Source organism: Solanum dulcamara, chromosome 4 (genome assembly GCF_947179165.1).
Source record: "Solanum dulcamara chromosome 4, daSolDulc1.2, whole genome shotgun sequence".
NCBI lineage: Eukaryota > Viridiplantae > Streptophyta > Magnoliopsida > Solanales > Solanaceae > Solanum > Solanum dulcamara.
Window position 1 is genome coordinate 18,630,509 of NC_077240.1, and position 72,089 is coordinate 18,702,597.

Consider the following 72,089-nt stretch of genomic DNA (forward strand, 5'->3'; position numbering starts at 1 on the left):
CGGAACGTGGCCCCAGTGGGAGTCACAATCATGGCAGATCTCAATCAAGAAGTAAGAAGAATATCAAGTGCTACAACTGTGGCAAGAAAGGGCACTTCAAGAAAGATTGTCGGTTCAAGAAGAAGAGTGAACACCCTGAGCCATCAAATGCTCAAGGGAATGTTGCATGTACCTCGGATGATGGCGATATTTTATGCAGTGAGGCAATATCAAATAATGAAGGCAGAAAACGTTTTGCTGATGTCTGGATCATGGACACAGGAGCAACATGTCACATGACTTCCAGGAGAGAATGGTTCCATCAATATAATCCTATCTCAGGAGGATCTGTGTTAATGGGAAACGATCATGCTTTGGATGTTATTGGTATTGGGTCCATCAAAATAAAAATGTATGATGGCACGATTCGCACCATCCAGGAGGTACGACATGTAAAAGACTTGAAGAAGAATCTATTGTCTTTAGGACAACTAGATGATAATGGATGTTCGTATAAGACTCATGGTGGAGTCATGAGAATATCCAAAGGAGCGCTTGTAGTGATGAAAGCAGAAAAACTTGCTGCAAATCTATATGTGCTTAAAGGTGAAACACACCAAGAAGGAGAAGCATCAACCGCGTCAGCAAGTTCATTTGAAGAATCAACGATGATGTGGCATCGTAAACTTGGCCATATGTCGGAACGAGGTTTGAAGATTCTTGCTGAGCAAAAACTTCTTCCAGGGCTCAAAAAGGTTTCACTACCCTTTTGTGAGCATTGTGTTACCAGTAAGCAAAATAGACTGAAGTTTAGCAGTTCCTCTGCTAAAAGCAAAGAAATACTAGATCTGGTTCACTCTGATGTCTGGCAAGCACCGGTGGAGTCTCTAGGAGGAGTGAAATATTTCGTGTCATTTATCGACAATTACTCCAGGAGAAGTTGGGTGTATCCAATCAAGAGGAAGGCAGATGTTTTTTCAGTTTTCAAAGAATTCAAAGCGCGGGTGGAACTTGAATCTGAGAAAAAGATCAAGTGTTTGAGGACAGATAATGGAGGAGAATACACTGGTGATGAATTTAATAACTTCTGTAAATAAAAAGGTATTAAACGGCAGTTCACGGTGGCATATACTCCACAACAAAATGGAGTAGCAGAGCGGATGAACAGAACCTTGTTGGAACGGACAAGAGCTATGTTGGCAACTGCAGGATTGGAAAAACCATTCTGGGCAGAAGCAGTCAAAACCGCCTGTTATGTGATCAATCGGTCACCATCAACCGCAATTGATCTGAAAACGCCAATGGAGATGTGGACAGGAAAACCAGCTGATTATTCTCGCTTACATATATTCGGAAGTCCTGCTTATGTTATGTACAACACCCAAGAAAAATCGAAGTTGGATCCAAAATCCAGGGAATGCATTTTCTTAGGGTATGCTGATGGAGTCAAGGGGTATCGCTTGTGGGATCCCACAGCCCGCAAGGTGGTAATCAGCAGGGATGTTGTATTTGTTGAAAACAAGATACAAGCAAAAGAAGGTAGCACTTCAAAAGAAAAATCAGAGACTACTACAGTTGAAGTTGAAGAAATAGAAGAAGTTCCAGTTTCTTCTGAAGCAGCACCAGAGCACGAAGAACAAGAGCAAGCTGAGATCGAAACTCCAGAAGTTCGACGGTCAACTAGGGAGAGAAGAGAACCAGTTTGGCACTCAGATTATTCTATGGAGAGTAATATTGCATACTGTCTATTAATAGAAGATGGAGAGCCTTCAACCTTTCAAGAAGCTATGAAAGGCCAAGAATCATCTCTGTGGGTGGCAGCAATGCAAGAAGAAATTGAAGCTCTTCATAAAAATAAAACATGGGATCTTGTTCAATTACCACAAGGAAGGAAGGCCATTGGAAACAAATGGGTCTACAAGATCAAACGCAATGGTAATAATCAAGTGGAGAGGTATCGTGCAAGATTGGTGGTGAAAGGATTCGCTCAGAAAGAAGGTATAGACTTCAATGAGATATTTTCTCCGGTGATTCGACTCACAACAATTCGAGTGGTCCTGGCGATGTGTGCTACATTTGACTTGTACTTGGAGCAGTTAGATGTCAAAACTGCATTTCTTCATGGAGAGCTTGAAGAAGAAATTTATATGCTTCAACCAGAAGGTTTTAAAGAACAGGAAAAAGAGAACTTGGTTTGCAGGTTGAAAAAATCTCTATATGGTCTCAAACAGGCGCCGAGATGTTGGTATAAGAGATTTGATTCCTTCATTATAAGCCTTGGATACAACAGACATAGTTCAGATCCTTGTGTTTATTACAAGAGATTTGTTGATGAAGATTTTGTTATTTTGCTGTTGTATGTTGACGACATGTTGGTAGCAGGCCCCAACAAAGATCGTCTCACAAATTTAAAGGCACAGTTGGCTAGGGAGTTTGAAATGAAGGACTTGGGACCAGCAAATAAGATTCTAGGGATGCAAATTCACCGAGACAGAAATAATAGGAAGATTTGGCTTTCTCAAAAGAACTACTTGAAGAAAATCTTGAGACGTTTCAAGATGCAAGACTGTAAGTCAATTTCTACCCCACTTCCTATTAATTTCAAGTTATCCTCAAGTATGTGTCCTAGTAATGAAGCAGAGAGGATGGAGATGTCTAGAGTACCGTATGCATCAGCAGTGGGAAGTTTAATGTTCGTCATGGTATGTACAAGACCTGACATTGCACAAGCAGTGGGAGTGGTTAGTCGGTACATGGCTAATCCTGGAAGAGAGCATTGGAATACTGTTAAGAGGATCCTGAGATACATCAAGGGTACCTCAGATGTTACAATGTGTTATGGAGGATCAGACTTTACTGTTAAAGGTTATGTTGATTCAGATTATGCAGGTGATCTTGATAAAAGCAAGTCCACCACAGGTTATGTGTTTACTCTTGCTGGAGGAGCTGTAAGCTGGGTTTCAAAACTGCAGTCTATCGTGGCTACATCTACGACGGAAGTAGAATATGTAGCAGCTACACAAGCTAGCAAAGAGGCAATATGGATGCAGATGTTATTGGAGGAGCTCGGGCACAAACAAGAGAAGATTGCTCTATTTTGTGACAGTCAGAGCGCTTTGCATCTTGCAAAGAATCCGGCATTTCATTCAAGGACAAAGCACATACGAGTTCAGTATCACTTTGTTCGTGAGAAGGTGGAAGAAGGCAGTGTGGATATTCAGAAAATTCACACTAATGACAACCTGGCAGATATGTTTACGAAGCCGATCAACAGTAACAAGTTCATATGGTGTCGATCTTCTATTGGCCTAACAGAAACGTAACATTGCAGTAGTTGGGTAGAAAGGATGGTGTGAAGACTTAATTGATTCTCAATTAAATCTTCAAGTGGGAGAATGAAAGTCAATAAAAGTTGCTGCAAAAGGGAGTCAAGAATGGCTGCCAATCTGCTGCAAAAGGGAGTCAAGAATGGCTGCCAATCTGCAATGAAAAATGTATACGCGTTTTCATCCTCCTATAAATAGAGGGCTTCCTGCCCTCATTTAAATCATCCCAGAAAGAGAGAGTAAGAATACAAAGAGAGTTTTACACCAAGATAAATATTGTAGTCTTGAGTGTCCTCTTTAGTAGTTGTTCCTTTTACAAGAGAGAAGTGTTAATTGTTGTTTTCTCCTTGTATTTAAGAGCTGTGTACTCCATATTTTATAGTGAGATCCTTCTACCCCGTGGTTTTTCCCTTCTATCATTTAGAGGGGTTTCCACGTAAAATTCTCGTGTCCAATTTATATTCATTATTTTCATCATATCAAACTTTAGTTGTGGTGCTTCCTCCCCCTAACAGGAAAATATGATGTTTTTATTACGAGATATGTGGTAAGGAGATGATCTAAAATACTCTAGGGTGTAAACATTACATTATCAGATTGAATTATGAACTAACGATGACTAAATCTTGTATGTATATGTGCTGATATATGGAATTTATTGGAGTAAATAGAAAGAATTAAGATGAACAAAGTGCATATGGTCATTTAGAGAAACATTAACAATTGAAACCTTTTGGAAGTGGAAAACATCACAAGTTTGCCAAGTTACAAATACTATGTAAAATAGCCAATTAAGTTAAATTCATATGTATTCCTTGATTTGCAACAATTTCAAGTTAGTTTGAACGAGCTTTGAAATGAGTGGATAGTGTTGAGGGAAAACATCCTGGATGTCTGAACATAAGCAAGATCATATGTGAGCATTACCTCAGTCATGGAAATTGAGTCTGAAGGCATACTTCCCTGTTAGCTTACAATGAAAACTTATCAATAGAAAAAACCAGAAATAATTAAAAAATGATAATATTAATCTCAGAGCAGTTTTTTGGCTGTCTAGTTCTGTGCTATATTTGCAAATGTATTGTTGGAAGGTGATTTTTGATGTATATGGTTGTGGTTGTAAATCAATATAATGTTCTTTGCTGGTCTAATTAGTTTAAGGTCATAACTAATTCTTGTGACTATTTACCATAAAAAATTTACCTTGTGTAAGAGCACATGCTCCCAAAGGTGCGTCTACCAGTGATGAATGTGGCTCGAGTTCTAAACTTGTGGTATGACCGACATTTGGCTTAAACTGGACTTGATGTGGTGAATGTTAGAACTTTTTTCCAGTTTGGAAATCATTAAATTTCCAGTTGCTGGCTTCTATCTGCCAAGTTGCGATAGCTAAGTGAGATAAATCATTGGATCCATTGAAGATCCTGATGATGCATTTTGATTTTGTTGGTGGTGCAAAAAATTATTGATCTAGATGACAAGTGGCCTTGAGGGAAACCTTGGTTAAGTTGAAATGGCTGGTAAAGTTTGTTCAAAATTTATTTTTTACAGTGCTAGGCCTCCTAGTATGAAGAAAGAAGAGCTCTTATTTTTTTCTCAACAAAAAAAAATAAAATAAAAAATAAAAAAATGTCACCAGTAATATTCGAACAAAGTACATAGAAAAGCTGGCTACTGTAAACACGGAGCGTGCGAAATGGAGTTTGAAGAGTGTGAAAATGAGAAGTTCAGTACTGCCTGTTCTGTTGTCCATGGACTATAATCATCATGGGTTTATTTTTAATTTGTCTATGTACTTTGCTTCCACAATATCTTCTCCAGAAATGAAGTCAAGGAAATCACTGAAGCTTCCTTCTTTGTAGGACAAGATATTTTGTTCGTTAACTAGCACTGATGCAGGTCTAACTTTTTTACCAAAAGCTAGACTATGAAGGCTGACAATTGAAATGCGCTTTTTCTCTGAGTTAACTGTTGCTCGGTGGACAACACTTTTGTATATCCCATTGGTCAATACTTCCAAGTGATCTCCCAGCAGAACAACGAGAGCTCCTTCAATGAGTGGAACTGAATGCCACTTTTCATCTCGGCCCATGATTTGCAAGCCCTGGTGATTTTGTAGAATGATGGATATCATACCATAATCTGTGTGTGGTGGCAATCCTAGTGTAAGATCTGGCTCAGGACATGCTGGATAGCAATTAACTGCCATGACCTGGGAGCCTTGTGCAATGTCTTCATGTAAGTAATTACTGTTTAGTCCTAAGCTCTCAAATATCACTTCCATGAGTTCTTCTTGCAACTTTTGTGCTGCCATGGTGTAGTTTCCCATTTTCTTCCTGCATGAAGAACTTCTTTAGGATCTTGAAGAAATTATATCGTTCTTGAACAGTAAGAATATGCATTTATGAAGACAAACTTATCTGCTAATCATATTCAGCAACGGCAATGAAAAACTTACTTGTAACATGTGGGATTTGATGGCCACAAGTCAATCCAAGTTGAGGTTGGATTAGCGTAGTGCTTGAGGAAGTCTTTCCAAAAGTGTACTTTGTCTTTGACATGATTTAGACTAGTACCATATCTTACAGGGTCACGAACATTTGAAGACAAAAGATGCCTTTTATCTTGAGTTGGTAAATCAAAGAATTCACTCGCAGCATCTATGGTGTCGTCCATGACTGACAATGGGATTCCATGGTTAACTACCTGCAAAATCATTTATTGCATGCATGCTGTTATTTTACGTTCGGGGTGACTTTGTGAAGATCATCATATTTTCCTTCCTGTTAGACAACCTAAGTATCTCAAAATCTAGGACGTCTGTTTTAACAGATCAACTGAAAATAAAAAGGAAGAGTTGAGACAAAGGGAGATGAAGCTTAGAACTCTAATGCACCATGTGGTGTGACATGACGTTCTTTCTTCTTCTTTATTTCCAAGTGCTTTTTCTATATGCGGATGATCTGACGACATCTTTTTCGTTACTTGATGCATGCATATTCTTCTTATTTGGATCCTTATCGCTAGGAACTTTATATTTATACTGAAGAAATAAATAAATAGCTTATTCTAGCTAGTGCGCGATTGCAGGTAACATGGACACTTGACGACAAGTAGTACCTGGAAGAAACCAAATTTCTTGCAAGCCAGGTGTACTTCGTGGATTATCTGAGGCCGAAGAAGAGGGTGTTTCCGATTGGATAGATCCACAATTGGCAAGCATGTGTTACACAATGTACCATCGGGACGTAGGGATGGTGGAAGAATGTAACGCTTGGGAACATAGGTTAGTCCCTCTTCAATAAGTGTCATGGCACTAGTAAATGAACCATTTGGTGAAGCTGAGCTCTCTCTCATTCTTCCCACCATATTGTGTTGTGTTTATGACTTTTTAACTCCCTATTTATAAGCAGGAAACAATGAAGAAATGTTGGAGCTTTAAATTACTTATGGAGTTATATATGTAATGTAATGAATGTACGTAAAATGTGATGGTACCATGACTATAATATCCAATGGAGGAATATAAAATATATATTTATATAGTCATTTTACTTGAAGAGCCAAAAGAGTGAAACATTTTAGGCTTTGGTAATTGTCGGTCTTGATAGTTGAATCCGATGGTGTAACAGTGTGCAGATTCAAGTGTGTGTGAGCCCACGCGCCATGACAGAGAATGGTCATTTAATCTTACACGTGCGAGTACGTAGGCAATCTGGATTATCTTCCTGCCCTCCCCTCGTCCCCACCCCAAAATGAAAAGTGATGTTCAATTTATGTCTTAAACTTTTTTCTTATTAAGTGTGATTTTCCTCATAAAATCAATTAGACGGAGTAATATTTAATATGATAATCCGTTTTTGTTGATGAAAATAATAAAGAAAGAAAAGTACCGACAATAAAAATATAATAGATAAAATCAAAGAATAAGATAATAATTGTTATCCTTCATTTTAACCGGATTCAAAATGTACGAACATATTTTTGATTTTCAAATAAATTAACTTAAGGAATTGCAAATTAATTATTTTTATGGTGAATTAGAACACCTAATATTTTAACTAAGTAATGCTTAAACTAAAACTCCATCTTTATGGTCTACTTAACTTAAGATTTTAGATAAAGTTTCTAGTTGTTTTAACATAAAGGAATTAGACATTCTTTAAGTTTCATTAAATACGGTTATCGGTCAATATTAGATTAATTAGCTGAGTCCTATGAGTATTGGACGATTCTAAGCAATGAACAAATAAATCATATGAAATATGTCAATTGCTTTAAATTAAATGAATTGAAAAATCAATCAAACTAAATAATTTAAGCTGGGTCTCTACTGATGGTAACATGTAGTTCAAAATAAATCTTATTTTAAGAAATGACATGAGCCATTATAGAATATTGAGAACAGATACTAAACAATTACAACTAAAGTTTGGAGATCTTTTGTGAAATTGTTGGATATATTCATTTTTAATGAGAAAAAAAATATGGATTAAAATACATAAAATATGAGTTGGATTTTTACTTTTACAAGTTAGAAATCCAGGACATTATTTTAGAGTTTCAATTGTTATAATCGACCAATCGTATTTATTTGTTATGTTTGTAATATTAGAGGGAAATAATATTAAAGAATCATTTAATTAGCTACCCACCATGAAATATGTATCATGAAGTAAACAATATTAATGCCCAATATTGCCCAAGTAAACAATATTAATGCACTATTAATTAGTACTTTTTCTCCGCTTTATAAAAAATCATTCTTGTAATCTACAAGTAATATTTTTTAACTGAAAATGTATGCTAATAAATTATTGTTGAAACATTGCAATATATGAATGTTCATATGACTAATAGGGGTCTTCAAAAGGAAATTGACAAATTACACTAAATCTATAAATAGAAAAAAGAATTTACTAGTAATTAGTTTGACTTGATTTGATATTGAAAAAGAAAATTCAAAGTCAAGCTGAACTAACCCAAATCAATAATATATTTATACAAATTTTATAAATATTACTTTAATTTATACTTTAAATATTGAGTATAATGTAATTTAATTTGTAAGTATATTTATTTATTAAACTTTTCCATTGTTCATGTTTATTAACACATCGTGTTTTAAGTTTGAACTTACAATTTTTAATAGTACGATAAATCTTTATATAGAATTATAGCTTAAAAACATCTAATAGCTCAAATAAAACTCAAATTAAATTGTATCCATTTTCATTATCTCTTATTAAGTGCACTTGTTTTATGAGTTTTCATGGTTTTTATTGTTGATGACACCATTTTTAGCATAAACATGCGACTTATTTCACATATTTTTATTTTTCTTCATCGGCTTCATATTATTATTGTATCTTACTAAATACTAAGACAAAAGAAATATTTAAAAGCGTTAGTTACATGTTCTGTGTTGCAGGAATTTATCGGAAAAGAATCCAAAAATTGAGATTAAAAAATAAATTCTTATTGGTTTTATTTAATTTATAGATTTTAAAAACTAACATAGTTCGTTTAATTCAATAAATGAAAATATCGAATCAAATCGATTTATGTACGCCTGTTATTATGCTTAACTACCAAATTAACTTTTGTCAAAAAAAAATTCGAATGAGACTGCCGCGTGACTCCGGCTCCGCCCCTAAGTAGAGCTAAAAGTTACTCCGTTCATAAAAAAAAAAAAAGACCTATTTTAAAAAAATCTATTTAAAGCCACAAGATTAAAAATCATTTTAATATAACTATAATATATGATGACAAAATTTTAAAAAAATCTTTTTTATTTTATTAAACTCCGTATCAAGTCAAGTTAATATTTTTTTTTAACGAAAAATATAAAGTTATGTACGATAGCAATAGAAGTTACTCCCCCTTTCCCTATCCGAAAAAGAGGCAATAAAGAAGAAAATAAATGCTCAAACTAAAAAAAACCCATCTATAAGTATATATCTTCTTCGTCTCCCACGTGACCAAGTTGCATATGAGCTAGCTAGGCATAACAAAATAGTTATTAATAGCAAAAGAACATGCCATATATAGAAAGAGACGACCAAACCGTTATATCTGTTAATTATTATTAATTTATGTGCATGGTAATCCTATAAAGTTATCATGTTGTCCATATGTGATCAAATTGCATCCTGAAACAACCTCTTTGACTGAAATCCAATAAACCACGATAATGACGATATGCAGACAATTGTTTTGTAAAATCTGCTGGTTTTTATTTTTATTAAAAAATAATATATAATACAATGAATAGTTTTATAATGACGCACTAAAGGACATTATATTGAAATATCATGTATGAATCTAGTAGCTACAAGTTGTATCCAAAAATTTCAACTCTTTCTTTCGTAAGCACACATGGTACTGAATCCCTTCTCTCTTTTGTTTCCTTTTTAATTCATATCAACAAATGATAGTATTTTTTTATTTGACTATCTTGAAAATAAAAAGGGTCCTTGTGTGTGTGTGTTTTCTTTTGGTGGGGTAGAGGTTGTACTTTTTGGTGAGGGCAAAGTACAACGTAAAAGTAGTCCATGAGCCTATCTATATAATTTCTCTGTGATGGTCTGAGTAGGAATGTGTATAGGAGAAAAAATTGTGAGGAAAATAAAGTATATTGTGGGCAACATTCAGCAGCATCAAAGTTTGATAAATTCTGCAAAATCAAGATGAATGATTCTTGGAGATTATGCATGGTACGTTTTCATGCAGAATAAGTAACAAATTACATGCATTTGCAACTTACATAGTTTTTTTTTTCATTTTCCATTTTCTAACAAAAAAAAATGATCTCTTTCACTTTTCCATTTCCTCTTAGCTAGTTTGTAGTATATGGATCCTTTCAAAATAATAATGAATACGTTTTTTTAATTACATCACGAAAGGAAGGGAGAGGAAGGAGACGGGGATCCATCAAGTGAGCTAGCCCTCAACCTTGTGGAGACAACAACATTCTTCTTTAATTTCATGTTGATAACTTGATGTTGCTGTATTTTTCTACCATCGAACTTGAAGTTAAATTAATTTGCTGCAAAGCATTGGTAAAATTTATTACTACTAATATTGAATGTTCTTTTTTCTTTTTAAAAGTCTAATCTTGAAACTTTTTTAATTAATTGCGGTGTAGTATTTATAGGTCACACACTCCACTTGAGATATATATTCTCAAGAATATACTTTCTTTTAGTTTTTATGAATTTGACCATCAATTAAAATTTGGTTGAGCTTTTCACTGTTGTCATGTTTCCTTAATTTGTTTCTGATTTTTTTGGTTTAATATTTGATTATCTTTATCAATAATAAAGGCAGCCAATTACACATGTTTATTCTTTTCCATTTGCATGTACATTCTGTTTTCCAAATATGTAATTTAATTATGACTTTCTTTTAATTGAAACATTTTTAAAATTTGAAATAATGCTTTTGAAATAAATAGATTTTTCTTAGTCGGTAGGTATTGAAACATTAGCTAGAAAATTTGCATATCTTTTGTTTCTCTGAATATGAATAAAGATATTGAATACATAATATAATTGAGATTTTCCTTTCTGTACCATCCGATGTTCAATAATTGTTTTGCTGATTAATCAAAATTTCTATTGTATAAAGGACTCCTTAAAAGATTTTTTTTTTTAATTTGTAGGATTTGAACTTCTAATTTAAAATTGAGAATCTTATCGTTTTTTAAAAAATAGAATATTAATTTCTACCTAAATTGGAAAACAATTATATGAAGCATTTATGTCATATTAAGTTACACGTGTTCGTTTTCTAAACAATTGTTAATATAAACAAATTGAAATTGTGATAGCTAGTTGGTAAAAGTTATGCAGTGATTAGTTAGTCAAAGTTCACATATATTCATTTTTTGATTGCTAGTTAGAATTTTATATGTAAGTGATGTAAGAATCAGTTATGTAAAAATAATTAATAAGAATTATTACTGTTGACACCCAATTTTGACCCTCCACAACGTAATAACTTTAAATAAATAAATAAATAATAATAATAATAATAATAATTAAAAATTAAAATATATATATATATATATATATATATATACATACATAATAACAAAATATGTATATATTATTATTATTTTAAAATAATTTTTGGCATATATATATATATATATTAAATATTTTTTGACCGTTAATATATACATATTTATCATTTATTCAAAAATTGTCTCATAAAGATTTTTTATAAATATTTTGTTAATTAGCTTGACTTAATTAATAGACTCACCTTTTCAAGTTAATTATTTTAATTCTAGCCTTTCTCAATTTTAAACAAATTAAAATAATTAGCTTTTATAAAATCATGCATATTTTCAAGTTTTATTTTTAAATAATTTTGTCATCTTCATAATATATACAATCTCTATTATTTTATTATCTTTTAGTAATATTCAAAATTGACCCGTAAAAGATTTTATTTATTTTTAATAATTATTTCATAAATTAATTAATTAATTTTACGTTTTCATTTCTTCCCCTAAATAACACATAATTAATTTTATCTTAACAACATTTTTAATTCTTCCATTAATACTACAACATGCAAATAATATATATCTTTCCCCTCATATTCCAATACTATTACTATTCTAATATACTCACCCCTTTCTATAAAACAATAAAATAAAAAATATATATAATAATAATAATAAAAAATACTGCCCACCACACTTTGTCTCTTTAAAATTAAAAGTAATTAATTATATATATGTATATTCCAAAATTCAAAAAAAATAATATTAATTAATAAATAAATAATTAGTTTTATTCTTCCGATAAAATAAATATAATATATGTATATATAATTAAAAATCCAAGCGTGTACCCCCTTCCCCATATATATTCTTCCGAAATATTAATAAAAAAATAATAATAATAATAAAAAATAACAAAAAAAAAACTGACACGCGTGCCCCCTCCCCATACCCTATATTAATATTATATTAATTAACCCATAATCTTTTGTCCCCTCTTCAATATATATATATATATATATATATATATATTCATCCGAATTCCTTCTTTTTTTTAAAAAAATAAAATAATAATAATAATAAAAATATATTTAAAAAAAATAATAATAATAAAAAATAAAAAATGTGTATTCTTCATCCGAAAAATAAATAAATAATAAATCTATTAATTTCCCATCAATATATATATATATATATATTTCTTTCAGTATTTTTTCTTTTATTCATCCCGCATTATTTTAATATTTCGCCACATTCCGCATTACTTTAATATTCTGCCGCATTATTTTATATTTTCCGCCGTTTTGCTTTATTTTATATTTCCACCCGCTCCACATTATTTTATTAATTTTTCCACTACACATTATTTTAATCATCCATTTTTTTATTATTTTTATTCAATCTCCATACCCCTATAAATAGAGGAATTAGACAGAACAAAAGGGGGGCGGACACGGACAGGAGAGGAGAGAAAACGGAGAGAAGCAGGGCGGAGGAATTGGGGTGACCATCTTCTAATTGAAGATAAGCACCGAAAGTATAGATTTTTGGCATAGACAAAAACTCCTACACTCGTATTCAAATATATCTTACAAAAATTCTCGAATCTTCTTTCTGAATTTGCACTTGAATTTACTTTAAAAACGAGGGTAGATTCATGACCAAATCATCCCCGTTCACTGCCCTGCAACAGGTAATATTTACTTCATGTTCCTTTGTTTTTTTTGTTGTCATTATGCTTAAATATTGTCCTAAAAATGCTAGCTTCCTAATTTCGTCATTCTTTTCTTGTTTGCATGGACACTTTGGGAGCAAAAATGGAGTCTTGATTTGAGACTCAATATAGTTGTCATCCCCTCACATGGAACCGATATCTTAGACCTCTCGAATAGCAAATAAAACAAGATAATCTCACTCGGATCCAATTCCGCTTGCTTATATTTTCAGCATTTTGTTTATTATTATTATTATTGTTATTGTCGTTATTATTGCTGCTCCTGTTTTTATCATTATTGTTGTTATTTATTTATTTTATCATTTTATTATTATTATTATTATTAGTAGTAGTAGTAGTAGTAGTAGTAACAGTATATTTATTTACTGTTATTATTAGTATTTTCGTTATTATTATTCTTATCATTATTACTAGTATATTTTATTTACTGTTATTATTATATTTATTATTATTATTTTCGTTATTAATATTATTAATAGAAGTAGTAGTATGTTTATTATTATTATTATTATTATTAGTATTTTCGTTATTATTATTATTATCATTATTATTTGTTACTTTATTTATTATTATTATTATTATTATTATTTTCGTTATTAATATTATTAATAGAAGTAGTAGTATGTTTATTATTATTATTATTATTATTTTTCGTTGTTATTATTACCATTATTATTAGTATATTTTATTTATGGTTATTATTATATTTATTATTATTATTTTCGTTATTAATATTATTGATAGAAGTAGTATGTTTATTTATTATTATTATTACCATTATTAATAGTATATTTTATTTATTGTTATTATTAGTATACATATTTTATTACCGTTATTAATATTATTATTATACATATTTTATTACCGTTATTAATATTATTATTATACATATTTTATTACCGTTATTAATATTAGTATTATTGGTATACATATTTTATTAGTAGTTAGAGTTGTATTTTTTTTACTGTTAGTATTATTATTAGTATTTTCATTAATATTAGTATGTTTATTTACTGTAGCCATGTTGTTGTTATTATTATTATTATTAGTAGTATTAGTTTCTTTAATCATTAGTATTTTTTATTATTACTATTGTTATTATTTTCGTAATAGTATCTTTATTTATTGTTATTATTATTATCATTATTTTCCTTATTATTATAATTATTAGTAGTACTAGTACTTTTACAGTTATTATTATCATTATTATTATTATTATTATTACCATTTTCATTATTATCATTATTATTATTATTATTATTATTATTATTTTCGTCATTATTATTATTATTAGTAGTAGTAGCAAATTTTTATTTGCTATTGTTATTATCATTATTATTTTTTATTATTATTATTGTTATTGTTGTCATTATTATTTTATTATTATCGTTATTATTGTTATTGTTATTATTATTATTACTACTACTACTAATACTACTATTATTACTATTACATATTAAACTTGCTTATATGATTTGAATATGTTCTCATTTATGTAATAGCTAACATTATATTAGGTATAATATTTACGATCGTTTTTATCTCATTTAAATGATTTATTCAAATTATCCCCCCTTCATTAAATTATTTATATACCAAATCTATTTCTCTTATAAATTTTTCTAAATGATTTAAATTTTATATTTCTTTCAAATTGTTTGATACCTTGATTATTGTTAAAACACATTTCTCCAAAGTTAGTCAAATAATTTCAAATCATCGGATAACCGCATATTAGCGGCTATTTTAAGTGCTAAAACCTTCTTAAAATAGTAATATGAACCTCGTACCTCTTTTCTCTAATTTTTAAGACTTAAATCTGTTAGGGTCTTTTAAATTAAGTTTTCTTAATTTCTTTAAAAAATTAAGTGGCGACTCCTCTTTTAATAAAATTGATTTTTTCTAAAAAAGATGAAATTAATTTTAAACTCCCGTCCATTTTTTGACATAACAATTACAATACATGAATTATTATTATTTTGGATTGGTATGTTGTACTAGAAATTAATATAGTTTTATATGAAAATTTTAAAATACCCATAATTGATAAAAATACCTTTTTGTTATATTCGAAGTGTATTTTATATGTTAATCCTATGATATATGCTTTAACTAGCTGGTGATTCACATTGTATAAAATATACTATAGGATATATGTGAATATTCTTGAGTATTTGGAAGTTAATTAGTGGCATTTTATTTTATTAGTATTGTAAGATATATGCGAATATTCACACTGTATATGTATGAATATTCTTGGATAAGCATAAGAAGCTTCTATTTTGTATGTAAGCGGCAATCCCACTATCTCCAGCTCACTTCCATTGTCATTTCTTCTAATTTTTTTCCAAATATTTTTTAATACTTATAATTTTTTTTATTTAAGATTTTCCTTTTTCTTAAAATCATTCCTATACTTTTATATGTCATTGTGTTATTACGCCTTTCTTTTCTTCTCCTCTTCCCTCCCTATTACATTTTCTTAAAATCATTCCTACACTTTTTCCTCTTTCAATTTCATAGTTAAATGAGATACAATATGAAATATATGTTTTTCAACAAAAAATTGATGTATAAAGTGCGATTAGAACGAGTTGGAAGCATTTATTTGAGAAAATGTAAATATTTTTAAACGAAAAGGGTGAATTCAAGTATAAATATTTTTAAACGAAAAGGGTGAGTTAACTGTTGCTCGGTGGACAACATCTTTGTATCGACCATTGCTCAATACTTCCATGTGATCTCCCACCAGATCAATGAGGTCTCCTTCAATGACTGGAACCGTATGCCAACTTTTCATCTCGATCCATGATTTGCAAGCCCGGATGGTTTTGAAGAATGATGGATAGCAAAGAATAGTCTGTGTGGGGTGGCGAGCCTAGTGCAAGATCCGGTTCAGTACATGCTGGATAGCAATTAACGGCAATGACCTGGGAGCCTTCTGCGATGTCTTCATGTAAGTAATTGGGTTTTAGTTCTAAGCTCTCAAATATTACTTTCATGAGTTCTTCTTGCAACTTTTGTACTGCCTTTGTGTAATTTCCCATTTTCTCCCTGCATGATGAGGTGCTGCTTTAGGCTTTTGAAATCATATTCTTCTTGAACATTGAGAATATATGTGTATTATCAGAAATATTTCAGAGATAAACATATTCACTAAGGAATGCAAGACTTACTTGTAACATGTGGGATTTGATGGCCACAAATCTATCCAATTTGAGATTGGATTAGCATAGTGCTTGAGGAAGTCTCTCCAAAAGGATACTTTGTCTTTGACATTATTTAGACTGGTACTATACCTCACGGGCTCATGAACATTTGAAGAGAAGAGATGCATTTTCTCTTCATTTGGTAAATCGAAGAACTCAGTCACACTATCTAATGCATCTTTCATGACTGACAATGGGATACCATGGTTGACTACCTGCAAAGTCATTTATTTATTGCATGCATGCTGTTGGTTGAATTAGTCATGAAGAACTTCTTATTCTCTTTCCTTTTAAACTGCTAATTAAGCATCTGAAATCTAGGACGTCATCAACTGAAAATCGATTTATGTACACTAATAATATATATAAAACAAATTTAGTTAAAACTATATCATTCTAGTACATGGATTGTTTGTGACATGACAAGAAGTAGTATACGTACCTGGAAAACCTAGTTCCTTGCATGCTAGGTGTACTTGCTGGATTATCTGAGGCCGAAAACGAGGGTGTCGCAGAAAGGATAGATCCACAATTGGCAAGCATGTGTTGGAGTTGGACAAGGTTCCGTCGGGGCGTAGGGATGGTGGAAGAATGTAACGTTTGGGAATGCAGGTTAGTCCCTCTTCAGTAAGTGTCATGGCACTAGTAAAGGTATCATTTGGAGAAGCTGAGCTCTTATCCATTTTGTTGTGTTTCAATTATGACTTGACTGCCTATTTATACTATTTGAAGGCAGGAAAATCTGTTGGTTTGATCTAGAATGTAGTAGGGAAAAAAAGACAAGGCGCCATGAAGGATTATAGTTATCCAAATATTTATAAGGTCTCACCCATATCATATGCAAGCGCTTACAAATATTTATAAGGTCCATTAATTTTATGGTTTGTAATTAAATTTATCAACTAAGATCGATCAAAACTCTTTTCTTTTTGTCAAGAAAAAAACAGGAATAAATGAAAATCTATACACTATGTAAAGAACAAGAATATGTAATGGAATAATAATGAGATTCAACAAAAAAGATTTTTCGCATTAAAGTACCTATTATATTTTTAAGTTATGAATTCATACACAAATTGACAAATTTATGCTTTATGTTAAAAATACTGAATTCACGTGAACCTGATAACTAATAGATGCATCAGTGCCTGATTATAATATGTTTATCTTCCATTGAGAAAATAAAGGGAAGTGATGAATAGTAAAATTGATAAAACCATTATATATCTGCATAGTAAATTTATAAATTAAATTTAACTAAATACAGTAATTTGTGTTTTTCTTTCGTTCAACTTTTTCTTGTATTCGAATATCTATTATAGTACATGTTTATTTTTCACTGAGAAAACAAAGGGAAGTGATGACAAAATTCAAAGAGAATACAATGTCCTGAGACGGAGCGCACATAGTTTTGATGCATGATAGCATAGGTTGTTGGAAATCGGAATTAATGAATTATATTAGAGCATGACATGTATACACTCTCAATTGGTCTAACATTCTAAAAACAGTAGAATGACTAAATTAAATGTCTCGGGTCATTGGGTTGGAAACAAGTTATCTCACAATTAATTATTCTGGGATAAGGTGAAATAACTTATCCATATGTATATGGGATAACTTATTCTATTACTATGGTATAAATGGTGGAATAAGTTATCTCAAACTTGCCAACCAAACAAGACATCAAAATTTTATCTGTAAACTACTTTTTTATTCCAGGACTATTTATGTTTATTCCTTACAATTTGACCCTTTAGGGTTTGTGTGGTATGAAGGAAAATATTTTATTGAAAAACAAGTGGATTTATTATTTATGTGTTTAATACGTAAATAGACTATTGTTTCAAAAATATTTTATATAATCTAGGCAAATATTATATGGGCGGAGGTAGAAGTATGAACATACTAGAAACAAAGATTTTTTTCACTGTGGTAAGATTAATGTTTTCCACCGAACCAACTCATTGGAAAAATGGATGATAGAGAATTTTTTAATATTTTCACATGAAAATATTATTGTTTTTTTTCTGTTCTTACCTATTCAATCAAAATATCTATGAAAATACTTAATTCGGTGGGAAAACAATAATTTTTAAGTAGTAGAGGTGGTGGAGATGGGGCAATAAGGGGTGTATCAAAGGGTGGTGTGGAGATAATTAATATAAGATGTTATTTGTGAAGTTTGTTATTTTATATTTTTATTAGAGAAGTTATTTTTTCATTTTCAAAAAATTATTTTTGTAGAGAAAAAATTTTAAATAATTTTTAACCAACCAGGACAGGTATTTCCACACCCCCTTATTATTTCAAGCTTTGACTCTATAAGAAGCGGGAGAAAGTAATAATTCAATCTCACAATAGTCCAAATTATGGCTTTTCTGTTCTCCCCTTGCCAATACTGAAAATGAATGAACCAAATATTCGAGAAAGGAAGGAATTATGACAACACCACCCCACATTTTCTTCAAAAGAAAAAAATAACATGATGTCTCTGTTAAAGAGATTCGTGCATGCAGCAAGTACTTCATAGTTTACATTAGATCGTATATGGGTTGGCAATCTTTTCTTTTTTTCACAAATATTTCTTATGAAGATTGAACTTACACTTATTGTTTAAGAGACTCTCATCGATAGCACGTATTATGAAGGTATGCAATTCTCAAAGGTATACGACAATATTAGTTGAATCACAGTATTGTATGCTTTAATATACAACATAAGAATTGTATACCTCAAAGGTATACAACAATAAGAATAGTTGAATGCGAAAATAAGAATAGTTGAATCACAGTATTCTTAGAACTCTGAATCAAAGGGTTTGACCCTTATTTTTCAAAAATGAAAGATTGTTACACTAGGAGTGTGTTTGGTATGAAGAACAATTTTTTCATGTTTGGTTGGCTTAAATGTTTTCCAAATCAACTTATTTTCCTCAAATTTGAGGAAAATGACTTTCTTCCAAAAACTAAGGAAAACATTTTCCAAAACTCTCCTTCAACCTCAAATTACAATGTTTTCTTCTTACCCCACCCCTGCGACCCTCCTCCCCCCAAAAAATAATTTAAAATTGATTTTTTAAGACCCTTGTGGTCTGGCCCTTCCCCGAACCCTGCGCATAGCGGGAGCTTAAGTGCACCGGGATGCCCTTTTAATCCCTACCTTGATCATCCTACCCCAAAAAAAATATTAAAACTTTACTTTTTTGAAAAATATTTCAAATTTTAAATTTTTTATTTTTTTTACCCCACCCCTACCCCTCCCCTCTCCCCCTACCCAGCCCCCCACCCCAACAGCCTCCCCCCCTCTCCACACACAAATTTAAATTTATTTTTGAAAATTTTTGAAAATTTCATTATTATTTTTTACCCCACTCACCCCCTACCCCAACCCCGCCCCACCCACCCCACCAGACCCCCCCTCCCCCCACACACACAACAAAAAAAACATTTAAAACTTATTTTTGAAAAATATTTCAAGTTTTGAAAATTTCATTTTTTCACCCAGCCTAACCCCGACCCCCGTGCCAGCCCCCAATCCCCCCCCCCACTTCAAAAAAATAAAAAATTGTTTTTTTTAAAATTAAATTATTTGATAGTTAAGTCTGGAGTCGCGTGTGGTCGGATTTCGGTTCGAAAGTTGGGATCGAATCTAAATTTGGAAGTCAAATCTTCAGTTGAAAGTTGAGTTGGGTCCCAAATCAAAGGTCGGGATCGGATCCCGAGTCAATTACTAGAGTTGATTTTCATGTCACAAATTATTTTCCTAAAAATATTTTCTCTTCTCTAGCCAAAAATAAAAGATATTTTCTAAAAATATTTTCATTCAGTAACCAAATAATAGAAAATATTTTTTGAAAAATATTTATCACTCTCCAACCAAATATGAGAAAATAAGTTAGAAACCAATTTGTTTTCCAAGAAAACATTTTCTAGAAAAACATTTTCCATGGAAAATTCCTTCATACCACACACCCTAGATTTCTCAGAGATCTGCAATTTTAGTTATACATATCTCCTTCAAAGTCAAGTCATTTCTTTTAGACTACATTCATGAAAATAGATATGCAATTTTAGTTTTTTATTTTATTTTTAAAAAGCTTCATTTAAAATCTAGAAGATTTAAATGCAAAATAAATGGCTATTAAAAACTATTTTTTGCATTATTAATCAGATAACAAGATTATAGTTTAATCTTTTTTCAATTCTAAGAATAATGTATCACTCATGTGATGCAAATGCAAATAAAGTATGTTGTGGATATATAGTAGAGTTGGTGATTTGTATATATAGAGAGTGTTCATATATGATAGAACCGCTAATTGCAAATAAAGAATACTCTGTTTCCATTGGTATGTATTGGTCAGCATTCACGTATCAAATTTTGTATACATTTGTTTGTATTGATATATATTGATTCGTATTCACCTAGTATTCATTGGTTTGCATTGTATATTTATAATCTTGCATTGATATACGTTGAATATACATATGGGGGAAATTTAATTTGCTGCAAAAGTAAAGTATTTTAACTAATATTTACTTCAAATAAAAAGGGACAATTTCTTTTTATACTTTGAATTTTAACAAATCAACACACGAATCATGATTCAACGCCCTTATCTACATAATTTTGAAGCAAAAACTATATATATCACAAAGAACAAATCTTCATCATCAATTTGTTAAATAACAATAAAACAGACTCATTTATTAGCATCTTTTTTTTTTGGGGGGGGGGGGGGAGAAATTTCATCTATGACAAACCTTTTAAGCATAATAATTCATATGGATATAGTTTCCCTAATTACTTATAATGACAAATTTATGTTTGACATTATACAAACGCTGTATACGAATTGTATACTGAAATATACAAACACTGCAAATTTTATAGCGAATTATACAAACACTGTACACGAATTGTATAGTGAAATATACAAATATTGTACACGAATTGTATAGCAAAATATACAAACGGTATACCCATGAATTATTTGTATACCAAAATATACAAACACTGCGAATTGTATAGCGAATTATACAAATATTGTACACGAATTGTATAGCGAAATATACAAACGGTATACAAAAATTGGGAATTGTATAGTGAATTATACAAATACTGCAATTATATCGCGAATTATACAAATACTGTACACGAACTATATAGCAAAATATACAAATGAATTATAGCAAATCTCAGCAAAATATACCCACAAATGGTAAAAAAAATAAAACTATACCCATATGAATTAATAAACTAATAATGTTTATCATTTCGTGTAATTTTCTCTTTTTTGTCTGCGTTTCAGTCATGTAAAAAAATGACTAAAATTTTGTCACATATATATATATGCATCCAAAAGCAGAAATTTGGAGCAAATTTGTCTAAAATATCTAATATTGAGTATTCGTGCAAAATAAAATACAAGACGGGTATAATGTTAAATTGGTGAGCAGAGGATCTATCAAAAATAAATTCTCTATACTTTTAAAGTAGGAATAAATTCCCTTTATACGTTACTTTTTTCAAATTCCACTTTGTAAAACTATACTAAATATATTGTGATTATATACTAGTTAAATTACGCGACCAACATAGAGGCCCCATGAAATTTTTACCTTTTCCTCTGATTTTATTTGTTGATGCTTTTCTTTTAAGGAGAAGTCTAAAGAATAAAAAATCACTACTAAATACGAGCAAGTAAAGTAAATAAGCACGAAACAAGCTAAATAAAAGTTATAGCAACAAACTACTATCCCATAAGTGAAAAATGGAATTCATTACTTTTGGAGTTGCTGGTTTTCCCAACATTTATTTAACGTGAGGAGAAAAATGACAACAATAAATACAAATAAATGAGGGAAATTCTGAATGGGGCCAAGAATAATCAGTAATAAATCATAACAAAATTTTCAAAACAATGTGACAAAATCTTCCAAGTGGTGGTAGTTATTTACGTGACTGCTTTAGTTGGCAAAAATCCCAAAACATTGAGATCACATGGATTTGATTCATGAAGATAGATCTTTTAGCTCGGAGCTTGTTCTTTAATTCATCATACATAATTATTAGTTTTAGAGATAAAAGTATCAAAAACGCACTTGAATTATCCTTTTTTTTTAGTTTCATATCTAAATTATTGGGAGTGTGAGTTTCTGTCACGTCCCGAGAGGGTACCCTAGACGTGACTGACTTAAGAACCATTTCTGGCTCTCCAAGCGAACCACATAGCCTGATCACCCATTCGTTCATTCATTCAATCAGCGGAAGACTTAAAATAAAGAGAATATTTGGTGGACAAATCCCAAATTGACAATCTAGCTCAAGAAAGAAAGGCTGTGGGCCAACAAATCAAACTTCAATCTTTGTCATTAAAATAGTCTGACAAGAATAATTTAAGGAAATAAAATATTCAATAGACCCATCACTATCTAGTCTATGAAGCCTCTATCACTACTATCTAATTGGTGCCAATGACATTTTCATGGCTACCCCAAATAAAAATGGAAAGGGCTAACTCGACGCAAGATTTCATAAGCGGTGTCCTCCGAATGTAGAGAAAGACTCACCAATACGCTGAGTGTGTATAGATCCTCAATGGTGCTCCTATTGACGATCTCTTAAACCTGTCTCTGCATCATGAAATGATGCAGGTCCAAATGGACGTCAGTATGTGGAATGTACGAGTATGTAATATGGCAAAATGAAACATACCTCAAGGAAGAATAATATCGGATCAACTATCTCGAACCAGAAAGGTAGGAGAGACTCACATAAGACGTCATAAGTCTAAAGTAAGAATACATTTCTAGACAAAGACCAATCACACATCATACAATCCAATCCAATCATACACAAGACAGTTCAATCAAATCATATATCATCCGATTCAATCCAATCGTATACAATCGGTTCAACCCGGTCTTATACGATTCGATCCAATCCAATCATATATCCTTCCATTCAACCCAATCAACATATCATCTAATCCAATCCAGTCCAATCGTACACTATCAAATCATAATTCATCTAATCCAATCCGATCAATGCAATCAACTCAACAATCAACTCAAGGGGGCTCAACTCAATAAATATGCAAATTAAGTTATGCAATATCCTACAATTCAACTCAATCATCTACAATCACAATCAAACCAATCAGATCAAGCACAATCCATTCAATTGGGAGTTTCTCTAACCGACAACCATCACCATATGAGCGAGTGATAGTACAACAAGCTGACGTTGTTGCCGCATCCGTTCATACCTTGCCAGGGTATGAACGCATCAACCAATCATGGATCCAATCCAACCAAGTCCTATAATGTCAGGACAAATATTTTGGGGAAGCATCCGACTTTAACGGTTCAATCTCCTCCTACGTTTGGCGACGTAGTTATTGGGTTTGAGTATGGACTTTACTCTTACCCGATTCGGTGCTCGATACTCCTCCCAAGACTCAATATGCTCATATATCTATCAAGTGAGTAACATACTCAAAATACTCATTTAGCCTCATTGGGCTCTTTCAAATCAACTCATCTCAACTCATCAAACTCTTCTCTTTAAAATTTATACAATCTCAAAATAGACCTTTTTATGTAAAAATGCTCAACTCATTTGTACTAAAAATACTTATGTTCAAAAATAATTAAAAGACTTCTCAAACTCAACTTATGCTTAAACTTTTTTTAAATCATAGATGAAAATAATCATTTCTTAAACTCAAAAATAGTGTATAAATAGTTTACGCAAAAATACTTACAAATCATTTATTTAAAACTCCTTCTCAAAAGATCCTTTATTTTCAAAATACTCATAAGACTCCAATCGACTCAAAATATGCAATTCACATATCACATAATCACATTAGACTCCAATCCACTTCATCACATAACCTCTTCATCAACATAACCTCTTCACCAATCATTCTACACATATTAAATAAGCACCATTCACATCATCACTCACACCATCATCAAATATTATCACCACATCATTATCCAAACATCTACTCCACAAACTTCATTTTAGTCTTATGTTCAAATTACAGAAAAAAAGGGACATTCTTAACTATCCAATTCATTCTTTTCATTCCAATCAATACATATATACACGCAACTATCTATCTCAACCTCAAGACACTTATGACAAGAAATCTCATCTTGGGTTCATGTGAATGAAACATGAATCCATACTCTCAACAAAACTCAACTCAAGAATATCGTCAATACCTATAAATCTATATACAAAGATACATTTGTAGTCAATAATATGAAAAATAACTATTTATTAACTCAAGTCATTTAAATCATCAATCAACCATTAGTATAAAAAAAACATTACATAGTTTAGGGAAAACTTTCAAGAAAACTTTCCTAGAAGGTACAACTCTTTCACAACTCCTAACCAACACATCTATGGGCATATGGAAGAACTCAATCCATATTTTAGGTTAGCCTTACATACCTTGTTTGAAGACTTTGAAGAGACCTTGATGTTAGGCCTTCAATGGGAGGCTTGAATTCTTGAAACTCTTGAAGGCACCCTTTGTTGGAGATAGATTTGGAGAAGAAGAAGAAGAAAAAGAGAGGGAAAATTTCTAGGGCTTTTTAGAGAGAGAGAGAAGATGAAAATAATGGTCCAAAATGCTCAAGGATGGTGTATATATAATTTGGAAAAAGTTCAAGTTGCCCCTCTTCAAAAATCTGGAAAATTGGGCAAAAATCTTGCTGGCGCTATAGTGGCGCGTCGCGCCACTGTAGCGCCAAGCCAAAATTGGCTTAAAACCCTGCACATCTACTAGTGGCGCATCGCGCCAAGGACCAAACTACTGAGGCTGTTTTCTGGTGCTATAGTGGCGTGGGGCGCCACTGGAGCGCCAAACCTAAATTTCGCCCAGGCCTGAATATTCCTGCAGTACTAGTCTGTAGTAAAATGGTCATAACTTTTGACTCCGAACTCCAAAAATTTCAATCTTGGTGGCGTTGGAAAGAAGACTCAAAGAACTTTAATTTAGTAGGTCGTGGTCCACCCAGTTCATATTGTAGGAGATATGGTCGTTTGAAGTTGACCCTTATACTAACTCCTCCGAAAACTTAATCGATTGGAGTTCTTTGGACTCGACTTGGTGTTAGAGATCCCTAAACACATCTAACACACTTCAAATACTTAGGAATTAATCTTATATCATATATAAAACTACAAGTCCTTCGGTTCGAGTCTACACACACGTGAAGAAATGTTCGAGTTTTTGCGAAAAAAATTTCGGGGTGTTACAGTTTCATACCTAAGCAGCTAAGCTATCACTTCTTAGTTTGAGAAACACACCTCTCTCTTTTCTACGACTCTCATCATGATGTCTATATTACATTCCCTCTTTCATTTAAAAAACTGTTACATAACACTTTACATGGACAAAATATTTCACCCCAATTTTTTAGTTTTATTTTTATTTATTAAATTTCTTCTATAAAAAATTTTTAAAAAAATTCTTACTTTATCTCCCCCTCCCCTCAAATAATAATTTAGATATTTTTATTTTAAAAAATAAAATTCTACCCCACCCCACCTAACCCTCCGTTTTCAATTTTTTTCTCTTTTCTTAAAATATATATTTTTTATTTCTATTATATTCGGTACGCAAGTAGGAAAAAATATTTTCCCAAAAATATGTGTACATATCTAAAATAAAATGAAATATATATATATATATATATATATATATATATAAATTAAGAGCAGAGGGTTAGATGGGGTGGGTATAATTTTTTTTGAAAAAATAAAAATAATAACATTTTTAGAAAGGAGTGGGGGAGGGATGAAGTATGAATTTTTTTTAAAAATATTTTATAAAAGAAATTTAAAAAATTTTAAAAAATTAAAGGACGGGGATTGTGGGGGGATGAGGGGGGCGGGGGAAGAGGTGGTGGAGTACGTGAGCAAAATATTTTTAATTTTTAATTTAAAATAAATTTTTTTTAAAAAGTTTTTTTTTAGGGATAGAAATACTTTAGTCTTTAATTTTTAACTAATATTAATAGTTTATTTAATTTTTTGTCAAGGTGGAATATTTTATCCATGTGGAATGCCATGTGACAATATTTTTTTAAAAAATAGAGAGTAGAAATAGTGTATTATACACACCACTGAAGTGTGTTTCTCTGATAAGTGATAGTTTAGGTATTAACTCACACTTCTAATAGTTTAGATATGAAACACACAAAAAAAAAGTGATAGTTTAAATGTGTTTTTGACACTTATCTTATAGTTTTATTCATAAAATCCTTCAATAAAGTTTTAGATTATATTTACAGTATCTTTTTTGGACATTAATTTCTTATTATTTTTGTTTTATGAGGTCAGCCATTCTCTTATTAACATTAAAAATAAGCCTAAATTCCACGAGTGAAATTTCAGAACATTACAATGTCGGATTCACTTGTGGATTTTAAATTAATAATCATATTTTCTCGCTTGTCTTTCGAGGTCCTAGCCTTATCTGTTTGCAAAGATCTAAAGATTATCGCATTAAAAGTGGATGATCTTGACCTTTTGATCCCACTCATCTCATGAACAAAACTTTAAGCTTACCAAATTTTGACTTTTAATCTTAAAAGTACGACAAACAAGAATCAAAAATTCAAGATTTTTTAAGATCATTGGATGTAATTTCCCAAAAGATCTCAACTTGATCTCAACATTGTTTTTTGAGAGAAGTATTGAAAACATCTTCGAATTTGGCGCAAATCATGAGTTTCGTCCCCGAATTGTTGACACGCTTAAAAACACTCCTCTACTTGATTAACTAATCTTAGATACACTCCCAATGCCACATGACATAGCAAGCAATCTCAAATTCTTATTGGAGCATAGAGCTCTTAATAAAAAGTCGAGAAAAGTGTTGAAAACACTCTTAAAGTTGATGAGAATTTAGGAGTGTATTTCACTCATGTTGCAAGAACGGGGATGTATTTTAAGTTAAGTTAGCCAAGTAAAAAGGTGGTTTTAAGCCTGTCAATAGTTTGAAATGAAACTAATAATTCGCACCAAATTTAGGAGTGTTTTTAATACTTCTTTCTAACTTTTTTTTAATACTCTATCTGTCAATTATGCTGCAAAGAATACACAATTATTTTTTATAACTCCAGGTTTAGTTATTTAATGTTAGAACTTTCAAAGTTATGATTTTTAAATTTTCCAATCCAATAGAATAGTTGCTATGTGCTTGCCATAAAACATATACATTTGTAGGAAATCTTTGAAGCTAGATTCATTTATCGTGGTGGGGAAAATGTCAGAATTCTTAATAATAATAATAATAATACTAATAATTCCTCTGTTAAAAAAAAAGTGGTGTTTTTTAAGCTTGGACATACGCATTGAGAAAACTATCTACTTCATGAATTAAAATCTTACCCTTAATTAAATGTCCGGAAAAAGAGATGACTCTTTAGTGATGTAAAACTTCATGTATTAAAATAAGAGTATTTTCGAAAGAAGAAAATGATTTTTTCTTGATTATCTAAAATATTGAGTATTTATTTTGAAACAAAATAAAAAGATAAAATAACCACTTATTTTTAGTGTTAAAATGGGTTTCGTTTGACTAATTGGCCCAATCCATTCATCAGCTTCAGCCTTCAAGTTATTCAAGAAGAAATAGTCCCACTTAAACACTTTTTCAATCTAATCTTTAAAAAATAAAATTTCATGATAATATCTTGAAATTTCACATATAGAAGATAAAATCTATGACAATAGTTTTTCAATTACATGAACTATAATATGGATGTTCGTTAATTTTACCCCAAATTCAATTTTTTTCTTTTTAAAAGGGGTTTAAAGTTCTCAAGTAGGATGATCCAAATTCCTATTGTCTATTCTCTATTATCCACGAAATTAAAGAAATCATTTTTATTTTATTTTTGTTTCAAAGTTCTTTTAAGAAAATATGTTTTAGTTCTTCACCAGATGCATTATTTGCAGTCAAATCCTTTCAAGGAATTTTGCATATTTCATACCACCAATCAAAAGACTTGGCATCACGTTTTTCTCAAAATTCTACTCCCTCACACCTGTCTCAATTTATATGACACAATTAACATTTTGGAGAATCAAACAATTTAATTTTAAATCAGGATTCAGACATGAAATCTTTTTTAAAATTAAATAAAATTAATATATTTGAAAACTATATAAACAGTTCTATAAGAGTCACAATAATTAATAATTTATGATATTTTAAAAAACATATAAAAGGGTTACAATAAAAGAAAAACTTGTTAAATCTCAAAATATGAAAGGTGCCGCTAAAATTGAGCATAGGAGTATTATTTTTTCTTTTGATGTATGGGAGACGAAAATTTCCAAATTTACCCAATTCATTTCTTTTATCTTATTATTAATCCGCTAGTTCCATTTTATTTGGCACGTTAATTTTTTAAATTCTTTTAAAAATGAATAACACATTTTTGTATTTGAAGTTTTGTAACTTCAAACTAATAACCACTAATTTCATCTTTAGTAACATGATTTTATAGCTATAAAAATGTCATAACCACAACTTGTAAGATCACTTTTGATATGTGCCAAGTTTTTTGTTTTTTTTCTTGAATTTCATATCAGCCAAAAACCGTCATAAAATAATGCAAATGAAGAGTTAATTTGTATGTATTCTCACATCATTTTATGCTCAAAATCATTTATTTCTTTAAAAAATTTACACTAATGGGGCAACTCTCTGCACTAAGCTTTCTCTATGCGCAGAGTCCAGAAAAGGGCCAGCTTACAAGGATTTATTGTACGCAGTCTTACCTTACATTTCTGTCAGAGGCTGTTTCCAAGGCTTGAAATTCGTGAATCGTGACCTCCTGGTCACATGACAACAACTTTACCAGTTACACTCTTTATTATATTTGTATTCATCTCCGTTTATTCCGTTGAACTTTGGATGTTATAATTTCTTCTTCTATCATCAATCATTAAACTAAAGCCAATTTTATTTTTTTAAAAAAAAATTCTCAACTATTCCAAATTTCCAATCAGAAAAGATTCAAATCGAAACCAACTCATTTCCATGTTCTATTGGAATGTCTATATTAAACTATACCCATCGACTCATTTACAATAATTTTGGTATTCTAGGATTTCCCTAGGAAATAATATAAGATTTCCATTCAATCGTTTTGCTTTAACGATTAATAAAGTAAAAAAATATTAAAGAATTTTACAACTCTAGATATATTTTTTAAAATTTTAACGGTTGATAAAGTCAAAAAAAATATTAAAGACATTTACAATATTTTAAAAATATTTCAAGATATATTTAGAACTAACAGTAGTTGAATTGTTAGAAATTGATTACTATTTTATATTGAGCACAACTTATACACGAAATTTTATATGACAGCAAGTTTTTCTAATTATAACTAACCCATTTTTGTTAACTAATAATTTTTTAACAAATGTAAACCGTTCATTTGACTAATTGAAACTGCGATCATCTCTGATTGGATTAGAGGACAACTAATGCATGGCCTAACAAGTAACAAACCCAACCAATACAATAAAATTAATTATATTGATTGGTCCAAAGTCAAATACGTGACAATCATTTTCTCAGATCGATTCATTATTAAAGTTTTTTATTTGTTTTGCCAAAACCTACTGTTTGCATGATATGATAATTTTTTTACATATTGGGTGGCACCAATTAAGTATAAAAGGGCAGTCTGGTGCATTAAAGCTCTCGCTATGCGCAGGATCCGGGGAAGGGTCCGACCACAAAGGTCTATATTGTACGCAGTCTTACCTTGCATTTCTGTCATAGGCTATTTTCAAGGCTTGAACCTGTGACCTCCTGGTCACATGACAACAACTTTACCAGTTGACGCCAATTAAGTATATTCTCAAAAAACATGTAAAGTCGTGTCTAAATGATACCCATAGCTAGCCTAGCTATTGGTTATTTAGTTTGTCTAATAAAAGGAAAAAAAATTATTAAAACAAGTTTGATACATTTGAAATACTATGCGTCAAGAAAAATTAAATAAATTGATGATATTATCAATTGAATAAAAATTATTAGAATAAATCAACTATAATAAAGTTATTAGTGATTTTGTATCTCAGAGCTAAAAGAATATACTTTATACAAAAATATTTTTTTAATAATTTAAAACCTCCATTCAATTTTCACTTTAGATCTCTAACGTTGTGTTTTATGAGTCAAATTATTAATCAAAACAAAGTTTGTTTATTTGTTTTTTTTTTTTTTTGTGTGGCGAGAAAGGCAAGTAATAGCAAAGCTTAAGTTCCAAGGAGTAATGCCACGACATTTAGACATGCCACAAAGTCAGCAAAAGTATAGAGAAAGACATTCAAATATGATTGCTAATAATATTAGGTAGACATGGGAAAGTAGAACTGCACCAAATCCCATGTTTAATATTATCTCACAAGCAATAAACTCTGGAATTTATATATATTTTTTTAAAGGTTACTTCTAGCATTGAAATTACATGACATTCAAAGTTTCAATAAGCTCAAACACTCTATATAAGTAAGGCACACATCATTTGCCAAATGTGTACTTTCCTTCCTTTCTTTCGTTCTTCACTCTTCAACAACAATTTTTGTAAACTTTGAATATTTTTTTTTGTTAATTTAATTAAGTAATTATGGCAGTGTCAGCGGTAGTAACTCTCCTCTTTCTTCTTGTTGCTTCTCCGGTGGCTTTTGCTGCCAACCATGTCGTCGGAGGCAGCGGCGGGTGGACCCAATCTGGAGATTACACCACTTGGGCTGCTGGTGAAACCTTCACCGTTGGTGACACCCTTGGTTAGTCTTTCAACTTGTGTTAATTTTCATCTTTAGGCATATAATATTTGTAACATATAGATCCGATTAATTTGGATGTGTGTTTGGTAGCTTATTAAAATATCGTTTTTACTTTTAAGGATCAAAGTCGAGGCTTTTGAATTAAGAATCGAGCGACGCAACCATCTCATCGTATCTTTTACCGTATTACGTATATCAAGTAGACATAATTGCCAGGCTATTTTGAAGAGTGGAGGTCAATTTTAAATGTTTGACATTATAACAGGTCTAAAATCTTCAATATGTGAAAAAGGAAAATGAAAATCCTTAGAGATATATTGCAAACACAGAGAGCATCAGATATGCTGTTTTTTTTTTTTTTGGAAACAAAGAGATTTATGAGTGGGAAAAACAGAGTACCCTGTGTTTTTAAGTGTCAACTAAATGGTGCACGACGATGCAATATTAACTTTTATCATAGATTATATCTTCAATTTACCTAATTGCAATTAACAAAGAAACTGAAAGTTTAAAATTTCTCTATTGTGATTAATTATTTCTTTTAGACTAAAATTTGAATTTTCATGATGAATGATCAGAGTTCAACTATGGTGGAAGTCACGGAGTGGATGTAATTAACAAAGATGACTATGACAATTGCAACACCGGTAACGCCATCGAGTCACACAGTGATGGAAAGACCACAATCAAACTTTCCAAATCTGGTCCAATGTACTTTACTTGTCCTACTTTTGGTCATTGTCAATCTGGCATGAAATTGTCTATTGACGTCAAAGATAGCTCCACTCCTGCTACTCCATCAACTCCGTCAACTACTCCTTCAACTCCGTCAACTACTCCTTCAACTCCTTCTGATTCACCAGCCACACCTAATACTCCCACGAAGTCTACGCCAACGACACCTAATGGAGCAACCGGAGTTTTTGGCAGCATGAGCAAATTTGTGGTCGGAGTTTCAGTTGTATTGGGAGCTTTGTTTGTGTTCATATGCTAGGCGAGAGGCAGTGCTTTAATTTGAATCATTATTATTAATTTTATTTTCTATTGTTAATTCAGCTGTTATTTTTGTTCCCCCTTTGTTTATTTTCATGAGCGCTAATTTTGTGTGCATATTGTTGTAAGAAATAAAATGATTTTTTCTTCACCTTTAATTTAGTTTATGGAACTGCCAGTTGTTGGATCGAAGAATTAAGAAGAAGTTTGTTGCCTTATATATTTTATTATACGAACGTTCAACCAACTACCTTTCGGAAAAGGACAGTTTGCTATGACTTAGGAACCTTTATTACCTCTTTAATTTGTTTGGTAGCCTAGTAGGTAGGTTTCACATAAGTTCCAATAAGATAAATAGCATGTTTGGATTGACTTATTTTTAATCAGCTTATAAGTTAAAAACTATTTATAAGTTTTAAAAAAAAAGTAGGTGCATGCCAACTTTTTTTTGACTTATAAGTTGTTTTCAACTTATAAACTGCTTAAAATAAGTTCATCTAAATAAACCCAACTATTTATTGAGGCTTATTTTAAGCACAAAATGACTTTAAGTTGGCCAGCCAAACATTCAAAAAAAAACTGAAAACAGCTTATAAGCAACTTATAAGTCAATCCAAACGGCCTCATACTTACTACTACTATTGAGTATTGACCAAGTTGGATCACAAGAATTTGTCAGCAAATCCGGATGGATAGCGCTTAAATATAGCCAAAAATATATAGTATAATTTAGAAAAAAATTACACATTGTGAAACTATTTATTCAAATTGGACTTAATCCAAATTATTTATCCTTAATAGACTAATGGCCAAAACTATTTACTCTCTTACTCCACTTTCTCCTTTTTAATTTCGTGTATGAAATCATGCTGACATCTACGTCACTGCTATGAAATAATCCTATGTGATATTCCATCGATATATTAATAGCATATCTAACATCAGGGTTGGCCTACCTCCTACCCACTTGAGCCTGGACAGAACTGACCCACTAAAAGGGCTGGGGTTGAAGGGGAAGGGGTGTGGGAAGGGCTGGCTGGCTGGACAGATTCTGGCCCAATCTAACCCCTGACTGGCCCTTAATTAACTTTTTCCACAAATATCCGCCCAAGCAGAAACTTTGAACAGATGAGATCTTTTAGAAAATACAGGCCAACATATCAACATCAGTGGGTTGGTGATGATAAATTTAGTATATATCTAGTTTCAAAGCCCATAAATCTCTTTCGTATATCTGAGAAGATACTATCATGCAGAAAAGTTACACCAAATAACATCGTTGAGACAGAAAGAGTACTATACATAGTGCAAGATAGTCAAAACGCGTTTTGAACGCGTAGTCAACAAAACGCGTTTTGAACGCGTAGTCAACAAAACGCGTTTTGAACGCGTAGTCAAAAAGGAACAAAACGCGTTTTGAACACGTAGTCAAAAAGGGAGGTTCAATACGCGGATTTTACGCATTTCTAGTTTCCTATAAATAGAAGACCTCTTGCCCTCATTTATCCCATCCCAGAAAGAGAGAGTAAGAATACAAAGAGAGTTATACACCAAGATAAATATTTTAGTTTTGAGTGTCCTCTTTAGTAGTTGTTCCTTTTACAAGAGAGAAGTGTTAATTGTTGTTTTCTCCTTGTATTTGAGAGTGGTGTACTCCATATTTTTATAGTGAGATCCTTCTACCCCGTGGTTTTTCCCTTCTATAAGTTAGAGGGGTTTCCACGTAAAATTCTCGTGTCTAATTTATTTTCATTAGTTTCATCATATCAAACTTTAGTTGTGGTGCTTCCTCCCCCCAACAGTGGTATCAGAGCCCTCGGTTATTCTGTCTGTTTTATGCAAAGATACTATTCGTGAATAGTAAATTTTCGTGAATAGTAAAATTCGGTGAATAGTACTATTTACGTGAATAGTAAATTTCGGTGATGATACAGTTTGTCACGATTGTTCGCAAAAATATTCAGAAATGATCTAGAAGGGTGTGAAGCAAATAACAATGTCGAGTACAACAAACTTTGACGTTGAAAAGTTCAATGAGACTAATTTCTCATTGTGAAAAATGAAAATAAAAGCGATATTGAGAAAAGACAATTGTTTAACTGCAATTGAAGGCAGGCCCGCAGACTTTGCTGATGACAGCAAGTGGAATGACATAGACAGCAACGCAGTTGCTGATCTACACTTGACACTAGCTGATCAAGTGTTGTCGAGTGTGGCAGAAAAGCGGACAGCGAAGGAAATATGGGATACTCTTACAGGGTTGTATGAGGCCAAGTCTTTGCATAATAAAATCTTCTTAAAAAGAAGACTGTATACTCTTCGAATGGCAGAGTCCATGTCAGTTACTGAACACATCAATACTTTAAATACTCTGTTTTCGCAACTTACGACAATGGGTTGCAAAATAGAGGGGACTGAACGTGCGGAGCTTCTACTTCAAAGTCTGCCTGACTCGTATGATCAACTCATCATCAAATTGACGAACAATAAAGACAGTCTAGTTTTCGATGAAATTGCAGCCGCTGTTTTGGAAGAAGAAAATCGGCGCAAAAATAAGGAAGACAGACAAGCAAGTTCGTAGCAAGCTGAAGCCTTGATGATGGTGAGAGGAAGACCAACGGAACGTGGCCCTAGTGGGAGTCACAATCATGGCAGATCTCAATCAAGAAGTAAGAAGAATATCAAGTGCTACAACTGTGGCAAGAAAGGGCACTTCAAGAAAGATTGTCGGTTCAATAAGAAGAGTGAAAACTCTGAGCCATCAAATGCTCAAGAGAATGTTGCATGTACCTCGGATGATGGCGATATTTTATGTAGTGAGGCAATATCAAATAATGAAGGCAGAAAACGTTTCGCTGATGTCTGGATCATGGACACAGGAGCAACATGGCACATGACTTTCAGGAGAGAATGGTTCCATCAATATAATCCTATCTCAGGAGGTTCTGTGTTCATGGGAAACGATCATGCTTTGGATGTTATTGGTATTGGGTCCATCAAAATAAAGATGTATGATGGCACGATTCGCACCATCCAGGAGGTACGACATGTAAAAGACTTGAAGAAGAATCTATTGTCTTTAGGACAACTAGATGATAATGGATGTTCGTATAAGACTCATGGTGGAGTCATGAGAATATCCAAAGGAGCGCTTGTAGTGATGAAAGCAGAAAAACTTGCTGCAAATCTATATGTTCTTAAAGGTGAAACACACCAAGAAGGAGAAACATCAACCGCGTCAGCAAGTTCATTTGAAGAATCAACGATGATGTGGCATCGTAAACTTGGTCATATGTCGGAACGAGGTTTGAAGATTCTTGCTGAGCAAAAACTTCTTCCAGGGCTCAAAAAGGTTTCACTACTCTTTTGTGAGCATTGTGTTACCAGCAAGCAAAATAGACTGAAGTTTAGCAGTTTCTCTGCTAAAAGCAAGGAAATACTAGATCTGGTTCACTCTGATGTCTGGCAAGCACCGGTGGAGTCTCTAGGAGGAGCGAAATATTTTTTGTCATTCATCGATAATTACTCCAGGAGAAGTTGGGTGTATCCAATCAAGAGAAAGGCAGATGTTTTTCCAGTTTTCAAAGAATTCAAAGCGCGGGTGGAACTTGAATCTTAGAAAAAGATCAAATGTTTGAGGACAGATAATGGAGGAGAATACACTGGTGATGAATTTAATAACTTCTGTAAACAAGAAGGTATTAAACGGCAATTCACGGTGGCATATACTCCACAACAAAATGAAGTAGCAGAGCGGATGAACAGAACCTTGTTGGAACGGACAAGAGCTATGTTGGCAACTGCAGGGTTCGAAAAACCATTCTGGGCAGAAGCAGTCAAAACCGCTTGTTATGTGATCAATCGGTCACCATCAACCGCAATTGATCTGAAAACGCCAATAGAGATGTGGACAGGAAAACCAGCTGATTATTCTCGCTTACATATATTCGGAAGTCCTGCTTATGTTATGTACAACACCCAAGAAAAATCGAAGTTGGATCCAAAATCCAGGGAATGCATTTTCTTAGGGTATGCTGATGGAGTCAAGGAGTATCGCTTGTGGGATCCCACAGCCCGCAAGGTGGTAATCAACAGGGATGTTGTATTTGTTAAAAACAAGATACAAGCAAAAGAAGGTAGCACTTCAAAAGAAAAATCAGAGACTACTACAGTTGAAGTTGAAGAAATAAAAGAAGTTCCAATTTCTTCTGAAGCAGCACTAGAGCACGAAGAACAAGAGCAAGCTGAGATCGAAACTCCAGAAGTTCGACGGTCAACTAGGGAGTGAAGAGAACCAGCTTGGCACTCAAATTATTCTATGGAGAGTAATATTGCATACTGTCTACTAACAGAAGATGGAGAGCCTTCAACTTTTCACGAGGCTATGAAAGGCCAAGAATCATCTCTGTGGGTGGCTGCAATGCAAGAAGAAATTGAAGATCTTCATAAAAATAAAACATGGGATCTTGTTCAATTACCACAAGGAAGGAAGGCCATTGGAAACAAATGGGTTTACAAGATCAAACGCAGTGGTAATGATCAAGTGGAGAAGTATCGTGCAAGATTGGTGGTGAAAGGATTCGCTCAGAAAGAAGGAATAGACTTCAATGAGATATTTTCTCCGGTGGTTCGACTCACAACAATTCGAGTGGTCCTGGCGATGTGTGCTACATTTGACTTGTACTTGGAGCAGTTAGATGTCAAAACTGCATTTCTTCATGGAGAACTTGAAGAAGAAATTTATATGCTCCAACCAGAAGGTTTTGAAGAACAGAGAAAAGAGAACTTGGTTTGCAGGTTGAACAAATCTCTATACGGTCTCAAACAGGCGCCGAGATGTTGGTATAAGAGATTTGATTCCTTCATTATAAGCCTTGGATACAACAGACATAGTTCAGATCCTTGTGTTTATTGCAAGAGATTTGGTGATGAAGATTTTGTTATTTTGTTGTTGTATGTTGACGATATGTTGGTAGCAGGCCCCAACAAAGATCGTCTCACAAATTTAAAGGCACAATTGGCTAGGGAGTTTGAAATGAAGGACTTGGGACCAGCAAACAAGATTCTAGGGATGCAAATTCACCGAGACAGAAATAATAGGAAGATTTGGCTTTCTCAAAAGAACTACTTGAAGAAAATCTTGAGACGCTTCAAGATGCAAGACTGTAAGTCAATTTCTACCCCACTTCCTATTAATTTCAAGTTATCCTCAAGTATGAGTCCTAGCAATGAAGCAGAGAGGATGAAGATGTCTCGAGTACCGTATGCATCAGCAGTGGGAAGTTTAATGTTCGTCATGGTATGTACAAGACCTGACATTGCACAAGCAGTGGGAGTGGTTAGTCGATACATGGCTAATCCTGGAAGAGAGCATTGAAATACTGTTAAGAGGATCCTGAGATACATAAAGGGTACCTCAGATGTTACAATGTGTTATGGAGGATCAGACTTTACTGTTAAAGGTTATGTTGATTCAGATTATGCAGGTGATCTTGATAAAAGCAAGTCCACCGCAGGTTATATGTTTACTCTTGCCGGAGGAGCTGTAAGCTGGGTTTCAAAACTGCAATCTATCATGGCTACATCTACGATGGAAGCAGAATATGTAGCAGCTACACAAGCTAGCAAAGAAGCAATATGGATGTAGATGTTACTGGAGGAGCTCGGGCACAAACAAGAGAAGATTGCTCTATTTTGTGACAGTCAGAGCGCTTTGTACCTTGCAAAGAATCCGGCATTTCATTCAAGGACAAAGCACATACGAGTTCAGTATCACTTTATTCGTGAGAAGGTGGAAGAAGGAAGTGTGAATATTCAGAAAATTCATACTAATGACAACCTAGCAGATATGTTTACAAAGCCGATCAACAGTAACAAGTTAAATGGTGTCGATCTTCTATTGGCCTAGCAGAAACGTAACATTACAGTAATTGGGTAGAAATGATGGTGTGAAGACTTAATTGATTCTCAATTAAATCTTCAAGTGGGAGAATGCAAGATAGTCAAAACGCGTTTTGAACGCGTAGTCAACAAAATGCGTTTTGAACGCGTAGTCAAAAAGGAACAAAACGCGTTTTGAACGCGTAGTCAAAAAGGGAGGTTCAATACGCGGATTTTATGCATTTCTAGTTTCCTATAAATAGAAGACCTCTTGCCCTCATTTATCCCAACCCAGAAAGAGAGAGTAAGAATACAAAGAGAGTTATACACCAAGATAAATATTTTAGTTTTGAATGTCCTCTTTAGTAGTTGTTCCTTTTACAAGAGAGAAGTGTTAATTGTTGTTTTCTCCTTGTATTTGAGAGTTGTGTACTCCATATTTTTATAGTGAGATCCTTCTACCCCGTGGTTTTTCCCTTCTATAAGTTAGAGGGGTTTCCACGTAAAATTCTCGTGTCTAATTTATTTTCATTAGTTTCATCATATCAAACTTTAGTTGTGGTGCTTCCTACCCCCAACACATAGACCCTCATTAATCATTATCACCGCATATTTAACAAGAACAGTTCTTAATGCAATGCATTAAAATTAATTTCAGCAACTCTAATACAGAAACAACGTCGTCGTTCCATGAGATTAGAAAGTTATTTTTTTTTAAGTACAAAGGTATAACTTACATAATACAAGCGGAAAAAAGAAATACTAGCACTGTTCCATAATCTCCCTCCATCTCATGATATTTGTTACATCGCCTGAAAAAACTATCAATGAACGCACAACATTAGGATATTATCATGATTAATTAATTTATAAATAGCTAATTACGAGTATTTTAATTAATAAGAAGCGGTATATATACTTGATGAGTAGTTGAGCACAATGGATGAACAATATCACAGTAAAGTGAAATAGAATTTGGCAAGTAGTCTGTTAGTGATCTTAGCGTGAACCCAACAAGGGCAGCTCTTGTCAATAACGCTGTGCATTATACGGTAGCATTTGTCAATATCAGCACTATCTTCTTTCATGCATTCTTCTATTTTCACTTTAGCTTCCGCGCTTCGAGATGCTGGCGGCGGCAGTAATAGCCTCCGCCGCTGGTGGCTGCAAAGTTGCTATTACCGTAAGCATAACCAGCCCAATGCTTAGTGAACTTGCCATCTCTCTTGAAAGTTGAAAGTCAGAAGAATATAATGCGTATGAAGGTTAGATTAGCCCTTGTGCACGAGCGTCATTAGTATTTATAGAAGAATTTAAGTTATGTATATCATTATATATCAACGTAAAGAATTTTTGATACTATAAATCATCCACACAATATAGATAAGTCTTTTTAAAATGTGAGATTTGTGTCTTGAAAATAACAAATTATTTGATAAATAAACTTAATTTACAAAATATATACGTTTACTCGTTATTATTTTGGTGGACGGCCCAATAAGGTAATTTTCCCTTAAATATATTGATAATACAAAAAATACATTGTCAGTTCATATAAAATTATGTACTACATTCGTTTCAATTTATTTGTCCTATTTTGATTTGACAGAAAATTTAAAAAGTAAAGAATACTTTTAAATCTTGTGGTTTAATTTTAAATTAGTAGATATATCAAATATACCAAAATCGCTTTAATTTTACCAAAATCACTTTAATTTTATGATATTTAACATGTAATAACGTACCGTAAAGTAAAGTAGGAAAAATTAATTCATCCAAATTATTCCCTCCATCATTTATGTGTTTAAGATTTTAGCACGCCCATTACAAAAACATAAATAAAAGGTATAATTTATTAAATTATTCTTTTTCCCCACTATTACTATTTTTAATTGTAAAGTGAGCACTATGAGTAAGAATAAATAAAAAAGAAATAATTATGTCTTAGCTACAATATTCTGAAATATTCCATCTTTTTAGACAAAGACGTACAACACTTGAATATTAAAATGGGATGGAGGGAATAAATTCATTCTTGAACATCGTGATATATAGTGATTTCAAAATTTTATGGCTAAATGTGTTTTTTCGAATTTTAACTTCGAAAAAACTAAAAAGGAGTCACGGCCAAATTAACAGTGCTATCAGATTGGCAGGTTAAAGCAAGAACACGAATAAATTTTTACCATAATTTTATCAGCTAATAATAGCAACGGAGTAGGTACATCATACATGATACATGCATGTATTGGAAAGTACATATCTTTTTCTTAATTAGCACCATACTAGTTGATATAGATTATTCACAAGAGGTTCCATATGTTGGATCGAAACATTATTTTTGCTTGAACCGTAATTTCAACAAGTTTTGAATGACAGTAAAGTAATTTTCCCTAATCTCTATTAAAAGACCACTAATTAACACTCTTTATTGCTAACTAGCACTCCCAATTAAGTACATCGATCTTTCATACAAGTTTAGCGAAGTGAACATATTTGGTTCTTTAATTTGTCAAGTTGTTCTTTACTTTAGTACTAATGGAACACTATGGACATGATAGACAAATTTGAGCGGATCAAAAATAAATTGAGTTAATGAAACATCTCAAAGTTAATTGGGCTAAAAAGTGGGTCATAATCAAATTAAACTCCTTCAATTTTTACTAAGTTTTAATTATTTGTTTTCTTGTTTTATAATTTTTGAAGTAAGTAATATTTTTTTTCTTTATAATGACTATATATAAACAAAAAGTTAAATTTTTTGAAAATTTGGGCAACATATACATATCAACTCAATTTTTATATGAATTGAATTAGACGAATTAAAATAAAGTGAGCCAATAAACTCACCTAAAGTTAGACAAATTAAATGGATCATATTTTCATAGACTAATTTTATCGTTCTTCTCGAATTCTTATATTTGAAATGACATCCTCTCCACATAAAGGCTTCTATAAGCTGAACACTAATAGCTCTATGAAGGGAAATACAAATAATGCAGGCAATTGGGGTATATGTAACAAATTTGGCTAGACTAGACAATTTGAGTATCCTAACCGATACTCCCAAAATTGTGTTATGACTTACAAATTGTTTGGATGGTTGTTACCCATTGCATCATTTCAAATTTTATTGTGATATGTTGTATTGTACTGTATTATTAAAGAATAATCATAAAATTAAGAAGATCGTTGGAAAAGAATCTATCGGAATAAAAGAAAAATTGCTTTGAACAGTGGCGTAGCCATACATATGGGCACCCTTCGTCGAAAAATTATACTATATATATAGAAGATTATACAAAATATATAGGTCAAAAATTATTTTTCATACATATATATTAAATCTTGGACATCCTTCATGAAATTTCTGACTGTTAGCGGAAACGTGAAAATATAAAGAACAAGAAAAAACAACAATATTTAACGTGGTTCGGATCAGAATGATCCTACGTCCACCAGAAAGCAATTGCCTTTATATTAACAAAGAAAGGAGAGAGATCCCAAATACAACTAAGAGAATTGCTCTATCAATTCTCTACTCTTCTAATGTATTTTGCAAATGCCTTAAAATATGAGAAAACAAGAGAGAAATGTTTTTGAGGTGTGTTTCAAATGAATTAAGAACTACCTATTTATAGGAATAAATTCTTGTGGATGACAACACATTTTGTCAAGATGTCAAAGTTTACCAAAAACCTATCAAGTTTACCAAATTTTCACCTAACTTTGACCTAACTTTCACTTACCAAGTTGCTATATTAAGACTAGCTAGAATCTTCTCAATTTTAACAAATCTCCACCTTGGCAAGATTCTCCATTTTGAACTTTCTTTCAGCAACTTTTGATTATGTCTTCAACATCAAATCTTTCAATCTCCACCATGGTTTGTGTTCCGAGCATACGTATGAACAACTCCGGCTAAAACTTCTAAGCTTATTGGGCAATCCCGTTGTAAGAAACAAGAAGAATCAAACCTTTGTTGAACACACTAGCTCCATCTAGCAGTTGTTCTCCCAGAGTTAGCATCCATTGATGCATACTCCCGCCAAGTCCTTGCAGTGTGCAAACTTGGCAAGCGGGACTATCTTGATCAGCATGTCTGCAACGTTATTGTTTATGATAACCTTCTCGATTTTGATAGCTCCCTCTTCAACAACATCTCGAATGAAATAGAATCTGACATCAATATATTTGGTGCGCTCATAAAATCTTTGATTTTTAATAAAATGAATAACACTTTGACTATCACATCTTAGAGTTGATTCCAGCTGAACCAAACTCAATTTTGCCACCAAACCTTTCAACCAGATAGCTTCTTTCACCCATCTCTATTGCTGCCATATATTCTGCCTCTACTGTTGACAAAGCGACAATTGATTGTAAAGACGATTTCCAGTTGATTGTAATGGCATTGCCAACGAGAGTAAAGATATATCCAGTTGTGGACCTTCTTCTATCAAGATCCCCTGCATAGTCAGAATCCTCATAATCGAAAACTGAAATACCTTCACTTTTTTAAAAGGTTAGGTCAACATCAGAAGCTCCTTTGAGATATCTCAATATCCACTTGACAGCTGTCACGCCCCGGGAGGGTACCTTAGACGTAACCGGCACTCAGAAACCATTTCTGGCTCCCAAGCGAACCACATAGCCTGATCACACATCCGTTCATTCATTCATTCAGCGAAAAATTTAAAAATAAAGAATAGTTTAGCGGGCAACTCAAATCACCCATCCAACTCAAAGAATAAAGGCCATGGGCCGACAGATCAACTAAAATATTTGTCATTTAAAAATAGTTTGACAAGAATAACTCAATCGACTCATCACTATCTAGTCTATGAAGCCTCTATCACTACTATCTAATTGGTGCCAATGACATATTCATGGCTACCTTAAATCAAAATGAAAAGGGCTAACTCAATGCAAGAATACACAGACGGTGTCCTCCGAATGTAGGGGAGGACTCACCAACACGCTGAGTGCGAATAGATCCCCAACGATGCTCCTAATCACGATCTCTTAAACTTGTCTCTGCATCATGAAATGATGCAGGTCCAAATGGACGTCAGTACGTGGAATGTACTGGTATGTAATATGGCAGAATGAAGCATACCTCAAGGAAGAATAGCAGCGGTCCAAATATCTCAAATTGAAAAGATGAGAGAGACTCAATAAGGCATCATAAGTCTAAAGTAATAATATATTTTTAGACAAAGACCAATCATATACCATACGGTCCAATCCAATCATACACAATACAGTTCAATCAAATCATTTACAATTCGATCCCTTTCAATCATGTACACTCCGATTATATACACTCAACTCAACAATCAACTCAAAGGACTCAACTCGGTAAATATGCAAATTAAATTATGCAACATTTTACAATTCAACTCAAAGGACTCAACTCAATAAATATGTAGCAACTCACTCAAGTGTCCTAAGTCTAACAAGAAATAGTTTAGATAGGACTAACTCATAAGCATAGAGCAACTCACTCAACTCAACTGACTCAGAGTACTATCAAGACCTAAATGGGAGTTTCTCTTAACCGACAACCAACACTTATGAGCCAGTAAAGGTACAACGAAACGACGTCGTTGCCACGCCCGTTCATACCTTGCCAGGGCATGAACGATGAACACTCATGGATCCAATCCAACCAGGTCCTATAATGTCAGGACAAAAACTCTCGGGGAAGTATCCAATTTTAACGGTTCAATCCCCCCTACGTTTGGCAACACAGGTATTGGGTTCGAGTATGGACTATACTCTTGCCCAATTCGGTGCTCGATACTCCTTCCATGACTCCATGCTAAAAAAAAAACTCCTCCAATCATCTCAAACAAGCCCTCACGGCTAGTTTCATGTGGAACATTGCCACCTCATCAATTCGGTTCTTATTTCAACTCAATTAGCTCATAATGACGAGTCTAATTGGACCTTCTTTCAAATTGACTCCTCTCAAATCATCAAACTCTTCTCTTTAAAAATTTATACAATCTCAACTCAATGATTGCAGAAAATATTATGTACATAAAAATATAATTTCAACTCCTCAACTCAAACTCAAAATAGATACTTTAATGTAAAAATACTCAACTCATTTAAAGGCTCCTCATACTCAACTCATACTTAAACTCTTTTCTAAATCAAAGGTAAAACGAATAATTCTTTAGACTCAAAATAGTGTATAAGTAGTTTATGCAAAAAGGTTCACAATTAATTTATTTAAAGCTCCTGCTCAAAATATCATTTATTTTCAAAACATTCCTAAGACTCCAATCAACTCAAATTATGCACATCATATACCACCAAATCACATTAGATTCCAATCCACTTTATCACACAACATCCTCATCCACATACCTCTTCATCAATCATTCTACTCATATTAAATAATCACTATTCACATCATTGTCAACTATTATCATTACATCATTATCAAACATCTACTCCGCAAATCTTTATTTTAGTCCTATTTTCAAATTATAGAAACAAAGGGACATTCTTAACTATCCACTTCATCCTTTTCATTCCAATCAATACATATATACACAAAACCATCCACCTCAACTCAAGACAAATTATGACCAAAGAAATCTTATCTTGGGTTCATGTGAATGAAACATGAATTCATACTCTCAACAAAACTCAACTCAAGAATATCGTCAATACCTATAAATCTATATACAAAGATACATTCGTAGTTAATAATATGAAATATAACTATTTAGTAACTCAAATCATTAAAAACATCAATCAACCAATAGTATCTAAAAACCTTCTATAGTTTAGGAAAAACTTTCAAGAAAACCTTCTTAGAAGGTTCAACTCTTTCACAACTCCTATTCAACACATATATGGGCATATGGAAGAACTAAATCCATATTTTAGGTTAGACTTACATACCTTGTTTGAAGACTTTGAAGGAACTTGATGTTAGGTCTTCAATGGAAGACTTGAATCCTTGAAACTCTTGAAGACACCCTTTGTTGGAGATGGATTTGGAGAAGAAGAAGAAGAAGAGAGGGAAAATATTTAGGGCTTTTTAGAGAGAGAGAGGAGCTGAAAATAATGGTCCAAAATGCTCAAGGATGGTGTATATATAATTTGGAAAAAGTCCAAGTTGCCCCTCTTCCAAAAATCTGAAAATTTGGGCAAAAGTCTTGCTGGCGCTATAGTGGCGCGTCGCGCCACTGCAGCGCCAAGCCAAAATAGGCCTAAAATCCTGCATATCTAATTGTGGCGTGTCGGGCCAAGGATCAAACTACTGAGGCTATTTTCTGGCGCTATAGTGGCGCGTCGCGCCACTGGGGCGCCAAGCCTATATTTCGCCCAGGCCTGAATATTCCTGCAGTGCTAGTTCGTAGTAAAATGGCCATAACTTTTGACTCCGAACTCTAAAAATTGAAATCTTGGTGGCGTTGGAAAGAAGACTCAAAGACCGTTAATTTGGTAGGTTGTGGGCCACCCAGTTCTTTATATCGTAGGAGATATGGTCATTTAAAGTTGACCCTTATACTAACTCGTTCGAAAACTTAATCGATTGGAGTTCTTTGGACTCGACTTGGTGTTAGAGATCCCTTATGACCCCTAAACACATATAACACACTTCAAATACTTAGGAATTAATCCTAACTTACATGTAGAATTACAAGTCCTCCGGCCCGAGTCTACCCACACGTGAAGAAATGCTTGATTCTTCGCGAAAATTTTTCCGGGGTGTCACAACAGCTTCCCAATGCCTTTTTCCTGGATTGTCCATGTACCTACTTTCCACACTTACATATTGAGAAATATCTGGACATGTGCACACTATAACATATATAATGCTACCAACTGCGCTAGCATAAGAAACTTTTGACATATGCTCCACCTCATCCCAGACTGAGGCGTTTGTAACTCTAAAAGCTTAAAATGAGAAACTAACGGTATACTTATAGGCTTATCATCTGCATATTGAATCTCTTAAGAACTTTTTCGATGTACCTCTTCTGAGAAAGATGTAAAACACCATCTTCTCTTGAAATCTCCATTCCAAGAATTTTCTTTGCAGCTCCCAAATACTTCATATCAAATTCCTTGCTCAATAGTTTCTTCAAAATATTTATCTCTATGATATTGTTAGCAGCAATAAGCATATCATCAACAACAACAGTAAATAGATCATAGAGTTACTAGATATTTTCTTGTGATACACACAACTATCAAATACACTCCTCGAGAATCCATGTGTAGTCATGAATGTATTAAACCTTTTGTACCACTGTCTAGGGGATTGCTCCAAACTATACAAAGACTTCTTCGCATATATGATCTTCTTTTCCCTCAGATAGGAAACCTTCAAGTTGTTCCATATAGATTGTCTCTTCTAGATCACTATGTAAGAAAGAAGTTTTGACATCAACCTGTTGAAGCTCCAAATCAAATTGTGCAACCAATGCTATTAGCACGCAAATTGAGCTATGTTTCATGACTGGAGAGAAGATCTCATTATAGTCAATTCCCCCTTCTAACTGATACCCTTTGCAACCAATCTCTTCTTGAACCTAGCATCTTCCACTTCTCGAATACCTTTTTTCTTTTTGTAGATCTATTTGCATCCAATTGTCTTCTTCCCCTTTGGCCTTAAGACCCATGTCTCATTTTTATGAAGAGACTCCATCTCTTCTATCATGGCTAACCGCCATTGTGCAACATCTTTGCAAGAAGTTGCTCAACATACGAAGAGGGATCGAGGTCTTTAATCTCTTTTTCTACAGATACGAACGCGTATACAATCAGATTTGCTTGCTCTATAATACGTTCCGATTTTCATATTTGCCTTTTGTCCTTTTCCTTCGCAATTGTGTATGGTTCATTGATATCATGCTCTTTAAGATCTGCATCTTTTGACTCATCAACTTGAGTCTTTTGATCATTTTCCTTGGTATGCTCCACCGGTAGCTCCACTTGCTCGTTGTTTTTGTTTCTTGATAACTCCACAAAAACTTTATGAGGAGAAAGTATAGACGATTCATCAAAGGTAACTTCTCTACTAACTATAAATTTGAGTAAAAATAAACACCAAACTTTGTACCCTTTTATAACTCCATGTACATACCCTACGAATATAGCCTTTTTAGCCATTGATTCAAGTTTTCCTTCATTAACATGATAATAAGCCGAACACCCAAATATTTGTAGGTATGAATAGTTAGAGGATTTTTCGCTCTTGCATTAAGATTGAAAATGAAAACTTATCATAAAAAAAGGCAGTCAATCAGAAAAAAGAAAAAATATGGAAATATCTGACCATACCTCATTCGGAGTCTTAAAGTCAATTGCTAATGCTGGAGATCGATTGACAATATGAAAAACATTGTGAACTACTTCAACCCAAAATACTTTGGACATTTTAGTTTGTAAGAGCAAACAACGAGCCTTCTCAAGAAGAGTTTTGTTCATTCTCTCGGTAACTCCATTCTGCTGTGGTGTGTGCCTGACCGTCTTATGTCTTGCGATCCCATGAACCTTGCAGAAATTATTGAACTCTTCACTGCAAAACTCCAAGTCATTATCTGTGTGAAGATACTTGATTTTTCTCTCCATTTGATTCTTAACCAAAATCTTTTATTTTTTAAATGCTTCAAAAGCATCACTTTTTGCCTTCAAGAAACGCACCTAACCTTTCGTGAAAAATCATCTATGAATATGAGAAGATATTTTTTTCCTCCTATCGATGGAAGCTTAGAGGGAACCTATAAACTTGAATGGATGAAGGTTATCACTCCTCCCTTCTTGTGCTTGCCAGTGCTGAAACTGACCTTCTTCTGCTTCCCTAGGATGGAATGCTCACAAAATTCAAGTGTGTTGATCTTCTCACTGTTCAAAGGTTGCATTTTCTCAACATCTCCAGTTCTCGTTAGCTCATATGACCCAGTCTCATATGCCATAATCTTGCCTTGTCATCATTAGATAACTGCTGCACTGTAGATGCATTGACAAAACCACCAATGGTGCTTCCTGCTAGTGTGTAGAGGCCATCCTCCAGCTTGGCTGTGACACCCCGGAAAATTTTTCGCAAATAATCAAACATTTCTTCACGTGTGGGTAGGCTCGGGCCGGAGGACTTGTAATTCTACATGTGAGTTAGGATTAATTCCTAAGTATTTGAAGTTGTTAGATGTGTTTAGGGGTCATAAGGGATCTCTAACACCAAATCGAGTCCAAAGAACGCCAATCGATTAAGTTTTCGGACGAGTTAGTATAAGGGTCAACTTCAAACGACCATATCTCCTAGTATATAAATAACTGGGTGGACCACGACCTACCAAATTAAAGGTCTTTGAGTCTTCTTTCCAACGCCACCAAGATTGTAATTTTTGGAGTTCGGAGTCAAAAGTTATGGCCATTTTACTACGAACTAGCACTGCAGGAATATTCAGGCCTGGGCGAAATATAGGCTTGGCGCCCCAGTGGCGCGACGCGCCACTATAGCGCCAGAAAACAGCCTCAGTAGTTTGATCCTTGGCGCGACGCACCACTATTAGATGTGCAGGGTTTTAGGCCTATTTTGGCTTGGCGCTGCAGTGGCGCGACGCGCCACTATAGCGCCAACAAGACTTTTTGCCCAATTTTCAGATTTTTGAAGAGGGGCAACTTGGACTTTTTCCAAATTATATATACACCATTCTTGGACGTTTTTGGACCATTTTTCAGTCCTCTCTCTCTCTCTAAAAAGCCCTAAATATTTTTCCCTCTCTTCTTCTTCTTCTTCTCCAAATCCATCTCCAACAAAGGGTGCCTTCAAGAGTTTCAAGGATTCAAGTCTTCCATTGAAGACCTAACATCAAGTTCCTTCAAAGTATTCAAACAAGGTATGTAAGGCTAACCTAAAATATGGATTGAGTTCTTCCATATGCCATAGATGTGTTGAATAGGAGTTGTGAAAGAGTTGAACCTTCTAAGAAGGTTTTCTTGAAAGTTTTCCTAAACTATAGAAGGTTTTTAGATACTATTGGTTGATTGATGTTTTTAATGATTTGAGTTACTAAATAGTTATATTTCATATTATTAACTACGAATGTATCTTTGTATATAGATTTATAGGTATTGACGATATTCTTGAGTTGAGTTTTGTTGAAGGTATGGATTCATGTTTCATTCACATGAACCCAAGATGAGATTTCTTTGGTCATAATTTGTCTTGAGTTGAGGTGGATGGTTTTGTGTATATATGTATTGATTGGAATGAAAAGGATGAATTGGATAGTTAAGAATGTCCCTTTGTTTCTATAATGTGAACATAGGACTAAAATGAAGATTTGCGGAGTAGATGTTTGATAATGATGTGATGATAATATTTGATGGTGACGTGAATGACGATGTTTTGATGATGGTGTGAGTGATGATGTGAATAGTGATTATTTAATATGCGTAGAATGATTGATGAAGAGGTATATTGATGAGGATGTTGTGTGATGAAGTGGATTGGTGTCTAATGTGATTTTGTGGTATATGATGTGCATAATTTGAGTTGATTGGAGTCTTAGAAATATTTTAAAAATAAATTATCTCTTGAGGAGGAGCTTTAAATAAATTAATTGTGAACCTTTTTGCATAAACTACTTATACACTATTTTGAGTCTAAAGAATTATTAGTTTTATCTTTGATTTAGAAAGGAGTTTAAGTATGAGTTGAGTATGAAGAGCCTTTAAATGAGTTGAGTATCATTACATTAAAGTATTTATTTTGAGTTTGAGTTGAGGAGTTGAAATTATATTTTGATGTACATAACATTTTCTACATTCATTGAGTCGAGATTGTATTAAGTTTTAAAGAGAAGAGTTTGATGATTTGAGATGAGTCGATTTGAAAAAAAAGGTCCAATGAGACTTGTCATTATGAGTTAATTGAGTTGAAATGAGAACAGAGTTGATGAGGTGGCAATGTTCCACATGAAACTAGCCGTGAGGGCTTGTTTGAGATGATTGAAGGAGTTTTATGAGCATGGAGTCATGGGAGGAGTATCGAGCACCGAATTGAGCAAGAGTACAGTCCGTACTCGAACCCAATACCTGTGTTGCCAAACGTAGGGGGGATTGAACTGTTAAGTCGGATGCTTCCCCGAGAGATTTGTCCTGACATTATAGGACTTGGTTGGATTGGATCCATGAGGTTCGTCGTTCATGCCCTGGTAAGGTATGAACGGGCGTGGCAACGACGTCATTTCGTTGTACCTTCACTGGCTCATAAGTGTTGGTTGTCGGTTAAGAGAAACTCCCATTTAGGTCTTGATAGTACTTTGAGTCAGTTGAGTTGAGTGAGTTGCTATATGCTTATGAGTTAGTCCGGTCTACACTATTTCTTGTTAGACTTAGGACACTTGAGTGAGTTGTTACATATTTATTGAGTTGAGTCCTTTGAGTTGAATTGTAAAACGTTGCATAATTTAATTTGCATATTTACTGAGTTGAGTCCTTTAAGCTGATTGTTGAGTTGAATGTTGAGTAGATTGTATACGGTCGGATTGGAGTAGATGAATTGTGATTAGAATGAATGGAATGGTATGTGACTAGATTGGATTTGATTATTGAGTTAATTGTTGAGTTGAGTGTATATAATCGGATTGTACATGATTGAAAGGGATCGAATTGTAAATGAGTTGATTGAACGGTATTGTGTATGATTGGATTGGACTGTATGGTATATGATTGATCTTTGTCTAAAAATGTATTAGTACTTTAGACTTATGACGCCTTGTTGAGTCTCTCTTATCTTTTCAATTTGAGATATTTGGACCGCTGCTATTCTTCCTTGAGGTATGTTTCATTCTGCCATTTTACATACCAGTACATTCCACGTACTGACGTCGTTTGGCCTGCATCGTTTCATGATGCAGAGACAGGTTTGAGAGATCGTCAATAGGAGCATCATTGGGGATCTATTCGCACTCAGCGTGGTGGTGAGTCCTCCCCTACATTCGGAGGACACTGTCTATGTATTCTCGCATCGAGTTAGCCCTTTTCATTTTGATTTGAGGTAGCCATGAACATGTCATTGGCACCAATTAGATAGTAGTGATAGAGGCTTCATAGACTAGATAGTGATGAGTCGATCGAGTTATTCTTGTCAAACTATTTTTAATGACAAATATTAGAGTCGAATTTGTTGGCCCATGGCCTTTATTCTTTGAGTTAGACTGAGGTTTGAGTTGCCCACTGAATATTCTCTTTATTCTTTTGTCTTCCGCTGATCGAATGAATGAACGGATGTGGGATCAGGCTATGTGGTTCGCTTGGGAGCCAGAAATGGTTTCTGAGTGCCGGTTATGTCTAGGGTACCCTCCCGGGGCGTGACATTGGCCTTCAGCATGACTAAAGAACATTTAGCCACCTTCACTGTACCTCCCTCGCTCATGTACTTGTAGCTTTGATTATCTAGAGTACCCAGGGATATCAAATTCTTCTTCAAATCAGGAACATAATAGACTTCTATAATAGTCCTCACGATTCCATCATGGCAAGAATCCGAATTGAACTAATGCCAACTATTTTACAAGTTGCATTATTTTCCATTACTATAGTTCATCCATTTTTCTCATAGCTGCTAAACCAATCTTTTCGGAATGTCATATGCAGAGTACAACCAGAGTCTAACACCCATTTATTATCATAGACTCTATTATTGCATGATGTTGTTAGTACATATTCATCATTAGAATTATGTACCTGCTCAACAATGGATGCACTCGCCTTTTCTTTAGACTTCGACATAGGACAATCTCGTTCAAAGTGTCCTTTTTTGTGACAACCCCAACACTCTGCATTGTGACACCCCGGAAAATTTTTCGCGAAGAATCAAACATTTCTTCACGTGTGGGTAGACTCAGACCGGAGGACTTGTAATTCTACATATGAGTTAGGATTAATTCCTAAGTATTTGAAGTGTTTTAGATGTGTTTAGGGGTCATAAGGGATCTCTAACACCAAGTCGAGTCCAAAGAACTCCAATCGATTAAGTTTTCGGACGAGTTAGTATAAGGGTCAACTTCAAACGACCATATCTCCTAGTATATAAATAACTGGGTGGAACACGACCTACCAAATATAAGGTCTTTGAGTCTTCTTTCCAACGCCACCAAGATTGCAATTTTTGGAGTTCGGAGTCAAAAGTTATGGCCATTTTACTACGAACTAGCACTGCAGGAATATTCAGGCCTGGGCGAAATATAGGCTTGGCGCCCCAGTGGCGCGACGCGCCACTATAGCGCCAGAAAACAGCCTCAGTAGTTTGATCCTTGGCGCGACGCGCTACTATTAGATGTGCAGGGTTTTAGGCCTATTTTGGCTTGGCGCTGCAGTGGCGCGACGCGCCACTATAGCGCCAACAAGATTTTTTGCCCAATTTTCAGATTTTTGAAGAGGGGCAACTTGGACTTTTTTCCAAATTATATATACACCATTCTTGGACGTTTTTGGACCATTTTTCAGTCCTCTCTCTCTCTCTCTAAAAAGCCTTAAATATTTTTCCCTCTCTTCTTCTTCTTCTTCTCCAAATCCATCTCCAACAAAGGGTGCCTTCAAGAGTTTCAATGATTCAAGTCTTCCATTGAAGACCTAACATCAAGTTCCTTCAAAGTATTCAAACAAGGTATGTAAGGCTAACCTAAAATATGAATTTAGTTCTTCCATATGCCCATATATGTGTAGGATAGAAGTTGTGAAAGAGTTGAACCTTCTAAGAAGGTTTTCTTGAAAGTTTTCCTAAACTATGGAATGTTTTTAAGTACTATTAGTTGATTGATGTTTTTAATGACTTGAGTTACTAAATAGTTATCTTTCATATTTTTGGCTACAAATGTATCTTTGTATATAGATTTATAGGTATTGACGATATTCTTGAGTTGAGTTTTGTTGAGAGTATGGGTCCATGTTTCATTCACATGAACTCAAGATGAGATTTCTTGTCCTAAATGTCTTGAGGTTGAGATAGATAGTTGTGTGTATATATGTATTGATTGGAATGAAAAGAATGAATTGGTTAGTTAAGAATGTCCCTTTTTGCTTCTATAAAATGAACATAGGACAAAAATAAAGATTTTGGAGTAGATGTTTGATGATTGATGTGATGATGATACTTGACAATGATGTGATGATAATGTTTGATTATGACGTAAATGATAATATATGATGATGATGTGATGATGATGTTTTGGTGATGATGTGAGTGATGATGTGAATGGTGCTTATTTAATATATGTAGAATGGTTGATGAAGAGGTATATTGATGAGAATGTTATGTGATGAAGTGGATTAGAGTCTAATGTGAGTTTGTGGTATGTGATGTGCATAATTTGAGTTGATTAGAGTCTTAGGAATGCTTTGAAAATAAATGATCTTTTGAGAAGGAGCTTTAAATAAATTAATTGTGAACCTTTTTGCATAAACTACTTATACACTATTTTGAGTATAAAGAATTATTAGTTTTATCTTTGATTTAGAAAAGAGTTTAAGTATGAGTTGAGTAAGAGGAGCCTTTAAATGAGTTGAGTATTTTTACATTAAAGTATTTATTTTGAGTTTGAGTTGAGGAGTTGAAATTATATTTTGATGTACATAACATTTTCTACATTCATTGAGTCGAGATTGTATAAATTTTAAAGAGAAGAGTTTGATGATTTGAGATGAGTTGATTTGAAAGAAGGTCCAATGAGACTTGTCATTATGAGTTAATTGAGTTGAAATGAGAACAGAGTTGATGAGGTGGCAATGTTCCACATGAAACTAGCCGTGAGGGCTTGTTTGAGATGATTGAAGGAGTTTTATGAGCATGGAGTCATGGGAGGAGTATCGAGCACCGAATTGAGCAAGAGTACAGTCCGTACTCGAACCCAATACCTGTGTTGCCAAACGTAGGGGGGATTAAACTGTTAAGTCGGATGCTTCCCCGAGAGATTTGTCCTGACATTATAGGACTTGGTTGGATTGGATCCATGAGGTTCGTCGTTCATGCCCTGGCAAGGTATGAACGGACGTGGCAACGACGTCGTTTCATTGTACCTTCACTGGATCATAAGTGTTAGTTGTCGGTTAAGAGAAACTCCCATTTAGGTCTTGATAGTACTTTGAGTCAGTTGAGTTGAGTGAGTCGCTATATGTTTATGAGTTAGTCCGGTCTACACAATTTCTTGTTAGACTTAGGACACTTGAGTGAGTTGTTACATATTTATTGAGTTGAGTCCTTTGAGTTGAATTGTAAAACGTTGCATAATTTAATTTGCATATTTACTGAGTTGAGTCCTTTGAGCTGATTGTATTAGTTGAATGTTGAGTAGATTGTATACGGTTGGATTGGAGTAGATGAATATGTGATTGGAATGAATAGAATGGTATGTGACTAGATTGGATTTGATTATTGAGTTAATTGTTGAGTTGAGTGTATATAATCGGATTGTACATGATTGAAAGGGATCGAATTGTAAATGAGTTGATTGAACGGTATTGTGTATGATTGGATTGGACTGTATGGTATATGATTGATCTTTGTCTAAAAATGTATTATTACTTTAGACTTATGACGCCTTGTTGAGTCTCTCTTATCTTTTCAATTTGAGATATTTGGACCGCTGCTATTCTTCCTTGAGGTATGTTCATTCTGCCATTTTACATACCAGTACATTCCACGTACTGACGCCATTTGGCCTGCATCGTTTCATGATGCAGAGACAGGTTTGAGAGATCGTCAATAGGAGCATCATTGGGGATCTATTCGCACTCAGTGTGGTGGTGAGTCCTCCCCTACATTCGGAGGACACCGTCTGTGTATTCTTGCATCAAGTTAGCCCTTTTCATTTTGATTCGAGGTAGCCATGAACATGTCATTGGCACCAATTAGGTAGTAGTGATAGAGGCTTCATAGACTAGATAGTGATGAGTCGATCGAGTTATTCTTGTCAAACTATTTATAAGGACAAATATTAGAGTTGAATTTGTTGGCCCATGGCCTTTATTCTTTAAGTTAGGCTGAGGTTTGAGTTGCCCATTGAATATTCTCTTTATTCTTTTGTCTTCCGCTGATCGAATGAATGAACGGATGTGTGATCAGGCTATGTGGTTCGCTTGGGAGCCAGAAATGGTTTCTGAGTGCCGGTTACGTCTAGGGTACCCTCCCGGGGCGTGACAAACATGGTATCAGAGCACAGAGTTCAAGTGTCCTAGGGTGTCTATGAAGCCGTGTCTAGTAGAGTCTTGCTTATGGGTGTGTTGTGCACCACACTTATAATCAGGAGGCTATAGGACATTAAGAATTGTTTCCCTTCTTTCATACTCTAGATTCGTGCGATAGAGTTTAACTCTATAAATATTCCCTTCCAATTCGTGCGTTGCTCAAATCCATTTGACTACCCCTCATACTCAAGGTAGTTGAAATGGTAGATATGAGATTCTTGTTGATGAGTTAAGATAAAGTCTTGAGGAAGTGAAGAGACTACACAAGGCTTGGGAGGAGCCGATTGTTATACTTAACTTTATTGATCTGGGAAGAATATACTCTATTTTATAATTGATCGTGCGTTGAGCCAGAGCGAGTTGTATCCTAGAATCTTATCTCTAAATCTTGATTCAAATGTTATCTTTGAGAGGGAGGTTATGTCTCTAAGTGATTAGTATCGCTATTCGATGGAGTGTGATTTGAGGAAAAGGTGAGTTATGATTCATAGGATGATTCGAGAGTTAGAAAGAGGGAGTTGGAGGAGTAGAGCTCAAATAGTGAGAATGATGGTTGATTGAGGCCGGTAACTAGGGTGAAATATCTATAAGGTGAGTAACGAGGTGTAGAGAATGATTGTGATAGTGCTAATTTTAAGGCTTGATTCAGTAGGCTTGACATGACATATGCAGGAGATTAAGATATTAACTTGTGAGGAGTATGCGTCATGAAAGGAGGGGTATGTGACCCTCAAATGTAAGTAGTGAGTTGAGGCTAAGTCATTTGGTAAGAAGAGGGTTAGGATGTGTATAGGAACTAGTGTAGATTTGAATGAGGCTCTAATTTTATGAGTTGCTTTGGGTGACTAGTTAGTATCCTTTAGTTGATGCCTTTAAGCTAAGGGGGAGATGATAGAGTAATGAGCCAAAGTAAGTCTTAAGCTTTCGATAGTGATGAGTTGGCCAAGGTGATAGTAGATGGAGTTGGGCAAGGGTAGATGAGGGAGAGTGAGTGCTTCCCGATTGTGATAGTTGTGTTGTACTTGTCTAGTCGAGGATAAATATGTGGAGGAAGAGCGAGATGAGAATTTGTGATGAGCAATAGATAGGTAAGAGTATGTTAGTGTGTCTCCGGGAAGGAGCTTATACAATAATGGAGGTAGAAGGGTTAAAGTAAGCTTGAAAATTCTTAGATGTGAGTGAGGTGGTTAGAGTGATAAGCTTGAGTGTATGATTGTCACCGTGAGAGTGATGGTAGTAGGCTAACGATTGCATTTGGGAGAAAAGATTGGAGGTACATGAAGGGTGTTATGAGGCTTAGAAAGAAAGGGGAGCTTGGGCACCTATATATTGGCCTTACGAAATTGTGGAGGGGATTAAAGATGTCACTCATGAATTAGAGTTCGACGGTTGATGATCTAGATGTTTGAATGATTCGATTGGTAGAGTTTCGATTTTTATTCGTGCCTCGAGTCCACCATTGGTTTACTCATCATTCGAGGACGAATGATCCCAAGGGGGAGATAATGTGACACCCCGGAAAATTTTTCGCGAAGAATCAAACATTTCTTCACGTGTGGGTAGACTTAGACCGGAGGACTTGTAATTCTACATATGAGTTAGGATTAATTCCTAAGTATTTGAAGTGTTTTAGATGTGTTTAGGGGTCATAAGGGATCTCTAACACCAAGTCGAGTCCAAAGAACTCCAATCGATTAAGTTTTCGGACGAGTTAGTATAAGGGTCAACTTCAAACGACCATATCTCCTAGTATATAAATAACTGGGTGGACCACGACCTACCAAATTAAAGGTCTTTGAGTCTTCTTTCCAACGCCACTAAGATTACAATTTTTGGAGTTCGGAGTCAAACGTTATGGCCATTTTACTACGAACTAGCACTGTAGGAATATTCAGGCCTGGGCGAAATATAGGCTTGGCGCCCCAGTGGCGCGACGCGCCACTATAGCGCCAGAAAACAGCCTCAGTAGTTTGATCCTTGGCGCGACGCGCCACTATTAGATATGCAGGGTTTTAGGCCTATTTTGGCTTGGCGCTGCAGTGGCGCGACGCGCCACTATAGCGCCAACAAGATTTTTTGCCCAATTTTCAGATTTTTGAAGAGGGGCAACTTGGACTTTTTTCCAAATTATATATACACCATTCTTGGACGTTTTTGGACCATTTTTCAGTCCTCTCTCTCTCTCTAAAAAGCCCTAAATATTTTTCCCTCTCTTCTTCTTCTTCTTCTCCAAATCCATCTCCAACAAAGGGTGCCTTCAAGAGTTTCAAGGATTCAAGTCTTCCATTGAAGACCTAACATCAAGTTCCTTCAAAGTATTCAAACAAGGTATGTAAGGCTAACCTAAAATATGAATTTAGTTCTTCCATATGCCCATATATGTGTAGGATAGAAGTTGTGAAAGAGTTGAACCTTCTAAGAAGGTTTTCTTGAAAGTTTTCCTAAACTATGGAATGTTTTTAAGTACTATTAGTTGATTGATGTTTTTAATGACTTGAGTTACTAAATAGTTATCTTTCATATTTTTGGCTACAAATGTATCTTTGTATATAGATTTATAGGTATTGACGATATTCTTGAGTTGAGTTTTGTTGAGAGTATGGGTCCATGTTTCATTCACATGAACTCAAGATGAGATTTCTTGTCCTAAATGTCTTGAGGTTGAGATAGATAGTTGTGTGTATATATGTATTGATTGGAATGAAAAGAATGAATTGGTTAGTTAAGAATGTCCCTTTTTGCTTCTATAAAATGAACATAGGACAAAAATAAAGATTTTGGAGTAGATGTTTGATGATTGATGTGATGATGATACTTGACAATGATGTGATGATAATGTTTGATTATGACGTAAATGATAATATATGATGATGATGTGATGATGATGTTTTGGTGATGATGTGAGTGATGATGTGAATGGTGCTTATTTAATATATGTAGAATGGTTGATGAAGAGGTATATTGATGAGAATGTTATGTGATGAAGTGGATTAGAGTCTAATGTGAGTTTGTGGTATGTGATGTGCATAATTTGAGTTGATTAGAGTCTTAGGAATGCTTTGAAAATAAATGATCTTTTGAGAAGGAGCTTTAAATAAATTAATTGTGAACCTTTTTGCATAAACTACTTATACACTATTTTGAGTATAAAGAATTATTAGTTTTATCTTTGATTTAGAAAAGAGTTTAAGTATGAGTTGAGTAAGAGGAGCCTTTAAATGAGTTGAGTATTTTTACATTAAAGTATTTATTTTGAGTTTGAGTTGAGGAGTTGAAATTATATTTTGATGTACATAACATTTTCTACATTCATTGAGTCGAGATTGTATAAATTTTAAAGAGAAGAGTTTGATGATTTGAGATGAGTTGATTTGAAAGAAGGTCCAATGAGACTTGTCATTATGAGTTAATTGAGTTGAAATGAGAACAGAGTTGATGAGGTGGCAATGTTCCACATGAAACTAGCCGTGAGGGCTTGTTTGAGATGATTGAAGGAGTTTTATGAGCATGGAGTCATGGGAGGAGTATCGAGCACCGAATTGAGCAAGAGTACAGTCCATACTCGAACCCAATACCTGTGTTGCCAAACGTAGGGGGGATTAAACCGTTAAGTCGGATGCTTCCCCGAGAGATTTGTCCTGACATTATAGGACTTGGTTGGATTGGATCCATGAGGTTCGTCGTTCATGCCCTGGCAAGGTATGAACGGGCGTGGCAACGACGTCATTTCGTTGTACCTTCACTGGCTCATAAGTGTTGGTTGTCGGTTAAGAGAAACTCCCATTTAGGTCTTGATAGTACTTTGAGTCAGTTGAGTTGAGTGAGTCGCTATATGTTTATGAGTTAGTCCGGTCTACACAATTTCTTGTTAGACTTAGGACACTTGAGTGAGTTGTTACATATTTATTGAGTTGAGTCCTTTGAGTTGAATTGTAAAACGTTGCATAATTTAATTTGCATATTTACTGAGTTGAGTCCTTTGAGCTGATTGTATTAGTTGAATGTTGAGTAGATTGTATACGGTTGGATTGGAGTAGATGAATATGTGATTGGAATGAATGGAATGGTATGTGACTAGATTGGATTTGATTATTGAGTTAATTGTTGAGTTGAGTGTATATAATCGGATTGTACATGATTGAAAGGGATCGAATTGTAAATGAGTTGATTGAACGGTATTGTGTATGATTGGATTGGACTGTATGGTATATTATTGATCTTTGTCTAAAAATGTATTATTACTTTAGACTTATGACGCCTTGTTGAGTCTCTCTTATCTTTTCAATTTGAGATATTTGGACCGCTGCTATTCTTCCTTGAGGTATGTTCATTCTGCCATTTTACATACCAGTACATTCCACGTACTGACGCCATTTGGCCTGCATCGTTTCATGATGCAGAGACAGGTTTGAGAGATCGTCAATAGGAGCATCATTGGGGATCTATTCGCACTCAGCGTGGTGGTGAGTCCTCCCCAACATTCGGAGGACACCGTCTGTGTATTCTTGCATCGAGTTAGCCCTTTTCATTTTGATTCGAGGTAGCCATGAACATTTCATTGGCACCAATTAGGTAGTAGTGATAGAGGCTTCATAGACTAGATAGTGATGAGTCGATTGAGTTATTCTTGTCAAACTATTTATAAGGACAAATATTAAAGTTGAATTTGTTGGCCCATGGCCTTTATTCTTTGAGTTAGGCTGAGGTTTGAGTTGCCCATTGAATATTCTCTTTATTCTTTTTTCTTCCGCTGATCGAATGAATGAACGGATGTGTGATCAGGCTATGTGGTTCGCTTGGGAGCCAGAAATGGTTTCTGAGTGCCGGTTACGTGTAGGGTACCCTCCCGGGGCGTGACATGCATTCTTCTTGTTTACATGAGATTTTGATCTGTGCTTTGATTTTCTCCTTTCCTGTTGGCTAGTACGACCTTTTACAAAGATCCTACTAGCTTCATCATCTTTGTCTCCTTCAAAATGTCTTCACACATCTCAAGAGTTAAGTGTTTCCTGCACTTTCTCAAGAGTGATAGGCGCCTTGCTATACATCATTAAATTCTCAATATCACGATATTTTAAAGTCAATGGAAATAGCAAAGCACATGCAAATATCTCATCATCCTTCTTAATTTCGGCAATCTATAAGTCCATCACAAGTTTATTGAATGCATCTAAATAGTCTTGCAACAAAGTAGCTAACTCCATCTTAAATGTGTGAAGACGCCATTGTAACAACATTCTTGTTGTAACCGACTGGTCCTGGTAAAGCCCTTCCAGCCTATTCCATAACTGTTTGGCCGTCTCATCGGTACTTGTACTCACTTCACAGAGCACGTTAGGTGCAAGGGATAGTTGGATTACATTCAATGCATCTCCTTCAATCTTTGCCTTGTTGAAAACTGATGTATTATCGAGGTACTTTCCGTCAATAGCGTGGATTGAACCTTCCCTCCGCAATAACGCCATTATTTGGATTTTTTAGATATTGAAGTTGTTGCGCCCACTAAATCTATCAATTTCAAACTTCATGGAACTCATTTTACTTGTTCTTCCTCTTTTACTAAAAAGTATTTGGAAATATAGAAAATCAAAGTAATTCTTTTCTGATGTAGAAGTTCAGATTGTGCTGTAACCACAGAGCATACTTAGACAGAACCTTGGCTCTAATACCAATTGTTAGCAGAAACGTGAAAATATAAAGAACAAGGAAGAACAATAATATTTAACGTGGTTCGAATCAGAATGATAACAACTGTCTTTATATTAACAAAGAAAGGGAAGAGATCTCAAATACAACTAAGAGAATTGTTCTATCAATTCTCTACTCTTCTAATGTATTTTGCAAATGCCTTAGAATATGAGAAGACAAGAGAGAAATATTTTTGAGGTGTATTTCAAATGAATCAAGAGCTACCTAATAGTGGACTTAAATGGGCTTAAAAACCTGCACCCCTAATAGTGGCGCGTCGCGCCAAAGACCAAACTACTGAGGTTGTTTTCTAGCGCTATAGTGGCGCCGGGCGCCACTCCAGCGCCAAGCCTAAAATTTCTGCAGTTATAGTCTGTCGTAAATTGGTCATAACTTCTGACTCCGAACTCCAAAAATTGCAATCTTGGTGGCGTTGGAAAGAAGACTCAAAGAAATTTAATTTGATAGTCGTGGTCCACCCAGTTCGTTATATTCAAAGAGATATGGTCGTTGGAAGTTTACCCTTATACGAACTCATTCAGAAACTTAGCCGAGATGAATTCTTTGGACTTGGCTTGGGTTTAGGGATCCCTTATGACCCTAAATCACATATAATACCCTTAACTTACTTAGGAATTGATCCTAACTCATGCATTCACTTTAAAATCATCGAGTACGATCCTATACGTACATGAAGAATGATCCGAATCTTAGACAAAATTTTTGGGGTGTTACATAAAACTATAAAAATTTCTCCTACTCTTATACTGTCTTACCAAATCAGCAAATCATATTTCATAAACAAGATATCGGAATATTCTAAGGCGTCACATTTATGATAAATTGTATATCTCCATGTTCCTTTTATAAATAATTGTCTGCCATTACAGACAAGATTATTACACTATTTTGTTGTTACTTGCTATGTTTTCATTGTTGTTACTTGTTATGTTTTCTTTATTGTCTCTGTCTTCTTAGTACCTGAATTTTCTGCACTTGAGCCGAGGATCTTTCGAAAATAGTCTCTCTACCTCCACGAGATAATGGTAAGGACTGCGTACATTCTACCTTCCCCAAACTTCACTTGTGAGATTTCACTGGGTATTTTTTGTTGTTGTTGTTTGCGATTACAGACTTTTAAGTACACGTAATTTTATAAAAATTTCCTAATCAACAATAGTGATAATAACTAGTTATTGATCTTTAATATAATCATTTTAAATAATACAACCAATTTTTTTACGCCAAAAAAAAAATTCATTTATTTTGAAATGAAGAAAGTACTACTTAATTGCTTATGTGGACAATTAGGAGGAGCTTTGAAGCCACAATATTTTTGAAGAGCGGTCAGAGCTTGTTTATCCATTCGCTCGGCAATAGTCCAGCAGATACATTTTGTTAGAGGCGGAGCCTTGAAGTTGAATGAGTCGCAGCATTCTGTTACGCAGCTGCTACTTGGATTCTTCACGCAAAGAAGGAACTTCACACAGCTATCGTTCTCGCTTGGTTCAGATAATGTCGTCGGCCACGCTGCTTCTGCTTGCTGCTTTATATGTTCACACCAACTTTTTAGTGTCCTCGAAGATAAAAATTTATTCGCATTCAATATGTATACATGTTTAATTAATAAATGTATGACATATACAATAACAACAACCCAGTGAAATCCCACAATGTGGGTCTGGGGAGGGTAAATTGTACGCAGACCTTACTCCTATCAAGGTAGGACAGCTGTTTCCACGAGACCATCGACTCAATAAAGCATAAAAAGACGTTAGATAAGGCTAAGAAGTGAAGAGGTCAATAAGTTCAAAGCGATATGATAAGACAAATAACCGGGCAGCTATATATATATATGACATATATATATATATATATGTTTATATATATTGACCGTCATTGTAAAATGTTATTTACACCCTATCATGTCAGCAGACAGAAGTGGTTGAAAAGTTTGGAGTTCAAAGTTCAAATTTGAGCAAATTCAAAAAAATAAATATGATAGCTACACTAGATTTTATTGGACAAAGTTACTAGATATATATATGATGGTGAGAGATAATAATTTAAAACCAAAAGTACAGTGAACTGGTGGCAGATGTAGAATTTTTATTAAGGGAGTTCGAAAATATTAAAATGTAATTTCTAGGATTAATTACATGCGGAATTCTCTTAATCATTTAGACAACCTCTAGTCTTGTGTTCAGAAGATTCAAATATTTTTGTGGAAAAGATTCAGGTGAACATCCTCACTTCCTCCTAGATCCGTCCCTGCTAAGCTGACACTCCAAATTAGGGACAGAGCCACCTTATAGTGAGGGGCTTAATCCGAACTCCTTTTAGCGAAAATTTATATTATTTATAAGTGGTTAAAATAGTTTTTTTATGTATATATATAGTAGATGTCGAACCCCGTTCGGCTAGTTGATGTGTCTACTTTTTTGAATTTTGAAATATTCTGGCTCTGCCACTGCTCCAAATACCATGATATTCTCACTTCAATTTATCACTTCACCACTGAATTAATATGATTTGGTAGATACAACGAGTGCAAATAAGTATTTTGCTTCAATTTAATTACATTTGACTAGAACTTTTAGAGAAGAACTGTATTTCAATTACAACTTTATAATACAAAATTAGGAGTAACTTGTTATAAATATATGATGAATTTGCCTGTTCTGCCGTAGCCGGCCGGTGACTGCAAAGTACAATAAAGATGAGCATCACCAACCCTCATCTCATTTTCGCCCTCTCCATCTCGAAGCTTATGTCAATTAAAATGACTGACTAGCTAACTATATAGTAAACTTTTTTTTAAAGGGATGATATAATTTATAGCAACTGGACACTTTTTCTAAAAAATTCCATTATTTTATGTCTACTTGCTTATTTTAAATATGAAAAGGGCAATTCAAAATTCTGGTTTTTGTTTTAATGAGGATACTTAACTAAAGGATTAAAAAGTAAGGAAAATTAGGACATACTATTCAAATTTACCGTGTAATAATAATTTGACCGATTTTTTTTGACACGTCAGCAATGTGTGTATTCATCCATGTGATCTGCTAGACTTGGATGTCTAATAAAAGGTTAAGAAGTTTTAAGTGATAGTTTGACGGCTATCTATGTGCTTTGCCTTGTTTGGTGTATGTGCTAATTAAGAGGAAATCAGAAGAAAAAAAAAACAAGAAATTGATGGATTATACTTATGTAATTTTGTTATGAAATAAGTAAATAACAGGGAGTTAAAGAGAAATTCCCTAGCTCGCTTACACAGGCTTGAAGAATGTAAGAATTATTGTTCTACTTGATTAAAATGTTGATTATGAAAAATATTGTAATCGAGAGATTGAGGAATCGAGATTTTTCTATTTCGTAATCTCGTTACTGATAGTTGTATCAGGAGATCTACTTGGAATCGATTTGTTTGACAGTTTCTTCTAGTTCAACTAAGAATAAGGCAACATTCTACTTGCTTTACTTAATTGTCCTTTCTTCTGTAGCAAGTTTACTCTGGCTTTACTTTACATTACCAATGAGAGTGGTACGTGATCTATGTCTTGTAGATTTTCTTCTAATTTGTTAAATTATTATTGAAGTCGCTTCTTATATCGTAAAGGTTCTGTCTATGCAGAATCAAAGGGTCTCACTATTGATGATTACTATCTTTTTCTTCGGTGCTTTTATTGGCTTTTATACCAATTATCTCTTCGAAAGCCATCAAAATAAGACTCAGAAAGATGCTAAGCATTGTTCAGATATCTTCTGTTGAAGTTTTATATGGTTTCTTTTACTGCTTTCTTGGCATATCATATCAGCAGGAACCTGATTTTGTAATCTTCAATTGTGTACAGAGAAAGGCTTTTTGCTGATTGGTATATACTTGTAATCCCATTATCCTTAATAATCATTAGATCTACTCGAAATCCTTACTGGAAAAATTGGTATCCTTGTAGTCTTGTAGAAACTATTGTTTTCCATCTTCAATTAGAATGACTACTCTCTGTGAGATTCTTTCATAAGGATTTGTGTGAACAAGGGCATAACAGTTGAGGAATTAGACATTTTGTATCATTCTTGCACGCAATTAGCTAAATGTGTCTACTAGGATCCCGTAGGTTTTGGACAAAACCTGGAATGTCTGGAAAATTGTGCATTAATGGCATGATCGATCACCTAGGCCTTGACAGTTCAGAACTCGCATTTAGCTTAGCGAATCAATGAGAAACATTGAACAATATGACTAACATTGGGTGTTAGAATGTTGGTCTGTTGTTAGGTTATAAGCTCATGACTTGTACTTCAGATTCCTATACCCTGCAATTACTTATATCTTTCATGGATTTAGGGGACTTGACTGGAATTACAGTTAGAAAATTGTATCTCACAATTATGTGTATTCTTGGCTAGTAGTATATGTGATAGCACATAGAAATTTAACAATATAATGACCAGATTGTGAAAGAGTTCTGCATTTGCACCAAGTATGGCTCATCAATGAGTGAAAAACATGACCAAATTATGAAGAGTGCACTTGCATAGTTTACCACTGATTCCTGAAGTCTTTTCTAATATGACAAAAGACATTTGCTTGCTCTTTCAATTCCTACATTATATTGCATCTAAATGAATTCAACAGAAGTTACTTTGCTCCTTCTGTATGTGTAATTAATTAGCTTTTGTTGTTCCGTGTTCCTTAAGTTTGATGAAAATTGCTTTGTATATTCCTTAGCAATTAATTGTATATTCCAGCGTTCCCCAATTTTAGCTAGAAATCCGGTTAGTTTTACTCCTGATATCAATTTTTCGAAAACCACTTTTCGTTTATTGAGGAAAGTGTTATGACGGAAGGACACAAATCCGAAAATAAAGAAAATTAAGAACACCAAATTTAACATGGAAAACCCTTCAAATCGAAGTTAACAACCACGGGATCGCGAGATTCGAATTGCCCCACTATAATAATAAGAGAGTTACAAATATTTCTCCTAAATGGCTACACAATAATTGTCAAGCAAGGAGAAGCAATAGTTACACCAACAAAAGTAATAGAAAGAAAAACCATCCAAAACAAAGCTACTGTTCGAGACCTAAAACAAGGTGTTTCTGACCTTCAAATCCGATCTTCACCTCTCAAATCAAACACTAAGATGTTAGGAACATTCAGTAAGAAATTTAACCCGATCCAACAGTTAATAAATCGGCAAATGTAATTTGAAGGTAGCTGGCCGGAGAGGCTAAACTGCTGCGGAAAACACCCTTTTCTTCTATCCTCTCTTGTTGAAAGCTCTTTCAAAAACCTCTCTTACGTGCCTAATGTCTCTGAAAGACACTACCAATGAGTAATTGCATAATTCTCTCAAATCATACTTTTTCTTAAAGCCAAAATCAACTTCAAATAGAATTATAATTCCAATCTTTTTCCAAATAGAATTGGGAACCAAATTAGGAGAATTATTCTAATTATATTACAAATAGAATTAGGCCATGGCCTTTGGCCGGAAATTTTGGGAAAATAAATAACAGAAAGGAATTCTCATTTGATAAAATTTCGAATTGAAGTTATACTCTATGGAGGAGACTGAACCAATTTAAGTTACATTCTGTTTATTATTAACAACAACGATATATGCACGTAGTAATAAATTTTCAAGAAACTGGAAAAAATTTATACAATATACAAACTGCTACTATTACAAAGATTCTAGAAAAGAAACAAATTTCCAAAGTTCTTTCACTTTATGGTATTGTATTTCATATTCAAAACAGAGCAAGTGTTCGAAACATCCCCTGTGTATCTTGCAGCAACAACAATGGCGGTTGATGATGGCAATTCAAATATTTCCTCTTAACAACACGAGGGTGGTTCTCTCTCTCTCTTTCCCACACTAAATTAAACAAATTCTTCCCAATCTCAAACGACGCAAAAGCATCGATTGCAGCATATTCAACTTGTTCATACACCAATTCCTCTGCATCCCACTTACTCAATGTCACATTCAATGGCTTCTCCATCACTTTCCCAAGCACCTCTCTCGCCATTCTCTTCAATCCCATTTTCCCATACACTTCCTCTCCATAAATCGACAATGCCAATCGATTCAAATCCACAGTATTCGACACAAACAACTTATGATCGCGAAGCAATTTGTCCGCGTCTCCTTTAACCCCGACCCCAACAAACTTGAAATTCGGGTCCCCAAGAAAGTTCACGAGGAATCCTGGAACTGCGTCTTTGTGGAGGAGTTGGAATAGTAAGCAACGTCGTCCTACACAGAGCTGGAGGAGAGCAACTGGGTGATTTTCCTCTGGCTTGAAACAGGGTAGCCACTCGATATCGAGACCAACGAGAAGCTTGTGGAGCCTTCGACGATGGGTATGCACAGTTTGCAGAATCCAGTCGTTAACAACAAAGGCGTTTTTAGTCACAGTGACTTCAAGTTCATCATTGTAGAATTTGACTTCGTAAATCTCAGCCATTACTTGAAAATTTTATTAATGTAGTTTTTGTGAAATAATTCATTCATGAAAATTGACGCCTATATATAACAGTTTAGAGACATTAATAAGAGTTCTCCAAAAGTTTCCTAAATTGTTATTCCTATTTTTTCCTTAAACCGAATCCTAACTTGTATTGGTTTAATAAAAAGTTTCTTAATATGTAAAAGAAAAGTTTCCTAATATGTTTATCGGATTAGTAATTAAAATTAAAGGTAGTTATATTTTGATTTAATTTTGGATATGCATTTATATTTTAAAATTAAATACTTATCTTTTTATACTATTAAAAATTTATACTTGTACCTTCTATGAGAATATATACCTAACTAAATATATTAAAAGATAAATTATTTTTACATAATTATTTATTATGAAATTTTAGAAATAGGTAGAAATAAAATATATCCATGCCTTTGATTAATATTTAATACCACAATTGTGGTGTAGACAATTTTGAGAAATTTTTGTCTAACCTTAGATTTCTCTCAATTCAAGACATCGATTTATATTTATAATTAATTAAAAGGGTCACTACTTTTTTTCTTAGTCAAACAACCCACCTTTTAAATTAGCTCAATGTACTTGTGATTTGAAATTAAATTAAATTAATTATGGGTGATTAGTTCTCATCTTTTAAAAAAATACAAATAACTTAATTGGATTTAGCAGGGTATCTACTATTTCCTCTGTCACATATTAGATGGACACTTTCTATTTTACACGGGGATTAAGAAATTATTAATAGATTGATTACTTTTACTATTTTGCTCTTTGTTCATATCAATGCAATATACATAAAGTATAAAAGTAGCTAATATTGGGAATTGTTCAGATTTTAAAAGTCATATTAATTGTAGGGGTAAAATGGAAAAAAATTAATTAATTATATCTTGATTTAGTAAGTGATCAAGTAATATGGGACAAATATTTTTAGTAAGATGCCATCTAATATGGGATGGAGGGAGTACCTCCCAATAATATAGGTACCGAGTAATTCGGTCCGCCTAGGTTGAGAAGGTTGGTGCCTTGGAATTTCATTCGATAGCCTTTCTTGAGCCGAATTTAGCGAAAATAATCTCTTCTCCTTTTTAGATAGAGATAATATCTGCGTACACATTAATAATTGTTAAAATGACTTGATGATAAGATTTTTTTAATCTTTTTTTTTTCATCCGATATTTGATATTTGTATTAGAGCCCCAATGAATTTAAATTCACGCCATGTAAGATCCATTTAAGAGGGAAGCAAGCATATTTTAGGAGGCTACATTAATTCTCCTAATATCACTTACCATATATTTTTTCCTTACCTTATATCTTAGGACTCATTAATTTTTCATGATTTCAAAATCTCAAGTTAATACTTTCTTCGTCCCTTTTAGTTGTCATGATTAGATTTTGCACAACCTTTAAGAAAATATTAATTAAGAGCATTATTTGACTAATATACCCCTTATTAATTCTTTAATCTATATTTATTTACGTGCCTCTTAATTCTAGAATAATTAATGTTAATGACAAAGTTGGAAAAAGATAATTAATTTCTCTCTTGATTATTTAAATTGACAACTATTTTGGGACAAATATTTTTAATAAACATGACAACTAATATAAAACGGAGGGGAGTATTATAAAGATAATTATATAATAATTTAAAAAATAGCAAATAATAATTTTGTCTATTACTAACGTACCTTTTACGAATAATGAAAGATTCATTCTCCAATTCAATATAAAACATAAATAAAGAATTTAATTTTATATTTATCATTATAAACAATTCTAACCAAATGATTATCAAAAGTCTACATGGGCCTTACATTATCCGAAGTCTTCTTTACTGTAAGACAAGATGAAAGTCATCAAATTCAGAAAGTAATCGTAAAAAATTATAACATATATTTTATCACTTTTTTTTGTGGAAAAATACGCACTAAAGGCTGAAAAGAGAACATAGTAGCTAAGAATAAAAAGAGTATAATGATATAACAATACAATGACTTAAAAAAAAATTAAAGATAGAGTACTAAATTCATGTTGAAGGAGAGGTGACTACATTAGGATCTTATAATATGACTCTACATATGTATCTTGTTCAAATAACAATTCTAGTTTATCAACGTATTTTTCAAGGCAAAATCATTTGGTTAGAATTGTTTACATTTTCCGATCTTGTCCTTTTATGACTCTTATTAACATTATAACATAAATAAATAATTAAAGGCATAGCTAATTTATTTTTTTTAAAGTAAAGAAATAATTAAAAAATAATAATAAAAAGATCATACTGGCTAAAAAAAATTTCTTAACGAAGGACAAAGTTTAATCAACAATTCTAATAACATTCATGGTTTTAATCAACATTTCTAAGACCATAAGTTTCATGTCTTAGAAATTAAATTACTTTAAATAGACAGCGAACATTTTTCGTTTTCGAATGAAGCAGTGATATTAATTTATAAAAATAAAAAGGGGAAAAAGAAAACAGAAATTCCCCTTTCCCGCCAACGACCTGAGCCTGGAGATTGTTTTCCTTTTTCTCCTTTGACGAAAGTACCCCTGCAATATCCCCAAAACTCAGCCCATAACTGATAGGTAGAACCGTAAATATACCCGAACTGAAGAAAGGCGAGGGGCAGTCGTTCTTAACGAACTCTTCTGTGTATAACAAACTATAAACACAGCTCACGTTTCTCATTCTTCTTCATCAAATTTCCTATTCCGTTTTCTCTCTGAAACAAAAACATGAAGTTCTCAGATATGAAACTGCATGCAACAAATGCTGTGAGAGCTTACTTCATAAGGAATTGGACAAGAGAAGACCTGATGAATTCTGGAGAAATTCCCGAGCACGCTCACACAAGCTTGAAGACGGTACATTCATTCTTACGGTTATATATTTTCCTTATATTTGATCACAATCACAAATGTAAGAATTATTGTTCTACTTGAATAAAATGTCGATTATGAAAAAAATTGTTATCGAGAGATTGAGGAATCGGGATTTTTCTATTTCGTAATCTCGTTACTGATAGCTGTATCAGGAGATCTACTTGGAATCGGTTTGTTTTACAGTTTTACTTAATTCTTCAGGATTCATGATGAATTTTGATTTTTCTGAATATTTTACATGTATTACCGTAATTTTTTTTCTTCTTTTGTACTTGCTTTACTTAATTCTTCAGGATTCATGATGAATTTCGATTTTTCTGAATATTTTACAAGTATTACCGTAATTTTTTTTTTCTTTTCTACTTGCTTATGCTGTTAGTGATAATCTGACAAAACGATTGGAGTAACATGCAACTATTCTTAAGCATTTCGAGTCAAGCTTGGTATTGAAACCTTGCTCCCTATTCAGTCTTGAAAGTTGTTTTTGAATAGTTTAAATGAAATTGAAAGGTGCCAAGTGCAATCAAGCTTCCCAAAATGAATGCATTTCATATAATTTTGGACGGAGGGATTAATTTGTTTCATGCAATTTCAGGTTTCAGCATCTTGTGTTTGATCTTTTCTTTCTTTGCAAAACCTAGTAGCTGGAAAAGATGCATTTTCGCTTTTGCTTCCAACTATTGGATTCTCCTTTTTTCCTGTGATTGATTAGTTTGCTGAAAATATAGGTGTATCTTACTCTCTTTTGTACCATGTGGAGCTTTACTTTTGGATCCTTCTTGCACTTGATCTGGGAAGTGGGAGGGCGGTTCACAGTCCTCTCTTCTGTAGCAAGTTTTCTCTGTCTTTACTTTACATCACCATTGAGAGTGGTACGTGATCTGTGTCTTGTAGATTTTCCTCCTAGTTGTTGATTTATTATTGAAGTCGCTTCTTATATCGTAAATCTTCTGTCAATGCAGAGGACGAGGGTTTCACTCTTGATCTATGCAGCCTGTACCTTGGGTGCTTCTTTTGACCTTTTTACCAAATATCTCTTTGATATGAATCTAATGTAAGACTCAAAAGATGCTAAACATTGTTCAGATATCTGCTGTTGAAGTTTTATGTGGTTGTTTTTACTGCTTTCTTGTCATATCATATTATCAGGAACTTGATTTTTGTAGTCTTTAATTGTGTGCAGAGAAAAGCTTGTTGCTGATTGGTATATATACTTGTGATTACTTTATCCTTAATACTCATTTGATCTGCTCGAAATCCTAACTGGAAAAATTGGCATCCTTGTAGAAACTATTGTTTTTCATCTTTAATTAGAATGACTATCTACTCTGTAAATTCTTTCATAAGGTCTTGTGAGACAATGGCATTGGAGTGAATGAATTTGACATTTTGTATCATTCTTGCACGCAGTTAGCTAAAAGTGGCAACTAGGATCACATAGGTTTTGGAGAACCTGGAATGTCTGAAAATTTGTGCATTAATAGAATGATCGATCACCTAGGTCTTCACAGTTCAGAATTAGCATTATGCTTAGCATATGAATGGGAAATATTGAGCAATATGAGCATTGGGTGTAAGAATGTTGGTCTGTTGTTAGGTTATAAGCTATTGTTTTTGGACTTGTAAATTGATGATGACCTGTACTTCAGATTCCTATACCCTGAAATTACTTATATCTGTCATGGATTTAGGGGATTTTACTGGAGTTACAGTTAGAAAATTATATCTCACCATTATGTGCATTTTTGGCAAGAAGTATATGTTATAGAACATAGAAATTTAGCAATATGATGACCAGG

The 72,089-nt window shown here is 33.7% G+C and overlaps 4 protein-coding genes and 1 pseudogene across 4 annotated transcripts in view; 2 read left to right on the top strand and 3 right to left on the bottom strand.

Moving 5' to 3' along the window:
• Window positions 1-4,092: 4,092 nt before the first annotated feature.
• Window positions 4,093-6,674, bottom strand: LOC129884064 (flavanone 3-dioxygenase 3-like). The gene is made up of 3 exons (XM_055958439.1): window positions 6,426-6,674; window positions 5,764-6,011; window positions 4,093-5,641 (listed from the first exon to the last, which is right to left on the bottom strand). Exons 1-3 carry the CDS (start codon window positions 6,672-6,674, stop codon window positions 5,071-5,073), a joined length of 1,068 nt encoding a protein of 355 aa, XP_055814414.1. The 3' UTR covers window positions 4,093-5,070.
• Window positions 6,675-15,701: 9,027 nt separating this feature from the next.
• Window positions 15,702-16,946, bottom strand: LOC129884065 (probable 2-oxoglutarate-dependent dioxygenase SLC1; annotated as a pseudogene).
• Window positions 16,947-30,848: 13,902 nt separating this feature from the next.
• LOC129884802 (uclacyanin-3-like) lies at window positions 30,849-32,261 on the top strand. Its single transcript, XM_055959082.1, has 2 exons — window positions 30,849-31,110; window positions 31,689-32,261. The coding sequence occupies exons 1-2, from the start codon at window positions 30,951-30,953 to the stop codon at window positions 32,102-32,104; spliced, it is 576 nt and encodes a 191-aa protein (XP_055815057.1). The 5' UTR covers window positions 30,849-30,950; the 3' UTR covers window positions 32,105-32,261.
• Window positions 32,262-66,543: 34,282 nt separating this feature from the next.
• LOC129884803 (3'-5' exonuclease-like) lies at window positions 66,544-67,410 on the bottom strand. The gene has a single exon (XM_055959084.1). It carries the CDS (start codon window positions 67,375-67,377, stop codon window positions 66,658-66,660), a length of 720 nt encoding a protein of 239 aa, XP_055815059.1. The 5' UTR covers window positions 67,378-67,410; the 3' UTR covers window positions 66,544-66,657.
• Window positions 67,411-70,055: 2,645 nt separating this feature from the next.
• LOC129886767 (bax inhibitor 1-like) overlaps window positions 70,056-72,089 on the top strand; it is a 3,080-nt gene continuing 1,046 nt past the window's right edge. The window contains exons 1-3 of the mRNA XM_055961607.1: window positions 70,056-70,272; window positions 71,019-71,162; window positions 71,253-71,344. Coding sequence (XP_055817582.1) covers window positions 70,144-70,272; window positions 71,019-71,162; window positions 71,253-71,344 — 365 coding nt within the window. The 5' untranslated portion in view covers window positions 70,056-70,143. The remainder of the gene's footprint in view (window positions 70,273-71,018; window positions 71,163-71,252; window positions 71,345-72,089) is intronic.

Bases quoted from the DNA above. Each gene is read 5' to 3' on its own strand.
- LOC129884064 (XM_055958439.1), bottom strand. From the start codon at position 6,674: ATGGTGGGAAGAATGAGAGAGAGCTCAGCTTCACCAAATGGTTCATTT. The intron at 6,012-6,425 runs GTACTACTTGTC...ATGATTTTGCAG, and splicing joins AGAAATTTGGTTTCTTCCAG to GTAGTTAACCATGGAATCCC. The intron at 5,642-5,763 runs GTAAGTTTTTCA...TTCTTCATGCAG, and splicing joins TCAAATCCCACATGTTACAA to GAAGAAAATGGGAAACTACA.
- LOC129884802 (XM_055959082.1), top strand. From the start codon at position 30,951: ATGGCAGTGTCAGCGGTAGTAACTCTCCTCTTTCTTCTTGTTGCTTCT. The intron at 31,111-31,688 runs GTTAGTCTTTCA...ATGAATGATCAG, and splicing joins CACCGTTGGTGACACCCTTG to AGTTCAACTATGGTGGAAGT.
- LOC129884803 (XM_055959084.1), bottom strand. From the start codon at position 67,377: ATGGCTGAGATTTACGAAGTCAAATTCTACAATGATGAACTTGAAGTC.